Raw genomic sequence first — 61,435 nt, 5'->3', positions numbered from 1 at the left:
TTTTTTAAATCAGAGCACTGTTCAGCTCTGGCTTTTGGTGGTGCGGGGGATTGAACCTGGGACTTTGGAGCCTCAGGAATGAGAGTCTGTGTGCATATCTACCCTCCGCCCGAGAAATAATTTTTTTATAAGAGGAATTAATTTTTTTTTTTTTTAGTGGCAGTATACAGGTAAGTACATCTCTCTTTAAAAATTATTTATTCCCCTGCAGGTGGTGAAGCAGGTCTGCAGGTGTCTTTCTCTCCCCCTCTCTGTCTTCCCCTCCTCTCTCCATTTCTCTGTTCTATCCAACAACATCAATAACAACAATAGTAGGTGGGTGAGAGAATTGGTTTCATTATGTATCTGTTGGTCCATAGATATCTTTTAAGAAGTAGATGAAAGCATATGCTACTCTCACAGTTCTGTCATGAATAAAAGTCTATGTATCCTGTGTGGTTCATAGTTGATACGCGAATGTATAGATGGCTTAAAACATTTTAAAAACACAAGTTAAAGTAATAGAAATGTGTACAGAGTCAGGCGGGTAGCGCAGCGGGTTAAGTGCAGGTGGCGCAAAACTCCAGGACTGATGTAAGGATCCTGGTTCCAGCCCCCGGCTCCCCACCTGCAGGGGAGTTGCTTCACAATTGTGAAGCAGGTCTGCAGGTGTCTGTCTTTCTCTCCCCCTCTTTATCTTCCCCTCCCCTCTCCATTTCTCTCTGTTCTGTCTTACAACAGCATCAATAATAACTACAGCAATAAAACAACAAGGCAACAAAAGGAAATAAATAAATAAATCTTAAAAAATAATAGAAATGTGTACATTGCTATACTTGTTTCTACTAATTATACTTCTGCGCTCTGTATTGTAAAACATATAACTTTATTGTCATCTCCCATTTCCCATTTAGGGTATGCTACCTCCTTAAAGCTGTTCCAGTAGGACTTTAATGTCACCTTGTTTGTATAGGTGCACACAGACATATATTTGTACATTTTCTTTTTGCCTAAACAGAAAGCTGCATAGTGTATTCATCGGGATTTGCTGCCGTGAAAACAGTCTTAATAATAGCGGCTTAAAATAGCACAGCATAGTCCTGGGAGAGTTAGACAATTAGAGGGCTTTTAAATTCCTGGCAAAATGGCAGCAAAAGGAGGAGAAAGGAGCTTCCGCGCAGAGGGACCCATTACTTCTCCTAACACTGTGCTGGACAGTTAGGACCTTGTCCTAAGTGAAGGACAGTGAGGACACAGTTTTTCCTCATGAGGATGCTAACTGTTCATGAACAGTAATGCAGTCTACTGCATATACGATCAGGAATTCTCCTTTGAAGAATTTTTGATTTTAATTTTTTTTGGTTTTTGAAAGGAACTTAAATGTATTATTTTTCGTAGCTCTATAGTGTGGTAAAAACTAACAAAAAGAGCATCAACTTTATGTCAGTTTTTAATTAAGTAGTAGGAGATAATAGTGGCCAGTAGCCTTCTGAATGGTTCAGTTCTGTGCATTTTTAAAATGTCTTCCATTGGGAGTCGGGCAGTAGCGCAGCGGGTTAAGCGCAGGTGGTGCAAAGCGCAAGGACCGGCTCAAGGATCTTGGTTCCAGCCCCTGGCTCCCCACCTGCAGGGGAATCACATCACAGGTGGTGAAGCAGGTCTGCAGATGTCTTTCTCTCCCCTTCTCTGTCTTCCCCTCCTCTCTCCATTTCTCTCTGCCATATCCAACAAGGATGACAACTATAATAACTACAACAATAAAAAAAAAAAGGGCAACAAAAGAGAATAAATAAATATTTAAAAAATGCCTTCCATTTTCTTTTAATTTCTTTATTGGTAGATTAATGTTTTATAGTTGATGGTAAATACAATAGTTGGCACATGCGTAGCATTTCTCAGCTTTCCACACAATGATACAACCCCGACTAGATCCTCTGTTATCCTGTTCCAGGACCTGAAACCTTCCCTCCACCCCCACCCCAGAGTCTTGTACTTTGGTGCAATACGCCAAATGCCTTTCATTTGCGAAGTATTCTTCCAGATACATTTTCTTTTTAATATTTCAGTGAACATTTGAAGATTCTGAAATTTTTTATTAGGATAAAAGAGTTCTATCAGCAGTGGTAGATAGCACAATGGTTATGCAAACAGACTCCCATACCCTGAGGCTCCAGAGTCCCAGGTTCAATCCCCTGCACCACCATCAGCCAGAGCTGAGCATTGCTCTGGTAAAAAATAAAATAAAAATAAAAATAAAATAAAATAAGAGTTCTTTCAAGCTTGACCTTTTTGGGTCAGTTGTCTGTTATTTCTTATTTGGAGACAGAATTACCTACTTCATATAAAGCTTATCTTCCTTTTTAGCTCGTAGCTGTACCTACATGTGTATTCCCTCATCCATCCACTCTTGTGTCATTTGTCAGCAGACTTTGGCCCAGTACCCGACAATGTTTGGAGTATAATAGTTCTTTTACTATATACACTCATTCATATTCTTTTACTGCTGCTGCTTTCTTGCATTTTATGTGCAGTTAGCCCATATATGAAGTTTGTGATATGACGAAACTGTCATTTTTGTTTATAGAAATTGCACTGGGGGGGGGGGGTGATTCCATTGAAATAGGAGTAGCCATAGCAAACAGTCTGTTGTTTTAAGTCATACTTACTTGAAAATAAGTTTGAGCAGTGGACACTTGAGTATCAGTTCTGAAATTAGAACTTAGGGTTGTTTTTTAAAAATGTTTATTTATCCCCTTTTGTTGCCCTTGTTGTTTTCTTGTTGTAGTTATTGTTGTTATTGATGTCGTCAGTGTTGAATAGGACAGAGAGAAATGGAGAGAGGAAGGGAAGACAGAGAGGGGGAGAGGAAGACAGACACCTGTAGACCTGCTTCACCGCCTGTGAAGAGACACCCCTGCAGGTGGGAGCCGGGGGCTCAAACCGGGATCCTTACATGCGCTTAACCCGCTGCGCTATTGCCCAACTCCCTAGAACTTAGTTTTAGGATATGTAGAAACCATCTGAGAACAGACATACACTGAAAAATCTGACTTAAACCCCATCACATGCTTAGACTACTTTGCACTTAGTTTTCTAAATTTTTTTTTTTTTTGGATATTGGTATTTCTTAACATTATGTAGATATTGTATCTTCTGTATAGTTCAGCAGTTAAATTTGGTGGGGATTAAAATATAGTGAAATAGTTTTTATGACGTCATGTAAACCGAATTCTTAAAATACGTTCAGATAGAGCACATTCCATTCAGGCAGGAAGTTCTGGGTCAGACACAGCAATGCTTTAGTCTTGGCCACTGTTTCTTCTCTCTAACTATACAAAATTTGAAGTCTGTATATGTGGAACCACTAGTTAAAAAAAACAAAGTTACTGGTACTCTGAGCATTTCCTTACACCCTTGAGCCTTATTCAAACTGTAACCTTCCAAAATGGCATATGCTAAAAATGTACTTCCTTGCTTTCTTAACCCCTGCACAGCAACAGTGTTTTCCAAATGTGGAGTTTTGTGATTGTAGGCTAGGGTATCGGTGGGTAGAGCACACTGTCATTATTTTGGACTCTGGATTTTTAGGTAGAGAGTTTGTACGTATCGATGTGCATAGTAGGCTGTGAGTACTATATGCAAACTTCAGAAATGAAGCAGTGAACGTCTTTAATTGTTTTAACTTTTAGGAATTTGAAATTTTTTTTTTTCCATTCACTTATTGAATACAGACAGAAATCCAAGAGGGTCTGGTAGCTAGAGAGGGAGAGAAGAAGAGAGAGAGCTGCAGCCCTGCTTTGCTACTTGTGAAGCTTACCCCCTGCAGGTTGGCCCTGGGGCCTTGAACCTGGGCCCTTGCACATTGTAACAAATGCACTCAATCAGGTTTCAGCACCTGGCCTTTTCTTTGAATCCTGGCATTCCTGGACCAAATCCCACTAGGCCATGGTGTATGATTCTTTTGATGTGTTGGATTTGACTTACCAAGATGTGGTTGACAGGCCAGAAAACACACTCACCTGGAGTATTGCACAAAAGTAGAAAACTCTGGTGGAGGGGCAAGGGTGGGAGGGATCGATTTGCAGCTCATTTGTAGTTGCGTGAGAGTGGGGACATAGACCTATGATGGTGGGAACTGTGTGAATCTATAATCCTATTAACCTGTTAATTAATTAATTAATTAAAAATGCACATAGGCCCATAGTGAATTGCATACTTAATAAAAATGAGAGACATTTCGTGTATTATACGATTTCCTGAGTTTACCAGTTAGTATTTTACTAATTAAATTGGCCTAAAATTGTCATTGTGGACAACATTTGAGGTCAGCAAAATAACTTCCCTGGATAGTGTACTTATTTCATCCTGCCTTCGGCCAAAGGCTCAGCCCAACCCCCTACCCCCGCCTGTCCCCTCCCCTCCCCTTTGGAGAGCTTTCCCCTTAGTTTCTGTCTGAAACAGTCGGCCTTGAGCAGCAGAGCCATGGTGACTGCAGAACAAAGACACAAGCAGAGTAATGTGCAGTGCCAACGCACAGTATGTTCTCCTTTGGCTGTCTCAGTACTCATCGTTTCATTATCTTATTCTAGTTCTTATTAAGATTGGGAGAATACAAATACTAAGGAAGGGGATTCTTCTTTGACTCTAGGTATCACTCTTACAAAACAATTCATTCTTTCAGACACTCTTTTGACGGGCCCCACCTCTCCTTCACCCTCTTCAGGGAGCGGCAGTGAAGCTGCAGCTGCGCCCCTCACACAGCCCAAGAAAATTCGAGGCGTTGGGTTTGGAGATATTTTTAAAGAAGGTTCTGTGAAACTAAGGACAAGAACACCAAGCAGCGAAACCGAAGAGAGAAAACCAGAAAAGGTAGCAGTGACGTGCTCGCTTAGATCAGTTCCACTAGGTTTTCTTTCATTAAGAATTTTTTTCAAATGTAAGTCCGTTTTTAATTCTGTCTTAACGTCCTTTTGTTTGAACCGGTGTCTTTGGTAGTGAACCGTAAGATAACTCAAGAATATCTCTTTTAAATTTACAGTGACTGTAAAGTCGCTCAAAGTCAGAAACATTTCATTTTTAAGACTGTTTGGCTTGGAAAGATAAATCCTAACGTATTCTGAGGTATTCTCCAAATGTAGTTCAACTCAGCCCCCCCCCCCCCCCTTGCTTGCTGTGTGATTTTTTTTTTTTTTTTTTTCATGTTATAATGATTTGGGTTCAGGAAACAGAACAGTCCCCCTCTCCCCCTTCTCCCTTCTCCTGACACAGTCTGATATTAAGGTTATATGTCCTAATTAATTTTTGCTTTTAAAGATAATTCTGGAATTATGTTTGACGTGGTGCTTTGTAGTGGTATAGGACAGTTTAGAAGGTTCAAGAAGCAGTGCCTGCATTGTCAGGGGGCAGGGAATGACTTTAGCCTGATGACTGGGGTCCCTTTTCAACTCTTAAGCTTATAGTTATATTGATTACTTTTTTTAAAAAAAGTTAAGGTTAGTAATCTTTTGTTTGCCATTTGTGATGTGCAGTACTCAGAATGTTACTGACCTCAGAGTTAACCTGTATGCCTTTTAGGTCTGATTTTAATCACTGCTGTCGAGCTAGTGGTAATCCACTGCTCCTGGAGGCTGCTTTTCCCTTTTGTTGCTCCTGTTTACCATTGTTATTACTATTGCTGTCATTGTTGTTGGATAGGACAGAGAGAAATGGAAAGAGGAGGAGAAGACAGAGAGGGGGAGAGAAAGATAGACAGCTGCAGACCTGCTTCACCGCCTGTGAGGAGACTCTCCTGCAGGTGGGGAGCCGGGGGCTCAAACCGGGATCCTCACGCCGGTTCTTGCACTTTGCACCACCTGTTCTTAACAGTCGGCTCAGATGCAGGCTCCACATCTTGCTGCAGACAACAGGCCCCGTCAGGGTTCTCAGTCTGCGGTAGTGTTTTGTTTATGCAGACTGCTGCCGATAAGGTTATATATTTAAAAGGTCTAGTTCAGAGACATGTACTCAGTCCATTTATTTTATTTTTAAATTATTTGAGAGAGCCAAGGGAAGCTTCCCCCCTGCAGGTGGAGGGCGGGGACTCGGACCTGTGCTGAGCCAGCCACGCGAGCCACAGGGTAGCCCACTGTTCATTTAAGTGCTGTGATTATTTATTTCAGATGTCATAAAGTTAAATAAAACTACAGTTTTGTGGGGTACCAGAGTATTTGTTATCCCCCCCCCCCTTTTTTTTCTTTTAAGATTTAGTGTATTTATGAGAGACGAGGAAAGACCAGAGCATTGCTCTGGTACATTTGCTGCAGGGATTGAACTCAGGAAGTTGTACTGAGGAGTTCAACACTGTCTCTCCGTCTCCCCCGCCTGGACTGTATGTTCATTGTTCTTAAGATAGAACAACTTAAAAAAGTTAGAAGTTCTAAACTGTCGGTTCAGTAGCTAATGAGAGTTCTATTCTTAATACAGACTGTCTTTCTCATTACAACCTTGGCTATAATTACAGTTAAGGAAAACTATTATCACTGTAAATGGAAACTTTATTTAATAGTATTACCTTTATTGTAACTTAATTTTTTTTTTTTCCCCTAGCCTTTAGTTATACAACCAGTAGGATCTAAAACTCCAAGTATGGAGTTAACAAAAACAGACACTGAAGGGAAAACTAAAGGTAGGTCTTGAAAATAAAAATTTCACACTTAAGATGGAATCTTTTTTAAGTGTCTTATCAGGTGTGTTGAAGACATTTGTTCCATTATACCACTAGGTGTAAGCAACAGGGTGTTGTGGATCTTGATATGCTTTGTTCTCTGATAATATCCCTTTGGTCTGTTTCTTAGGGTCCATCTATTCTTAGGGTCTTCATTCTGGCTTTATTTGTTCATTGATCTACTAGGGTTCACTCCCGTTCCGTCCATGTCATGGCAAAGAGATTTTTTTTTTTTTTTTTTTTAGCTGAGTAGTATTTCATCGTGTGTGTGTGTGTGTCTGTCTCCGTCTGTGGACATTGTCGTCATCACTAAGTCTTCACTGCTGCAGCTCAACTGTTTCATCTAGAGAAACCTAGACACAGAGAGATACAGAGAAACACACTGTAGCATCAGAGCTTTGTTCAGTGTAGCGAGGGCTGGAATTGAACCCGAGTCATGTCTACGATTTCTTTGGAGAGCTGCCTCGGAGAGGAATTGCAGGACCATATGATAGACCCAGTTTCAATTTCTGAGGAATTTCTAGATCATAGGAGCTGAAAGAATTTTCATTTCTACCAACTTTTTTTTTTTTTTTTTTTAATATTTTATTTATTCCCTGGTCTAAGCTTTTAAGAGAGTCAACATTTCAAAGACTCAGCCTATGGTCTATGCATTAAGAAGTTTGAGACATTCAATCAATTTTTCCCCTCTCATATTCACTAAATAGTGATTTATAGGACTACAGGTGAATAGGAGTATACATAAACACCATTCCCACCACCAGAAGCCTGTGTCCCATCCCATCCTCTCCCCCACCCCGTGAAGCTGAATATATGTATTGCCTTGGATGTGATGATCATCTTTCTGTTGTCACTTAGAATCTGTGAGTATGTGGCATCTTTCCATTTCCTGTCATTTATTTCCCTTTGTAGTGACTCCGAGTTTTCAGTGTGCAGGCCTTTCGCCCTCTCTGTGAAATGCATTCCCTTTCTTGAGTTATTTTGGATGCTATTGTAAAGGGCTTTGCTTTCTTGACCTTTTATTCCTTTAATTTGCTGCAGACATAGGGGGTTACCATTATTTTTATTTAGTTTTGTTATTAGACCATGTTACTATGTTGCATAGTAATTTCCACAAGTTACCTTCTGATTTCTTTTGAATTTTCTACAAGTACTACTATCACATCATTTAAATGGACTGATAGATGGTGGGGGTAGATAGCATAGGCAAAGAGACTCCCATGTCTGAGGCTCCAAAGCCCCAGGTTCAATCCCCTACACCATCATAAGCCAGAGCTGAGCAATGTTCTGGTAAATTAAAAAGAAAGAAAGAAAGAAACTGATAGTTGCACTTCTTTTCCAGTTTTGACCTCCTTTCTGTGTCTGGCCTAGTTTGTATGGCTAGACTTTTCCAGGACTGTGTTCACTAGCTATAGTGATAGTAAATAATCTCATTTAGTTTCTGATTTAAGAGGCAAAGCTTTCAAGTTTCAGCAGTGAGCATGTTTAGGCTAGTCTTCTTCCCTGTTTACTAAACCGAGCTATGTAACCTTACAGCTCATTGTTTGGTAGTTTCAATCATAGAAAGGCACTGGAACTCACTGCAAGTTGGGTTCCATTTGTGGATAATCACTGAATTTTTCATTTTCCTTTGTTGACACGGCGGATGACAGTCATTGGTGCACATATGTTGAGACAGTGTTGCATCTGTAGGATAAGCACCACTTGGTGTGATGGACATTTTTCCCCACGTCGCATCAGATCCAGCGTGCTAAGATTTTGTCCAGCATCCTAGCATTTGTGTTCACCAGGTGCATTGACCTCTGCAGTGTTTTGTTTGTGTTTGTTTGTAGTCTCTTGAGAGCTTGTTTGGAGGTTCTAGCAGGGGAGCACAGCTACTCATAGACCCTCGACTGAAGACGAATCCGTCTCTATTCAGGGAAGGCCGTCCTCTTTGACCGAGCACGCAGCTTCCAGAGGGACACACATACACACATGGGGCGTTGAGGGAGGAAGGGGACACTTGCCTGGCCGGCCAGATCACCCTCACATCCTGTTCATAGGATATTATGAACAGGATGTGAGTTGGTGATATCTCTTGTTGGTGATATTAGCATAGTAGAAAGTACTACAGATAGCTCTGCATCTTCTTGGATTTGTCTCATACTTGTATATGTTCACATTTAGTTTCTTTGTTCCTATTCGAAAACCCCCCCCCCCCATTTGTCTCATCTTGCTGGACATCAAAGGGCTAGTTGTTGAAGTCTTCTTAGTATGCTAGCTTATCATGAGGAGCCTGATGTGCCTGCAGTGCTCTCAGCCCCTTGGTTTCCTCCTGCTCCCTCCTGCTCCCTCCTGCTCCCTCCTGCTCCCTCCTGCTCCCTCCTGCTCCCTCCTGCTCCCTCCTGCTCCCTCCTGCACCCTCCTGCTCCCTCCTGCTCCCTCCTGCTCCCTCCTGCTCCCTCCTGCTCCCTCCTGCTCCCTCCTCCTCTGCCCTCCTGCTCCCTCCTGCTCCCTCCTGCTACCTCCTGCTCCCTCCTGCTACCTCCTGCTCCCTCCTGCACCCTCCTGCTCCCTCCTGCTCCCTCCTGCTCCCTCCTGCTCCCTCCTGTGCCCTCCTGCTCCCTCCTGCTCCCTTCTGCTCCCTCCTCTGCCCTCCTGCTCCCTCCTGCTCCCTCCTGCTCCCTCCTCTGCCCTCCTGCTCCCTCCTCTGCCCTCCTGCTCCCTCCTCTGCCCTCCTGCTCCCTCCTGCGCCCTCCTGCGCCCTCCTGTGCCCTCCTCTGCCCTCCTGCACCCTCCTGTGCCTTCCTTATATTTTCCTCTGTATCAGTGGTTTGTGGGGCCCTCTACTAGATTGGGCTTGAGCAGGGCTGAGTTTTCTTCCTGGGGTGCCTTAAATCTGGTCACTTCTTGATTTCCCAGTGCTTGGTGACTGGAGTTAGTAGTCATGGGTTTGTCTTGGGAGCAGGTCTGGATCAGGTCTGAGGGTGTGGGGCTGGGGCTAAGGTGGTTGAGTCAGACAGATGACAACTTAGCCGTCAGCATTGGTTAAAACAAAGACAGACGACTGGACTCGGGAAAGGAGTGCTGTGCAGGCCTGCCACACTGGTGAGGGACCCTGGGACTGCTCCAGGAGTCAGTCATGGGCACGACACCTACCCGCGCAGAGAGTTTGTGGGCTGAGTGCACTTTGCAGTGGACTTAGTGCTGCTGAAGAGGGTTGGTGCTTTCAGCATGAGAAACTGGCCTAGGGAGAGCTGAGGAGAGAGAGTCTCCAAGTGTAAAGCAGATAAAAGCTGAAAGCGAGGGAGAGTGATGCTGTCTGGCCAGCGCAGGGACTGGACGCTGAAATGGCTGGGGCTGCTGCAGACAGAGGCAGCCTTGCAGCTTATGTGTGCGGAGCAGCCCAGAGCGGAGCTCTGCCTCAGAGTGGTGGTTTGCCTGCAAAGCTGGAGGTTTGTGACTCGGGGTGGGACAGTGTCCTCTGCCTTTCAACACCCCGGGACTTCTGACGTCCAGCGGGCCTATGCCACTCAAACTGCACGTAGACAGAGCTGCAAGCCTTGGAGCTCAGCAGCGAGTCTGTACTCAGGAAGTGTCTGTCTCACTGCAGTGCCCACCCAGGGGATCTGAGTGTTCAGGTCGGAGACCACAAGGAGTCCAGCTTAAAGCTGACATTTCCTTCTGTGCAGTTGCCGGCACACTAGTTACTGCCCACTGCGTTAGCACAGAAGTCAGTCCCAGTCTGTATCCCCGGGCCTTGTGGGAGACCCGCTGGGCAGGACTGCCCTCTGGCTGTCTTGGAAGGGCCTGGACGCAGAGCCCTGCAGTGCAGGCTTACCTGCTGCTGATCACGCTCTGCTTTTCTTTCCTCGGACAGTTTCCCTGCCGCTCCGCGCGCCGTAGTTGCTAGTGGTCTTGTCTGCCTGTCACTGAAGACTCCTCTCTCTAAGTCCCGGGTGTCTCTGGAGCAGTCACACCACATTCTAGGCTGTCTTACCCTCTCTCCCTCTAAATCCACCTTGAGTACTGCCTAATGTATGTAGTTCCTTGCATGAACTGGAGGCTTCATCAGTATCTGAATTGATTTATATAAGCCACGGTATTTATATTCTTGCTTTTAGCTAAGGAATACTGTAGAACACTGTTTGCTTATGAAGGCGCCAATGAAGATGAACTTACTTTCAAAGAGGGCGAGATCATTCAGTTGCTAAGCAAGGTAAGCTATTTCTTGGATCATCTGTGAATCATTTAAATTATTCAAGGAAGTGCATTTCAGAATTTTCACATTTCCCTTATAACGCTGGAGAGCTGTGCTTTGTCTCATTTCTGTGTCTTGAGAACTGTGCATATATTTAAGTGTTTAGAAAGCTCTATGAACAAACTTTTTAAAAAATTTATTTATTTTTTAAATTTCTATTTATTCCCTTTTGTTGCCCTTGTTTTATTGTTGTAGTTATTATTGTTGTTGTTGGGTAGGACAGAGAGAAATGGAGAGAGACGTGGAAGCAGACCTGCTTCACCACCTGTGATGCGACTCCCCTGCAGGTGGGGAGCCGAGGGCTCGAACCGGGATCCTTACACCGGTCCTTGCGCTTTGTACCACATGCACTCAACCTGCTGTGCCACCGCCCAACTCCCTTGAACAAACTTTTAGCTGTTTTTCTTTTAAGTGATATGGTGGACATTATTTTGATTTTTTTTTTTTAATGTGGTGGTTATTTATTTCTCTGTTAACCCCAACCTCCCAGACTTCTATTCTTTCTTACTCTATCATATTTCGCTTCCCTTCTCTACTGTCTGCTGTGTTTACAATACTAAAAAAGACAAATGTAAGAAAAACGCGGCAGTGGTTAACAGTTTATAAATTGTTATATGACCAGTCCAAAGAAATGGGCAATTTTACAACTTTAAATGAATTCTTAAGGCAAAAAACCCTGGAGATCCAGTAGTGTTGGAGTCTTGAGGGTTCCGCAGGGCTCTTCATGGTAGTAGAGGAAGATCATGGATATTTTGCTTTTGCTCTTTCCCCATAGAACAATTTTTTAAAAATCTCTCCCATTTTTTTTTTTTTTTCAAGTTGACGATGTCAGAAGATTTAGCGGTAATTTTGATATCCATCCAGTCAGGACTGAGACTGTGTAATTACTCTAACAGGTGATGTTTGGATAGAACTGTTGAAATCCTTTCGTTGCAAAGCCAGTGAAACATGCGGCTCGTTTTCACTATATCAAAGGTTGATAAACTCGTCACTGTACAGAGAAGTAGAACAGTTTGTGAAGTCACATTCTTTCTTTGTCCTCTGAGAACACGATGCTTGTACACCTTAGTATCTGACTTTCTTTTTTTAAAAAAACTGTCAGATCTGTTTCTGTGAACATTGATGGATGTGACTTGCTATTTTCTTTCAGGAGAACCTTATCTGTCTTGTTAAGTTCTTTTTTGTTAAAGTAAAAATAATGAGGTTTGTCATTTTTCTACTACTTGTGAACGTTTTCAAGAGAGTCCTGATTATCTTAATTAGTCTCTATTTTGCATTTGAGGAAACTGGAGATGCTGGCTGGTGGAAGGGTGAGCTTAATGGTAAAGAAGGAGTTTTCCCAGACAATTTTGCTATTCAGATAAATGAACTGGATAAGGACTTTCCAGTAAGTAGCATTAATTTCTCCTCCTCTTCCATCTTCTTGCTCTTTCTCCTCATTCCCCTCCCCCCTGCTTTACTTTATCGGGGTGAAAACAATACTTTGCTTCAGAGCTGTGACCTGTATATGGTTTCTTACCTCCCTGTGGAAGGTGTCTGCACGTCACACCCACTGTCCCCCTGACGGTTTCCTCAGCCATAGTGCACTGGGTCTCTGGCTCCCTTTCAGTCCTCGCCAGGACTGACCTGGAAATTACTTACTTAGGAAATTTACCCACAAATGATGAACACAACACATCAAAGAAGGACCTAGTGGGGGTTGAGTTGTGTTGTGGAAAACTGGGAAATTTAGAAACTATTTTACTGTCAACTGTAAACCATTAACCCCCCAAGAAGGAAATAAGGAAACTTACCACTTTCCCAAAGGAAGTCATGTTTCTATTAAATTTTGTTGAAAATCTTTAGTTTTAAGTAGTGTGGCTCTAACTGGTAATACACCAGATACATTCTGGGGAGGGGAAGAAGTAATCTTTATCTCCTGGTAGAATTTTTCTTTTAAAAAAAGATTTTATTTATTTATTCATGAGAAATGATAGAGAGAGAGAGAGAGAGAGAGAGAAAGATCCAGACATCACTCTGGTTGGTACATGTGCTGCTGGGGATTGAACTTGCGACCTCATGCTTGAGAGCCCAAAGCCTTATCCACTGTGCCACATCCTTGTAAAATTTAAGGAAGCTCATTTCTCCCAGGGAATAAAGTGGAGCTGAGTCATTCGCTGATGAGATTTTGCTTTTTTACATTGAATCCCCTTTCTCCCATAAGGGGGTGGATCTAATTGAGGTTTGTTTGTTTGTTTAAATATTTATTTTATTTATTCCCTTTTGTTGTCCTTGTTGTAGTTATTATTGTTATTTATTGGATAGGACAGAGAGAAATGGAGAGAGGAGGGGAAGACAGAGAGAGGGAGAGAAAGATAGACACCTGCAGACCTGCTTCACCGCCTGTGAAGCGACTCCCCTGCAGGTGGGGAGCCGGGGCTCAAACCGGGGTCTTTATGCTGGTCCTTGTACTTTGCACCACCTGTGTTTAACCCGCTGCGCTACAGCCCAACTCCCCTAATTGAGGTTTTTAAGTGAAGGAAAGGGAGTAAAGCGCACAGTACATGTATGATTTAGCTAAGTTAGAACCCTCTGACCCTCCCAGTCTTCTGTTTAAGTAGATGACTGGAGGTTACTCTGGAAACTTATGTTGTCTGAGTCCTGTTCATTTATCGATAGCTTTGATACATTTGCCAGTGTGCTTTATTTTTATAGTTGATGAACACTTTGGGCTGGCTTTCATTGACTTTATACAATGTTATCAGTACTTAATTCAGAAAAATCAAGTTCAGACACTTAGAAATGTGTTTCAAGATTTTCAAGTTATTAATAGAGACTTAAACCTAGTTTAATTTTTAATAAATTAAGGGAAGATGGACCATTACCTTTAGTCTCCTTGAAAATTTCAAAGGTCAGTAGTGAAAGCTGGGTTAATTACATACATTATTTATTTATTTTTACCAGGCCACGGTTTAGTTTTGGCTTATGGTGCTGGTTTGGAGAAATTCTTTGTTACTTTTAAGCAAAATTTCTTACTTTTCCTGCTGTCTTGCAAAGTGCACCCCCTCTCCAAACTTTGCTGTTACATAGGAATACAGTTGTGAGTGAAATCTTACATTTGGGATGATAGGATAGACTATTTCTGCTTCTTTTTCATGACCTTAAAAGTTAATCCAACTCAGTGGAATTTTTAAGTACTTGACTATTGATTGGGAAGACATTTGTTCCACGTACATTTCCAGTTAGTCATCTTTTTGTGGAGTAGTTAGTCTTTGTGACTTTGGCCAGGGATGGAATGACAAAGTGATAGGATCAGCGATTGGAACTCATTTAAACCAAATATTTAATGTGTTTAATTATTTTATCACCATTATTTTATAGAAACCAAAGAAACCACCACCTCCTGCTAAAGGTCCAGGTAAGTGGGACACACATGAGTTAGTTTGCTAATTTTTATATTTTAAGTTTTACATAAATTATTACTTTATATATTTTAATGAGATAGATAAATGGAGAGACAGGCCACACACACTCTCTCTCTCCCCCTCCCTTCACCCTCTCCCTCCCTTTCCCCCTTTGGTGCTGGGTGATTGAGCCTGGGACTGCAACACCTTAGGCATGAAAGCCTTTTGCATAACCAATATGCTGTCTCCCCAGCCGAAATCACTACTTTTTTTTTTTTTAGCATCATTCAACTATGATATGTTACAGACACCACTCTACGAAAATTGAGTGTGAGCATATATTAGTACTTATCATTTAAATAAATGTAATGTTGCCCAGTGGAGAAGTAATTACAGAAGCCAGACCTTCCCCATCATGATCCTGGGTCCATGCTCTCAGAAGGATATAGACTAGGAAAGCTTCCAGTGGAGAGGAGGGAATACAGAACTCTGGTGCTGGGAATTGTATGGAGTTGAACCCATCTGATCCTAATGTCTTGTTGATCATGATTATTTATTTATTTATTATTTCCAGAGCACTGCACAGCTCTAGTTTATGGTGGTGCGGGAGATTGAACCTGGTACTTTTGGACTTTGATCATGATTTTTAAACCAATTTAAAAAAAATGCAGTGTTTGCAAAAGAGGGCTCTTGAAAATAGTTTGCTCTAGTCATATATAATTTTGTGCCAATAAACTTAAATATAGACTTTTTAAAGAAGCTTAATATATTGACCTGGACAATAAGTTGTTCACCCCTTCCCGGTGAAATCCCTTTGCTAATGTCATAAATCAGTACTTACTATTTGTGTGTATGCTTCCCTCAGAGGTGTTGTTGTGGGATAAACTAGTGATTTTCAGAAATGACTTTGTTGGAATTGTGATCTTTCAAGACAATTCTCCTGCATGGTGGGGGTGAGGGGGGAGCCTCACATCTCCTGTGACGGGTGTTGGTACACTGTGCCCTCCACCAGTTTTCCTGTTGCTCCGCCACAGAATATTGAATCCTTAGAAGCGTTTATTATGTTTTTTTTTTTTTTTTTTAAGAGCTGGATTATGATGTGCCTAAAATTTTTCCAGAGTGGAAGTGTTATGATTCAGCTTTCTATCTTTAAGGTACACCATCCATTTATAAGTGTACTACACTATTTTCTTTGAAAGACACACTTTTTTTTTGTCAGAATGTTCCAAATCCTTTTGTGCCCCATGGTTTTTCCTTAGTTGACCTAAGGCCCAGAGCAAGGAGGGCATAGCTTCAGAGTAACTTTGTGATCTGCAAAGTGCTCAGTGGTTTAGACTTGACAAAAGTGCGAAACCCATTCTTGCTCCTCTGACCACATCCGCCTCTGGTTTTATGCCCAGCACTGCATTTACCAGAGTGGTATTCTGATCTCTCCCTCTAAAAAACATATAAGTCTCTGTCTCTGTCTCTCTCTCCAAAAAGTAATTTTGTAGGCATTGATTTTTGGATAGTTACTGTGATATTCACCATCTCATATTGACCTTCTAAGATTAAATCATTCCAAAGTTGTAGCAACATTTTAAGTCTCATTAGTAAGTATAGAACAACAGGTGTGCATACATGTCCGTGCGGAGTATTTCCATCATCATAGACAGTTATTCACCGGAGAATAACATTTTAGAGTATCAGACAAGAAGTCAAGACCACAGAGTCACTGCTTTCTTAGGGTAATAATGGCAGGTGCAAATTAGAAATAGAACATAGCACTTTAGTTCTCTCTGTTCAGCCATGTTTTCATGTCATTTTTAACCATCACTTTTTGATTCTGTAGTAATCTGCTGTCTAGATTAACTTTGTTTTTGTCTCTAGCTCCAAGGCCTGACCTGATAGCTACAGAGAAGAAGTATTTTCCTTTAAAGCCTGAAGAGAAAGGTGAGTCTGACTTTTCCAGATAAAGATCCCCCCCCAATGTGTGTTTATATACAATAGATCATTTTTACTGATTTTTTTTTTTTTAATAGTCTCTCACTATTTAGTCACAATGCTTGGAGTTTTCTGGTGCAATCATTTGGTCCGGATGGATAGTCTACTAAACTTTCACCTCTGCCAGTTTATATTAAATAGACAGATCATGGCTTTACTTGGGTGTTTATATTTGCAGTGATTCTCTAGCTGGGTTATATGTATACATACAAGAAACCTTTATTTCCCTATTGCCACTACTGGTTCCAAACCATTATTATGTCTTCAGACAGAATTGTCAGTACAGCCTTTATCTTATGTCCTACCTTGTTCCTGGTTAGTTTTAATGCGCTAGTTTTCAAAGATTCTGTCTGTGTGAGACAGAGATGGGAAGAGAGACTACTGTGCCCAGGATCATCCTCGGAACCTCACACATGCTCTCTGTCACTGAACCTTTTCCCCAGCTATGTAGTAGACACTTGAGAATAGTTTTAGGTTCCTAACAAACAAACAAACAAACACAAAACAGCGAGTACAGAGAGTTAACATGCCTTCTCTGCTTACAACATAGGCATGGGACAACATGAGACCCCTCCTGGTCCCAGCACCTTGCACAGGGCGTGTCACACATGTGCTGTCTACATCTGTCTGCATTGTGATCCTCATCTCTAGTCTTGGCGAAAGCCCATGTTTGTGGGAGTCAATCTTGTTTGCATACCCAGCATGTTGATTTCAGGGAACACCTTATTACCTTTTTCTTTTCAAATTCCCGGTCATTTTTGAAGTAACAGACTGAATTTGTCTTGAATCAACCAGAAAGCTCAACAGAAACGTGGCAAATGAAGGGTTTCAGACACTGGGAAAGTGGTGGGTGGTATGGACCTGTCACAGTGAATGAGATAACTCCTGAAATTACCTCATCTTGCCGTCTCGGTGGAATTTATGGTGGCAGAAAGAGGGAAGGTGGATAGAGGCTGGGTGTAAGTGAAATGGCACAATTTGTATGGAGGAGAAAGAATCCTTAATGATTTCAGCGTGTTCTCATTAAAGGGAGTCGGGTGGTATCGCAGTGGGTTAAGTGTACGTGGTGCAAAGCGCAAGGACCAGCGTAAGGATCCCGGTTCGAGCCCCCAGATTCCCACCTGCAGGGGAGTCGCTTCACAGGCAGTGAAGCAGGTCTGCAGGTGTCTTGTCTTTCTCTCTCTCCCCCTCTCTGGCTTCCCCTCCTCTCCATTTCTCTCCGTCCTATCTAACGACGACATCAGTAACAACAACAATAATAACTACAACAACAAAAAGACAATAAAGGCAACAAAAGGGAAAATAAATAAATAAATAAAAATGTTCTCATTAAGCCGACATGGCTTTAGTAAATTCTATGTGAGTAAAGGGGTGGGGGTGTCAATGCTGTGTCCTTGGACACATTTATTGGAAGTGAGAATCAGTGTCAGTCTGAATAGTTAACATTGATATAAATTAAATTAGAATTGGTGCAGGTAAATCAATATAGAGATAGTGTAGATTAATACTAGAGATTACATTGGTAAAGAGAAGAATATTGTAGATTAAGTCAGTGCTAGAAAAATTGTAACTAGTCCTAATTTTCAGAGTTTTAAGCCTTGTGGCAAGAAATACAATGTATTTCACCAGTTTCTGTGCTCATGTTTTTGTATCCTTGATGAGGATAATTTCAAGGGAACCTTTTATGCATTGTGTTGCATCAGTTTGATGAGTTTTATACAAATGCTTATAATCGTAATATCTTTTTTTTAAAAAAAACAACTACTTATTCCTTTTTGTTGTCCTTGTTTTATTGTTGTAATTATTGTTGTTGTTACTGATGTCGTCATTGTTGGATAGGACAGACAGAAAGAGGGGAAGATAGAGGGGGAAAGCAAGAAAGTTCAATCCCTGTGAGCACATGTACCAGAGTAATATCTGGTTCTCTCTCTCTCTCTCTTTCTCTCCTCCTATCTTGCTCATTCATTAATAAATAAGTAAAATCTTAAAAAAAAAAAAAAAAAAAAAAGAGGGAGAGAGAATGGAGTTGGAACCCCTACTCTGTCCCTGCCCCAAACCACCGTGTAGATCCCCGTCAGCCAGCTCAGAAGTTCTCCGTTCTGGTTTCTCTGAGGGAGCTCCGCTTTAGGCGTGCAGTAGAGTAATGGAAAGAAGCCCCTGAGCAAAGGTTTTTCTCCTGTCTTTCGAGAAGACTTTTCTGGACGTCTCTTTCAGTAGCTCACTTCATTCTCAGAACCTTCCTATGAAATAGGAGGGTAGGTAGAAGCTGTTGTTTATTTCGGACTGCCAGGTAGGGAGCCACATAAATCATAAGCGAGAAGGTAGCAAAGGCTCTACTTGGAGCCCACAACCACTTGCACGATGGTATTAACACACACCCGTCCTCCCTGTGGCCCTGGCCGGCGAAGAGTCTAGCCGACCGCTTCGGCTCAGCCTCCTCCTTTCTTTCCCCCTCTATCTGCCCCTGTTACAGTGAACTTCTGGAGCTTTTCTCTCAGGGTTTTTATTACAGCTTATAGAAGTGCGAATCTGGCTTCTGCCTTTTCAGTAGATTCTGAAGCAGTGTTAATCAGATCACAAGTTCCTGTAAGGAGAAACAAACTAACCACTCGATGGCAGTGTGGGTTTTTTGTTTCTTTTTTCTTAAAAGATATTTTTAAAAATTTGTGTTAGTGGTTTTACAAGATCCTGATAGTCCCACACCACCTCCCACCAGGGTTCTGTGTCCCCACAGCCCCAACAGCAACCACCACAGTTGTCACAAAGTAGCGGGGGCAGGGCAGCTGGTTTACGAATGTGTGTGTGTGGTTTTTTTTTTTTTTTTTTTTTTTTATAAAGTTCATGTGGTTCAGTTCTCTAGATTCCACATGAGCGAATTCACCTTTCACCTTTTTATTTATTTTGCTAAGCGTAATCCCCCGTCAGTTCCACCCGTTTAGTTCCAAACCTCATATCCCAGAGCTTCTTTTTTTCCCCCTCTTCTTTTTGTTAGTGATTTAATATTGACTCACGGAAGTTGTAAGATAATAGGCTGTAACCCTGTTATCTAATTCACCCCGACACCTGTCAGTACTTGCAAATGGCTTTTCCTTTTTCCTCCTTCCCCATCAGGTAAGAGAAACCATGCCTGGCTCTCTCTGGTGTTTCCCACTTTTTGCCATTTTGCTTCCCTTTTATTGATGGAATAAAAACAAGCTTCCTGGTGACAGATGCTTCAGGTCCTGGTGGGATAGGGGTACAGAGCCCTCTGCTTTGTTTCCCCTATAGTGTATCCCCCTGGGAGTATGGGTTCCAAAATTCTTTTTGGGGTGCAGAAGGTGGGAGTTCTGGCTTCTGTAATTGCTTCTCTGCTAACGTGGATGTTGGCAGGTGGATCCATAATTCCAGCGTTTCTCTTTCCCTAGTGGCTCAGGGCTCTGGGGAGGGGAGGTTCTGGGACACACTGGTGAAGTAAGTTGTCTGCCCAGGGAAGTCAGGATGGAATCATAGTAGCATTTAGATGCTGCTACGCAGTAAGATAGAAAACAGGACAAATGTTTAATGAACAGGAACCATCAAGAGGACTGGAAGAGATGAGAGTCGGGGCTTTAGGGCAGAAGAAAGCCTGGACGTCTCTGTTAGGTATGTTGCCAGCAGCCTACGTCTTAGTCATCTTTTCTTGAACTTTATAGCCAGCGTGAGGGTGGACTAGGAATAATTGTCTGGGAAGATGATGTCAGAGTTGAGAACAGAACAAGGAAGTAGGATTAGGGCAGAGAGTTACTTTGCAAACTTGAAGGAAATATATAAATGCCCTTAACTGTTTGCCACAGTGACTGACCCCAGGCCCGTGTCTGTTCCTGTTTAGCACTGGAGTCTGTACCACATCCGAGTCTGTCAGTCTGAGCTGACAGTCCGTGGTCACAGCTGGGAACATTCTAGGCTGTGCTCAGTTCAGGACCCGTCTTCTTCAGTGGCAGGGTAGGCTTGACCGAGCCTCCCTTCAGAGAGAGAGAGAGTGGGGCCGTCTCTGCCGTGCTAGTACGTAGGATCCCATGACTTCTTTAGCCAGTCATCTGCCAGGGAGCAGATCCCACTCTTTGGCTATTGTAAATAATGTAGTTGTGAATTAGGGTTAGGGGTGCCTGTGTCCTTGGAATAAATGCCTAGAGTAGAATTGCTGGATCAGAAGGCGTTTCTACTTGCTTCCAGATGTACATTTATTTATGTATTTATTTATGTATTTATTTATTTTTGCCTCCATGGTCATCACTGGGGCTTGGTGCCTACACTACACAACTACTGCTGCTGGAGGCCATCTTTATCCCATTGTTGTCGCTGCTGATGCTGCTGTTGGATAGGACAGAGAGAAATTGAGAGAGGAGTGAAGACAGATGGGGAGGAAAGGATCGACACCTGCAGACCTGCCTCACCCCCCGTCGCAGGTGTGGAGCCCGGGGCTCGAACTGGGATCCTCGCTCTGGTCCTTGCGCTTCGCATTATGTGCGCGGCCCTCTCCCCCATTATATTATTTTTAATTCAGTTGTGAATGAGACTTTTTTTTCCCCTCTTTTCCTCTGGTTCATCTTTTGTATAAAAAATTTAAGTTTATGTGTCCTGACACTTGACTGCATTTGACAGTTTGTCAGAGGGTGTTTTTTGCTTGCTTGTTTTGCCCGTATGGAGTCTTCTGGTATTCCATGCAAAGGATTATGTCATCTGTAGATAGCAGTAGCTCAACTTTCCCATTTCCAGTTTGGATCCATTTACTTTTCTGGTCTGATTGCTGTGACAGGTGCTCCCAGACCATGATGAACACGAGTTGTCAGAGCGGACACCGTTGTGCTGTTGTAGAATGTAGGATTTTCCTCATTGGTTGCATGATGTTGGCCTTGGGCTTAGTGACTATGGCCTTCGCTATGTTGGGGAATGTTCATTTATTCCTAGTTGTGGTAAAGATACTTATCAAAGGGATGTGTGGAATCTTTTTGACTGCCTTTTCGGTGTCTCTTGATGCAGTCTTGTGTTTTGTTCTTTTCATTCATATGTTAATCTGTTGTATGACAGTGATTTGCGTATTTGGAACCATTCCTTCATCCCAGGATGAGTCCTACTTGGTCTTGGTAGACTTTTCTCTCAATATGCTGCCGATCTGATTTACTAAGCCCTTTGCGTACTCTTGCTCAGGCCGTATTGCTCTGTAGCTTTCTGTTTGGAGGAGGTAGTCTTTCCTGCTCTGGGGATCAGATTCAGGTTGTTCTCCTAGAAGGTGTTTTTGAGAGTTCCAGCCACTTGGAGTAAGACTAGTTAGTTCGTCTCTCAGAACCTTAAGGAATTCAAAAGTAGGGGGTCGGGCAGTAGTGCAGCAGGTTAAGCGCAGGTGGCGCAAAGCTCAAGGACCAGAGTAAGGTTCCCGGTTCGAGCCCCCCGCTCCCCACCTGCAGGGGAGTCGCTTCACAGGTGGTGAAGCAGGTCTGCAGGTGTCTATCTTTCTCTCCTCCTCTCTGTCTTCCCCTCCTCTCTCCATTTCTCTCTGTCCTATCCAACAACAATGACATCAACAACAATAATAGCCACAACAAGGCTACAACAAGGGCAACAAAAGGGGGGAAAAATGGCCTCCAGGAGCAGTGGATTCATGGTGCAGGCACCGAGCCCCAGCAATAACCCTGGAGGCAAACAATAAAGAAAAAAGAATTCAAAAGTAAAGCCATCTGTGCCTGAACTTTTGTTTGTAGGGGGGCTTTTGATTACTGCTTCGGTTTCTGTGCTGGTCACTGGCCTGTTGTGGGTGTCTGCTTCCTTTTGAGTCAGTTCTAGAGGTAGCTTTACCCTGAGAATGTGTCCTTTCATCTGTGTTGTGCAAATTGTCTGCATACAGGTGTGTATGATGATCTCTTATGATCCCTTCCATTTCTGTCTCGTCAGTTAGAATTTTGCCTTTCACTTCTGATTATTTTTTCTCGCCCATAGCTTTCTCTTTTGATTTTCTTGATTAGCCTGACTGTTGTTAAAATTCCTGAGGCACTTGCCGGGCCGGCCAGCTTCACATCGGGTAACAGAGACCAGACACACGGCTGGGCAGGGCAGCTGTATTTCTTTATTCAGGAACAACGATTCACAAACTAAGACAAACTAATCACCAAACAGAACTCTGCTCTCTTTGCGGCGGCACCAGCACTCTTTCTCTTACTCTGGAACTCAGGAACCCAGGAACTCTGTCTCTCTGGCACTCTCTCTTACTCTGTAACTCTGAAACTCTCGAACTCAGGAACTCAAGAACTCTCGGACTCAGGAACCCTCTCTTACTCTCGAACTCTGAAACTCTCGCACCCTCGCACTCTCGAACTCCGGAACTCAGGAACTCTGTCACTGGGGAACTCAGGAACTCTGGCTAACTCTGGCACTCTCGAACTCAGGAACCCTCTCCCTTACTCTGGAACTCTGGAACTCTCTTACTGGGGAACCCTCTGAAACTCTCGGACTCCGGAACCCTCTCCCAGGGTCCCTTGGGGCGGGGCCAAGCAGGCCCGCGAAATTAACAGGACTCATCCAATTCTCTTGGAGGGGGAGGGCTAGAACAAGCCAATGTAAAGCATAGGACACCTGACCAATGAATTACCTTATTATTATTATTTTTAAATATCCTTTCACTGAATTAGCTCTTGGCTTCACTGATTTCTTCCCTCCCTGCCCCGCCCCTTATCAACATGTCATTTCATTCAATCCTATTGTGATTTTGAATAGTAGATTTTGCTGCATGTTTCTACGTACTGGCTGAAGTGGCAGTTTTGAGATGCCCACAGTCTTTATTAGGAACATAATTCTTCTGTGAGTCAGTAAAGGGAATACTTTCAACTAATGAAGTGTCAAAACCATGAAAATTGACATGTAGTAAAAAATAAATAAAAATATATTTTACCGTTCATATGCCTGCCATAGATTCTTAAATAAGTATTCTTTATTATGGTGGTGCAGTTTGCAAATCATTGCTCAGGGTCCACTTAAACTTTGTGCTCTGGAACTTCAGTGTAATGTAGTTTACCTTAGTGTGTTTTAAGATCCATTACAAGGCACTTAATACTGGAAGTACTGCACTCAAATGCCTTGTCATCTGTGTCACAATCTATAGCATACAAACTTAGTTGATAGCTGGTTTACGACTTCATTGTATTTTTACTTAGTATGCTTACCAAAAAAGGAAGTAATACTTAGCACTAATGTTCTACAAAGAACTTTTTTAAGGAGTGAGGGTTGTTAGTGGTTTACAGTACAAACAGCTGTTGCTGTATGTGTAAAATTTCTCAGTTTTCTGCTAAATACTCTCACCCCCAGCCTAGGTCCTCGCCACCATCAGACACCAAGACCTAAAAACCCCTCTTTCCCACAGTTTGGTGCAATACACCAAGCCTAGTCCAAATACTGCTTTGTGTTTCTGTAATATATTCATATTTGAACCTAAAATAATCTTGACCTCTTAAGATATAGCAGTGTCTTTTATTCCAGTTGCACAGACCTGAAATAGACCTTTAGCCAACTGTCTAAATATGGAGTTGCATAAAGTTAACCAGATACATGTAACAACTGTCACCTGCTATCTGCTAGAGAGATATCATTGTTACTATTACCATCATCATTCTTACAATTATTTTTTAAATTGCCCCTAGGGTTATTTCTGGGACTTGGGGCCTGCAAGACAAATCCCTCACTCCTGGCAGAAATTCAGAAGGAAGCAGGAGTTAGGGGGAGCAGAGGGAAAAGGAGACGTGGAACACCTGCAACACTGCTTCACCACTTGTGTGAAGCTTCCCCCTTGCGGGTGGGGGCCGGGTGCTGGACCCAGGTCCTTGCATATGGATGTTCTATTTATTTTTTTAGATTTTATTGATTTATTTACTTCTTGCCTCCAGGGTTATTGCTGGGGCTCGGTGCCTCACCAGGAATCCACACCGCTCCTGGAGGCTATTTCCCCCCCTTTTGTTGCCCTTGTTGTAGTCTTGTTGTGGTTATTATTGTTGTTGTTGATGTCGTTCATTGTTGGATAGGACAGAGAGAAATGGAGAGAGGAGGGGAAGACAGACACCTGCAGACCTGCTTCACCACCTGTGAAGAGACTCCCCTGCAGGTGGGGAGCCGGGGCCTCACACCAGGATCCTAACACCGGTCCTTGCACTTTGCACCACGTGCGCTTAACCAGCTGTGCTACCGCCCGACCCCCAATTTTATTTATTTTTTAATGAGAGAGATAAGAGAGAGGAAGAGAACCAGGCATTACTCTGGTACATTTATTGCTGTGGATGGAACTTGGGACCTCATACTTTAGAGTCTAACACTTTATCCTCTGCACCACCCTCCAGACCATGACTCATTTTTTAAAAGTAATATTCTGACAGTTTCCATTTTAATAATAATGAAGATATGAATATGAAAATACTTAGGAAAGGAGTAGAAGGTATCAGTTGGCAAAACCAGTGTGGTTCTAGATCACAAAGAATATGAAAGGAACGTGTAAACATCCCACACTGAACAAACGACGCTAGGTAACTAAGAAAAGTTATAAGAGACTGTAGTAAGTCAGAAAGGTCGGCTGGTCTAGTTGTTTTCAATCCTGGTCGTGTATCAGAGTTTCCTTGGTGTCTCAGAGTTTCTCTAAGACATGCCGATACCTCGGATCCCCTCTAGAATTCTTACAGGTCATGCTACATTAGTGTTTTTATAAAGTTGTACATACGATTCTAATCTGAAGACAAACTTTCTACTTGTATTTGTGGAAAATCTTGCACTGCTATGGCAGGGGCTGTGTATTGCTTTATTTCTTGCTCTGCTCAAACAAGAACAACATAGGGAGAGAGATTTCCAAATTCATACTGTGGAAATCAGGGACTTGTGTCCATACATCACACAAATTGTGTGTGTGTGTGTTTTACATACTACGCCACATCTGTTTAATTTGTTTGAGTGTTTCCTGTTGCAGTAAGCAGAAATCAGCTCAAGGCTCCTTTCCCTCCCACCTGTCTCTCCCTCCCTCCACCCTCACCCACTTCCTATTTCCCTCCCCTCCCAGTGCTCAGCTCTGGTTTATAGTGATACTGGGGATCGAAGCTGGAATGCCTGGTGTCTCTGGCACTAGTCTCTCTGCATAACCACCAAGCTGTTACAAAAGAGATAAAGAGCAAAATGACAGAATCCCAAAATATCTGGGAACCTCAGCTCACCCTAATGGGCTTAACAGAAGCTGTTCCACACACGTGGGTTTCTGTAAACAAAATACAGCGACGGTATTGAAAGCAGTCAGAGAGAAAGACTCCATGGTTAAAATAGATACTGAACTATCAAGCGGCAAAATAAAATAGTAAATCTTGTGTTTTATTTAAAAAAAAAAAAAAGAAGAAAAAAGAAAGCAGAAAACAGTGGAGTATCTCCAAATTATTGAAGGAAATAATTGCTAGCCTCGAATCACACAGTCAGTGAATTTATCTCCAGAAATAAGTGAGGACATGTTGGGAGCAAATGTGAATGCGTGCCTTATCACTGGAGTGTAGACAGAAAGGAGCTGATTGCATGTGTGAGGAAGGAGATCCAGGAACAGACGACAGAGGACCTCAGTAGGTGGGTCTATCTCCTTGCTGTGGTGTGGATGTTAATATCTCTGGAAGCATATAGGAATCAATGTTCAAGACAGGGATCTAGATGAAATGCAAGTATTTTGTGATGGAGCAGGAGCAGAATTTCTGTCTGACTGTATTTTGACTCTAGTACAACAAGAATGTGTTCTCTCCATGTCCAGACACCCACATACATGGGAGAATAGCATATCCTGCCGGGGATGATGACTAAGGATAGGCAGGAGAGCACCTTACTAGCCTGACCTGCTGCTTGTCTCCTGTGTTGGTGACATTGCTGTTACATTCTTGAGATTTGTGCTTTTGCTTTTGAAAGTAATAATTCGTTTTCCGCTGAAATCATTCTCATAAGATAAATACAAGTACTTTTTGCGTGTGTGTGCGTGTGTGTGCATGTGTGCCAAGCTTTTCTAAACTGTTAGGAAAATAGATTCAATTAAGTACATACTTGCCACTATTTGGATACTATTAAATTTGTTTAGTATTAATTTTTTAATGTAGACTTTAACAAAATTGATGCAACATTAATTTTAATGTAGGCTCTGTTGGGTATGGTACCGCTTGATGCCGGTGTTGATTTTCTTAGATTCACCTCCAAGAGTCCACTGAAAGAATGGAATGTATAATTTTCAGTTAGGATTTATGCATTTGTAATCAATCATTATTATGTCGGTGTTATTTTTCTGTTCATACTTACACAGCAATGAAATTACCTCTTTTCTATATATATATATAATATATCTATATCTGTACATATATTTATACATACATATACAGATATGTTGCTGTGTACTTTGTTAGTCATATTCTATTCTGTCTTACTGTAAATAAGATAGGTGAGGTTTTGGCTATTTTGCTCTATTTCATTAGCACACGTGCACACACACAATTTAATATTTTCTAACCTGGCGTTTGCTCCAAGAGAGTAGAGAAATATAAACAGTTCTGATTGCTGATAACTTGTTAAATATATATTTTTAATAATTAGATGACAAATCAACTCCGGAACAGAAACCTTCTAAACCAGTTGCTCCCCAAGTTCCACCCAAGAAGCCGAATCCACCCACGAAAGCCAATAATTTACTGAGATCTCCTGGAATAATGTTCCCAAAACGACCAGAAAAACCAGTACCCCCACCACCTCCCACAGCCAAGTAAGTTTTTCCTAGTTTTACGTTCACTTACTTAATTTTTGATGCTTTTGATATCATTCGCCTATCTAAATCCATAGCAAATTTTTGATATTTGTTCCCCATAATTTTCTACAGATTATAATAATTATTAATTGTTAGTTTATGATCAAAGTCAAAGCCTCAGTGAATACATATTAAACTCTTTATTTTTCTGTTAAATGTTAATGTTCAGAGGCTAGGTGAATATATATTAAGCTTTTACTCAGATTAGTGTTAGGATAGATATTTATGTCTATGGTAATTTTCTAGCACAGAAAACCAGTGTGTTAGGTTATAGCATCTTTATTCTCAAAACGCAAGTGTTAAAAATGACCATGTTTCAATGCAAACGATTTTTCTTCCCTGTGTTTCTGATTTTTCTCTTTTCAGGATTAATGGGGAAGTGTCTGCCATTTCATCAAAATTTGAAAATGAGCCAGTCTCAAAACCAAAGCTAGATTCTGAACAGTTACCGCCTAGGCCAAAATCAGTAGACTTAGATTCACTGACAAATAGGATCTCTAAAGAAACAGGTAAGCAATGTGTTAGAAAAGTGTAGTGCTTCACATGAAATGTCACCAATATAGTTTCAGAAATTACTTAAAATAATCTGTATGCAGTGATGCGTGGGCAGAGTTTAAACTTACTAAAATTGATGAAGTCAGAATAGAAAAAAAAAACAAAACCAAGATACATTAGCAGGATACCTATGATCTAGATGGTCTCTCAGTTCAGAGAACCAATATGAACACTAAAGATTACCCATTTATTGTTGTGTTCCTTTACAACGAGATAACCACACCATTCATCTCAGACACATATGAATAAATACCTTTTGGCTTTAGAAATACCATTTTTTATTTGTTTACTTGTGGCAGAGAAATAGAGAGGGGTGAGAGATTGAGAGGGAGAGACACCTGCAGCCCTGCTTCACCCATTGAGAAGCTTTCCCCCTGCAGGTGGGGGCTTGAACCTGCATCCTGGTGCATTGTGACATGTATGTTCAGCCGGGTGCACCACTGCCTGGGCCCTAGTTTTAGAAATTCAAAAATAAAGATTGCATGCGTTTTCAAGTCTTAAGACTTGATTATCTTAAGAAGACTTGTTTTCCACTGGCCCTTAAAACATTTTGTATTTTTCAAGTCGTGAAAATGCTCTATGATAGTCTATCTTCATTGCATGCTCCTAATATTTAAATTTACACTTCAAAGCAGCTAACACTTAAGATTTTTCTTTTGTCACTATATTGCAAAATATGTTGCCTTTCACATCTTTTAGGTGATTTTATTTTACTTCCCTCTCTTTAGTTTACCACTACTCCTTCAGTATGTGGATGTTTATTTAATTTCTTTTTTTTTGTATTATCTGTATTTCCTTATTGGATAGAGACAGAGATTGGAAGGCAAGGGGGAGATAGAGAGTGAAGGAGACAGACACCTGCAGCACTGCTGTACCACTTGGAAAACTTCCCCCTGCAGGTGGGGACTAGGGTCTCGAACCTGGGTCCTTGAGGGTCCTTGGCATTATAACGTGTGCTCAGACAGGTGCGTGGACACCCCTGGCCCTCCCAATGTGACCTTTTTTTAAAATTTTTTTTATTTTTGAGAGAGATGCAGAGAAAAACACAGAGAAATCCCAGTGGGCCATCTTAACACACATCTGGATCCTTCTCACTCTGCATGAAGTCACAGTCATTAACAGTTTGCAGAGATAGATGCTTTCTTTCCTAGAGGCATTCACTCAAACAGGTGTAGAGCGCTTCCTTTCGGGTGCAGGTCCCCATCCACCCGCTGCACACCTGCCTTGAGCGCTGCCCAGCTCTTGGCTTGCGGTGGTGAAGCCTCAGGCGCCGGAGTCTTCAGCATCAGCGTGGTACTGTCTCTTCCCCCACCCTCCAAGGTCGTCCCTACCGCCTTTTATGTTTTTATTTTAGATTTTTTTCCTCTTTATTTATTGGATAGAGACAGTCTGAAATCGAGAGGGAAGGAGGTGATGGAGGGAGAGAGACAGAGAGACACCTGCAGCCTTGCTTCACCACTCGTGAAGCTTTCCCCCTCAGGGAAAACCTGGGTCCTTGTACGCTGTGATGTGTGCGCTCAACCAGGCAGGCCACCACCTGGTCTGCCTCTTATGGTTTTCTTTTTCATGTATTTATTTATTCCCTTTTGCCGCCCTTGTTGTTTTATTGTTGTAGTTATTATTGTTGTTGTTGCTGTTAGGACAGAGAGAAATAGAGAGGGGAGGGGAAGACAGAGAGGGGGAGAGAAAGACAGACACCTGCAGACCTGCTTCACCGCCTGTGAAGTGACTCCCCTGCAGGTGGGGAGCCGGGGGCTTGAACTGGGATCCTTCCGCTGGTCCTTGTGCTTTGTGCCAGAGGCGCTTAACCCGCTGCGCTACCGCCCGACTCCCCTGGTCGGTTGTGTTTTTTTTTTTTTAATGAATAAAGAAGTCATTTATTGATGCTGAGGTTTCAGCACTGTTATTTTGTGCTCACTTATAGAACTATTTCCTTCACTCCTTCCAGCAGCAGATTGCCTTTAATGTGCTGCATTTATATTCTGTACAGTTCAGAAAATATAAACTTTTTTTTGATACTTGGAAATTTTATTTTGCACTTAGAAAAAAAAATTTAAGCCTTGACTCTTGATAATATTGTGACTATAATTATACAGGGAAAAAAGCCAGCCTGTTAAAGTCTCTGTTCAGCAGCAACAGCTACCTCGCTAAGAGGTTTGTTAATTCAAACCAAATAAAGATGTGAAAATACTGGAGAACCAGGCTGTGCTCTCCATGCAGGACCTTGCTTTCGAGGGAGAACAATTCGCTTGTTAGCTGGCCAGTCAGCGGGTGACGGGCAGACAGTCCTCTGAGCCCTCCTGCCGCCCATACGGCCAGAGCAGTTTCCCTTTGCCCACTAGCGCCTGCCCCCCTTGGGGAGGGGCCCAAACTGAGGCAGCAGAACGTCTGCTGCATTTACTGCTCTGAGAACCTCTCGCCCTCCTTCGACCTAGAGGTGACCGTTCCTCTCACCCCCCACCTTCTCTTGAGTTGACATGGGTGTACAGGATTACAAGATTTTCTAACTATGTTTCAGATGTAACTAACTCATAGCTCCCACCATCACGGTCATAGCTTCTGTGCCATTATACCCAAGCGAAAGTTTCTCTTCTTGGCTTCTTTTTCCTCCTCCTTCCAATCCCTCTGATAACCACCGAGGAGGTTTCACAGTCTCAAGCATCAGCGGGGTTGTTATCATTGTTACATTGGAAAGTTTGGTTTAGTTATCTGCTTTCCACACCAGTGGAAGCGTCCTGCAGTCACTCATTTCTTCCTTCACTTACTGTAACCACCTGCAGGCCTGTTCATTTTGCCCTAAGTGATACAGTGTCATCGTTGTGGTGGCCGTCTAGTATTCCACTCAGTATTTCTTTACTTCATTCAGTCATTTGTTGAAGTGTGCACTGTTTACTCCCTACTTTGGCTACTGTGCGTACTGCAGATGTGAACAGGGCTGTCTATGGCTCGACATATCCTTTCAGATTGGTTTTTTCATGACCTTTAGATATATGACTAGGGGTGATATCACAGGATTGCAACGTCCTTTATTTTTATAAAGTTTTTATTTTAAAATTTGATGGAATCAGCACTCACAATGAAAACATCATTTAAGGTTGTTGTTTTTTTTTTTCTTCTTCCCTTTTTTACTCTTTGTGTGTGTGTGTGTGTCTGTGTGGTTTTCTAATAGTGACAAGACTATTGGAGTCTGGGGTATCAGTTCCACTCCACCCCCACCACCTGCGGCGACTCATTTGAGTTTTTAGGCAGCAAAGGACACTCAGCTAGTGACATCAGCTGTATGGTGAACCGTTAACCTCCCAGTAAAACAAATAAAAATAAAGTGAAGTAGCTTTTTTAAAAAGGACATTTTCCAGACAGCAGCATGTGGGAATTGTTGGTAGAAGCAGCAGTCGTCTGCTGAGCGAGTTATTACAGACTCAATACTGTTACCACTACGCATAGAAAGTGCCTTGCTTTGCTGCTAGAAGTGGATTCTACCTGACTCGCTAGCTTATAATCAGCATATTCATTTTCTCACTTAATAATGTGACTCCCTAGTCTATCTGAAGTATCTGGCATGAAAGTTGTTAGTGAATGTTACCACCTTTCTCCTCCCTATTCCGTTTCGTAGTTTTCATTGTTGCCTACAGAGCATCTAAAGTCCTGACTCTAGAAAGCCGGGCACATACCGATCTGTAGTGGAACTTTCTATCTGTAAGACAGACATTTTTTACGACAGTCTGCTTGCTCTTTGCTTTTTATGTTTGTTTGTTTGTTTGTTTGTTTGTTTTTGTTGCGTCCCTTCACACTCTTTAGTGTTACAGATTGCAGCTCTGTCAAGTAAACCCAGCGTTTCTCATTTTCAAACACCCCCTCAGGAATTGGCTTAGGATAATCTCACTACCATAATTGTCAAGTGCGCATGGCAAATATTTCTACAACTGTGAAATGTCCAAGAAGCAAACTTTTTCAGATAGCTTTAAAACACAGTGACTTCTCACGTATTGTCCTCATTAGAGTCCTGGAAACTGCGACTTGAAGTGTAGCGACACACGTAGATGTCTGTGGACAGAACCATCTCACCATAGTCAGGTTGATACAAACAAGATTGAGTTTCCTGCAGCACATTTCTGATCACTAAAAATACACCAGATTTCAAGATCCAAAACTCACAGTCTATATACTTGTTATCTGTACACTGCTTATTCAGTTTAGGGCACAAGCCGAAAAACTACCCTAGACAGAATCCACTTTAGCACAGATGCTCCCACAGGCTTATCCGCCCAGACCGACACAGTATCTGTCTTCCCAGTGCACCTAGCGCGGGCATCTCTGGGCAGTAATAGGAAACCAGAGGACTTGGGGAAGACGCCTGTGTCTGCAGAGAGTCAGTATATCCGCAGGCGCCAGACACCAGACTGTGGCTGTGCTGGGGCAGGGGGGTAGGGTGGGTTTCTTCTTCTTTTTAAGTTGAGTGTTATTTTGAGGACATAACTCTACAAGCTAGAAAATTCAGTGGTAACATAACTGTTAAGAGCTTTTAAGTAAACAGGCAGGGCTGATGAAGTATTTTTGGGCGTGGTGTTACCTTTCTGATAGTTTTCGGAAGGAAATTTCAGACATGACTTCATACAAATGTCTTCACTGTTAAATAGAGAAAACATTCATTTTCTGCTGTTTTCTGTTGATTAATTTTTTAAACTTTTTTTTTTCAGGAAAAAAAAAATTTTCTGGAATTTTTCTAAGGTTCCAAGCTATTAAGTTAGAAAGCTACACTCTACTAAGCAAAACAAAACACCACGCCAAAATGTAGGAAACACCTGGGGAATAAAAGCAGAGCTTAAATAGTGATTTTTCTGATATTTTTTTCATGCCAGAAGTATTATAGAGGGTGCCATTAAAGCATTATGGACTTTTTATCTATTATTATGCTTGCTACCTATTGACTTTTAATCTATTATGCATGCTACCTCAAGTGTTGAATTCTGCCTTAATGATATTTTAAAGTAACATCTGCACATTTTACAGTATGTCATAGAATCTACACGATTTCTCTCACTCATTTATATGCTGAAAACTAACACTTGACTAAAAGCTGAGTGAGTTTTCGTGATGCCTAAGTTAATGAGTTGCTGTTCTGTTATTACTCTGACTTCTGAGGAAGTCCTGTCACTAAAACATCTCATAACTGTTTTATTTACTATGTAATAAGAAAAAAAAATGTTTCTTTTTACATTAATGTTGCAATTAATAGTAGAGCCTTTTCTTTTGAAAGACAAAGGACTCAGTCTGAAATCTAGTAAACATCTTTTGTTAGTTTGGATAAACTATAGCAGGTATATGTTAAACATTGAAGTGGCTTTGTGCATTCTACAGCTGTTCCTTTTTCCTACTCGGTAAAATAATTTTTTTGATTTAGTCTTTTTTTCTAGACATCCTATCCTTGACTTTTCTTTCCAGATTTTGTTTCCTAGCCTGTTTGCCATGTTTCCCTTCTTCCGTGTCAGGAAATTATCCTACCTTTCTCCATTTTGGTAAGATGACAACTTATAAAAGAAATCGAAGTCTATTCAGTGTATAAATGGTGCACACTGCGTTCTTTCCCTTTGTGCTTTTACTGAGCGTGTGCGTGTTTGTCTGGTCTAACCCCTTTTTGCTTTCCATTTTAAAATGAAATTCATGTTGAAATGTTTTCTTGAAGAAGATACTCTTTCAGTTAAAAAAACCTTTTTTTTTTTTTTTTAAGTCAGCAAGCATAAGTCAGTTTATCCCCTCCCCCGAATTGATATTTCAATTCTTTAAAATTCTGTGTCTTCTTAGAAAAATGTGTAGGCATGTAAGTGGCAGTGTGACTGCAGCAGTAATTGTCATGCCCTCCCCATCTCCACTATGTGTGTGTGACGCTGTTATTAGTCAAATGCGTCCTTGGTCCAGAATGTGCACTGCCACTAACTTAAAATGACTTTTCAGTGGAGAACCTGAGAAAGTTCTAGACTAGTGCAATTATTGGCCTTGGTGTTACAGTCAGAAACTGGACATATGGAAGGCTTTTTTTTTTAACCTAGCATGGTGTATGCTTTTGTAAATCTGTCTTTTTATTTAGCCTTTCAGTTTCATTTATCTTTATCCCTTTCTTGTGTTTTTATGTTTCCTTTCCTTTCTTTCTACAAGTTGCTTAAATATGCATTTGAAAATAATTCCGGCCAAAATGATTGAATTAAGAGGTTTTGTTGTTTTGTTTTTGATATTTTTTGCAGGATAAAGAAATTTTAGCTCTTCAAACTGCAGCTTGTTTTTCACATTTAAAAAAATATCACGTGTCTATGACATAGCATAGATAACAGGAGATCTTTGAATTTTAAATGCAGGGTCTTTCACATTATAGAATTACAGAATGAAGTCCTCATTAAAGCTACCATGCTCCTAATTGTAGTTTTCTAGTTACAATCGTGGTATGATTCTAGGCAAAAGTTGAGTGAAACATACTAGATTACCCACTGCGATTCATTAGCCTACTGACTAGACCTCAGGGAGGACGCTCAAAGTAAGCTCAGAATAGGAAGTTGAAAAAAGAATCGACAGAGGTCAGGAAATTCTTTGGAGTTGTTATAAAATGTGACGTGCCAGTGCTCCCTCTTTCTGCACCGTGGCTTGTTGCCTTCCATCCTTAAATCCTTTTTTTTTTCTAGGAGCCAGCTTTGCCAGGCAGTGAGCCCAATACAGGACATGAACCTGGGGCCTCAGGCCCGAAAGCCCGTTGCACTTCCGGTGTCAACTGTACCGTTTCCCTTAGTGCCCTTTCTCTTCTTCTGTCCGGAAAAGCGGGCCTGAAGTCTGGAAACCCTGGCCACTACAAAGCACTCTCTTTTTTCTAAATAACTCTGATCATAAACATCAATAAGTAAACTTTTTGGACAGTACTGATAAATACTTTTCGATTTGTTTCAGAAAGCAGAAGCCTCCAGGGAAATTAGTGTTTCATCAGTTTTTCCAGATCTGGCCTTTCCATACTCGTATTTTCACTATTTTTTTTTTTCTTTTCTTTTTCATTTAGATAGAGACAGGGAGTGACAACACAGCATGGGGTTTCCTCAGGCATCATGTCGCCTTGCATATGTGGACCCAGAGTGGGAACCTCAGGCATGGGCTGTCTTTTGGCCCAGGCAGATGAGGCCCAAAGCATCTGCTGCTTGACTGTGATAGTCTGAGTTTGGAATAGGGATTAAAGGAGGTTTATATTAATGTGGATGTATTCTCGCTGAGGTGGGTGTGTGTGTGTGTGAGATAATAGATACCTCAGGTTCAGAATTAAAGTTTAGCTCTCACTGCAAGGTTTTCTGGGTGACCTGAAAATAAGGAAAGTAGATCTCCCTGATTGAGAGATCTGCATAGTTTAGATTTGTCTTTAACCCAAGTTACTGGATTAAAGGTCAAAGAAGTGACCTATATATTCTTTCCTTTGGGTATCACATTTGCCTTAGATCTGTAAGTATTTGTTGGTTCTGACTGTGGCGATCTATACAGACGTGCAGTGAACAGCTTTCAGTCACAGGTACTTCACACATACATTTATCTGCTACAGTAGATCATAAATTTACTCTGTCAAGAATTACAGCAGCAGTCTCAGTACATTTGAGTTCTTACTATTTGACTATTGGAATACCACTTACAGTTTAAGACAAGTTTTCTATGCTAGTTGTTGCATATTGTACTTTATTATGGGATGAAGATTTGTTTTAACACACACACACGCACAGACACACACACACACACACACACACACACACACACCCTGCTCACCTCTAGCCTGTCCAAAGCCAAGGATCAGTCCTTGATCTTCATACTGTAAAATTAGTCTGATGCTTTTTAAATGTGCCATGTAAAGTTGACGTTGGTATTTAAAGTTGAGTTTTGATTTCCAAATGCATATGACAAGCCCAGGTCAACTTATCAGTTCAAGTGGTACTCTTTTTTTTTTTTTTTTCTTTTTCTTTTTTAAATTATAACTTGTCAAAAATCTAGAAGTACTACTGTTAATCTTCTAAAATGTACAGTTATCTACTAGTGGATTTCTTTAATCTCATTCTCCAGAACTTGTAAATTTTGATGACATAGCTTCCTCAGAAAACTTGCTGCATCTCACTGCAAATCGCCCAAAGATGCCTGGAAGAAGGTTGCCTGGCCGCTTCAACGGTGGACATTCTGTGAGTTACTCCTGTCACTGTAGCAGGTCGAGTGTCTTTCTGAAGACAAGGAGGATTTATATTCTACCCAGCTCAGAAATTAAGACAATAGCTACCTACTCGAGTGACAAACAGATGTTTACAGAATCAGAAATAAAGAGCTGTTCTGATGCCCACAGAAGATAGTCAGAAGGAATCAGGGAACCTGTCTTGTGTAATCTGCTTGTCCAGTAACAGTGACCAGGCGCGCGTGCACGCGTGTGCGTTCGTTCCTTCCGCTTTAGGAAGGAGTAAGAACACGTCTTTGAAATGCTGTTTTATTTCTCTCCTTCCGCCCTCTCTCCCTCTCTCTTTTCCTTCCTTCCTTCCCCTCTCCCCCCACCCACTTTTTCTTTCAAATACTGGATCCTTGATTCTAAATGTGTAACAAGGATTTTAAAGAGAGAATAGCGCGCTTCCACAAACTGAATTTGGGCCGAAAAACCATTTTCTATATTTCTCTAACTGTTCTGGGATGTGTCAGAACTCTAGTGTTTATATGTAAACTCCTTTTCGAAATAATTCTTTATGAGATTGGATAGGAAAGGGGAAAATTGAGACGAGGAACGGGGAGGTAGCAAGTGAGGAGAAGAGAGGTGCCTGCAGCCCTGTTTCACTCACGTCTCAGGAGGTCTTCCTGTAGACGGGGGCTGGGGACTTGAGCTCAGGCCCTCATGCGTGGCTACATGTGCACTCAGTTGGCTTGTGCCGCCTCCTGCCCCCTAATGTTTATATATTCAATCAAAATGGCTTTTCAGTTAGCTAAGTAGTGAAAATTTTGTTGGTAAGAGTCAAAGGCTTTTTATTTTTGCCTGAAATACAGGTTATTCAGTGTGAAACTTAAAACTTTGTTAACATAACAGGTTATCCGAAATAGTACTGAGAACAGTGAAAAAAATATCCAACTACTTACTACCTTCCCCCCCCCCCACTTTGGTCTTTTCTGTCTCTTGGTTTTTAAACATTTAGCCAACTCAGAGCCCAGAGAAAATACTGAAATTACCCAAAGAAGAAGATAGTGCCAATCTAAAGCCCTCTGAATTGAAAAAAGATTCCTGCTACTCTCCAAAGGTGAGCTGTTTTGTGGCCTAACGTTTGTATGATTTGTCCTGTCTTTTATTAAGAATCATAATAACTCCTGCCAGAATGCTGCATTTCTAAACAGTGCTTTCAAGAAAAACATTGTCGAAAATAAGCAATATAAATGTTCCTTTATTTATATTTTTGAGACCGTGTTTTCACTGAGACGCCCCCACCTCACAATTCCGCTGTTCCAGCAGACTTTTTCTTTCATTTCGAGCAAAGGAGAAACACCGTATTTCTGCTCCACCACTCGGGAAATTTCTCTCTGCTAATGCTTACGTAGCTACGCCCAAGGACTTGAACGGTCTTCACACAGGGCGAAGTGTGCTCTACTCAGTGAGCCCTCTTACCTACCTACCTCTCTCTCTCTCCCTCCCTCTCTCTCTCTTTCTCTCTCTCCCTCTCTCTCTGCCTCTCCTCTCCCACGACAGGATTTTATTCAGTTTGATTTTCAACGGGCGAGTTGGAACGACACCACAGCACTGGTGCTTTTTCAGTGTGCTGGTGATCACGCTTAAACCTGGGCCACGAGCGTGGGGAAGCAGGCGCTCTCTCCAGGCACAGATAACATACAGATTTCATTTTTCAGTGCAGTTCCCAGTCTGTAAGGTCAGAAACTGTCACTTGTACCTCTTAACTAACTTGGTGCTTAGAACAAAACCATAATAACTAAATAAACAGCAGAGCGAGTGGCTGAGTGCATATGGGTTCTTTGATCTGCTGTGTGCTGTTAACATTCTTCTCAAAACTCTCGTCACGCCACTTTGAGATCACAGATCACCGTAAAAGCTGTCAGGCCTTTGGTTGCTTTTCCACTTGATGAGAAACTCTTGACGTGATTCTCTCCGATTAAAGATGGAAATTTTTACTTGATGCTACTTTAGTGTGATAGTAAATATTGTCAGGGCAGGGATTAATTTGAGTCCATCTTTAATACAGTTCAGATTCTTCAGAAGTGCTAAACTGGATTCTCTGATATCTGTGTGGAATATCAGAATAGCCACCTTTTACTAACCACAGTTTATAACCATTACCATAAATATCACCATATTGTCATAATACATTCTTTTATATTTAAAAAAAATAAAATCTTTTTAATTTTTTTTATTATTATTGGATAGAGACAGTCAGAAACCAAGAGGAAAGGGAGTGGGAGAGAGGGAGAGGCCGACAGACACCTGGAGCCCTGCTTCGTCACTTTTCCCTGCAGATGGGGAAAGACATTATTATGTGTTAAAAGGTATCATAGAAGCTGTTCATATAATACTTGCACACACTGCAATCATCACCAGCATTATCACTGGTGCTTCATGCCTGAAAAATTCCTTCTCCAGGGCCCCTCCCCCACTCCCCATCCCTTTGAAAATGATTTATTTTGGGCGCTAGGTGGTAGCGCTTCGGGCTAAGCGCACTGGGAGAAGATGATTTATTTTGAGATGGAGGGGTGGAAGAAGAGACGCCTGGTACCTTCTCACTAATTCTGAAGCTTCTGCCACTCAAGTGACTCGTGTGTTGCTCCTTTGTGGAAGCGAAACAACTGCTTTAATAGTGCTGCCCTGGGCTTGCTAGGCCTACCGTTCGTACACCTTAATAGACTTTCTTCCTCTCTCTTCTCTTTCTTTCTTTTCTTCCTCTCTCTCCTTCCTTCCTTCCACCCTTCTTGCCTCCCTTCCTTCTTTCCTTCCTCCCTCGCTTCCTCCCTTCCCTCCTTTCCCCTTGACAATACACACACAGAAGAAAGGAAAAACCTCTCTTTCCTTGAGTTGTTAACTTAGTTTTCCATTGACACCCACAAGCTGCGTGCTTGAATTTACCCTTTACCTACAATTACTCCTTTAGGGGACCAGCAGGTGGTCCACCTGGTAGAGCATGCATATTGAGGTGCGCCAAGACCTGGGTTCAAGACTCCAGTCCCCATCTGCAGAAGGGGAAACGCCACAAGTACTAAAATAGTGCTTTAGCTATGCCTGTCTCTCTCTCTCACTCTCTCTTCCACTTTCCTCTCAGATTATCTCTGTCTCTCTCCAAAATGAATAAGTAGATCATTAAAAATAAGTATGTCTTTATCTCCTTACTATAAAATATCTTAAGATTTTTAAGCAATATAAAATGTAAATCTAAATACGTATACGACCGTTCAGAAGCGGGTTTGGTATATTTTCAGCCGTCTGCGCACCTTCCGATGCCTTCAAGTGCTTCAAAACCAAATGCAGCTGCTGTCACAGCCCCATTAGAAGTGAAAAGTAAAGCTGAAGCCTACGACCCGAAAAGGAGCGCCCTGGATGAACTCAGAGCTCAGACCCTCGAGTTGCTGTGCATTGTGGAAGGGCTAAGACAGGATCATGGGTAAGCAGGAAAACCGCACCGTCTCCAGGCTACCTCCCCGCGTCTTCTTTTTTTGGGGGGAGAGATGTTACTTGAATTCCTCAATCTATTCAGTAAGACTGCTAAAGAGTATGTTTCTAGTATATGCCAGAAGTCTGAAAATGTGCAGATCTGGCTGATTTATTGCCAGTAAGAATAGAATCCGATATGCTAACTTAATTGGTGATATTAACATCTCTGTTCTTCACTTCTCTCCAATCCTCTAAAAAGTCTACTAACCTAGCACAACACCTGGATATTTAAATGTGTACAATTAGCATAAATATCAAGTTTTTGCAATATGGAAATAATTGAAAGTACTTGGTAAGAAGACACTATAGACTGTTGTTCCCATATTTGTGGAGGGATGTGAAGGAAATGTGTGTGTGTGTGTGTGTGTGTGTGTGTGTGTGTGTGTGTGTGTGCGCGCGCGCGCGAGTTACGAGAATGTTGGCTGAAGCTTTTTGGTTTTTGGTTTAGTGTGGGAATGTAAAGAGCTCAGGCCATTCTGCATGGTGCCACATTTTACCCAGGTTCTCTGGCTGTAGCATGTCTAGTCTAGGAAGTGCTTACTAGCTGCATATGGAAAATGGCTTCTAAAGAGCAGTTATATTTTTTTCTTAATTTTAATGTGAATCCTCTGTACTCACTAAAATTAAAATCTACCTCAGATTTGCCATGATTTTTCCCAAGTTTTTAAATCTCATATTCACCCCTAAACTAGAGAATCGGAAATTGTGTGGTTTTTTTTTTTTTTCTTTTTTTTTTTGTCAATATAAGAACTATTTCTTTTAATTTTTTTCCATGTTCTGGGACATCGAGCATCAGTACTTTTGTTAACAGTCAAATATCAAAAGACATAACAGTAGTCACTACTTTATTTTTAGGAAAGAACTGGAAAAGCTCCGAAAAGATTTGGAGGAAGAGAAGGCACTGAGAAGTCATCTTGAGGTAACTAAGCTTCCTTGGCATTGAGATTCAGTCAGCATGAACTGGACGTGCTTTTCAACCCAACTGGATGAATGGCTTCCTGCTATCCCGTGTCATCAGCTGGACACTCCTTGCTGCTCGTCAGGCATCTAATTAATCTCTCCTTAACTCCCTGCTACATTCCATTCATTCATTCATTCATTCAGCAAATATTTTGAATGCTTTCAGTGCACTCACACAAAGCATAATCTCATGGAAAAACAATTGTGGTTCTTACATCCTTCTGAGAACTCGCCATCTGTTCTTTCCCTGGTTCCTGCTGGAGCTGGAGCTCTTTTCTCCCCCCTTGAGTGCTTTTCTCTCTCTCTCTGTCCCCCTCTTTTTTTGTCCTGGGGTGTGGGGGGGGGGGGCAGGACTGCTGCTTTGAGACGGTCTTGGTGGTGGGAGGGCTTACCAAGGCACTGAGTTTGATTTCTCACTGAAATGTCATCGACTTCACTCTTTGCCATGATTGACAGTTCACTTATTTCCTTTTAGAATTTGATAATAGACTTCCTTGGTGTTTTTTTTTTTCTTCTTCGATGACCTTAGGTAACAAGCCAATGTGTTTAAAGTATAGTTCCTCACATCATAGTGTTTTGCCCCACAGCTCTTCCCACCAAAGCACTGACAGCCTTCCCCTGAAGCCCACTGCACCACCCTTTCTTCTCCAGCTCCTAGTAACCTTAGCTCTGCTGTTGCAGCCTCGGAGTCTTTATTGGGCTCTGCTTGTTTTCATTCTAAGGGTGAGGTCCTTCTAGCTTTTCGCTTGTGTCTCTTGGCATAGTGGGAACGAATTCCCTTGCCTGTTGCTTATCTGAAAAGCTCTGCATGTTTCCTTCAAACCTGAGTGGTCCATCACTTAGCAGCAGGCTAAGATACTCTTGGGTGGAGGTTTTTAATCCATTCAGAACTTTGGATATATCCTGTCAGTGCCCCACCCCTTCCTTTTTTTTTTTTTTCTTTGCCACCAGGGTTATCGGAGCTCACTGCCAGCACTATGGATTTCCTGCTCACAGAGCCGTCCCCCCCCCCTTTCTTTTTTTGTTTAGTTTTGTTTGAATTGAATAGGACAGATAGGAATTGAGAGGGGAGGGAGAGAGGACAGACACCCACAGCCCTAATGCATCACTTGTGAAGTGTCACATCCCCACCCCCACCCCAGAAGTGAGGAGTGGGGACTCGAACCCAAGTCCTTGTGCGGGTTAGAGTGTGCACTTAACCAGGTGTACTACTGCTCAGCCCCCTGTTCTGTCACTTTGTACCAGCCTTGAGTGTTTCGGTTGAGACATCAGCCGATGATCTTACGGGATTTCCTTTATAGACAGATCACTGCTTGACTGTCAGGTTCTTGGTTAATAAGTGTGGCCTCATTTCTCTTAGAGTCATGCCTCCTGGGGCAGGGCAGGGCAGGGCTGGGGTTCCAGCCTCCTTTAATTTAGGGGAAATTCAAATGTCTCAGCTACAATTCCTTTCTTCTTGGACTTTCTCTCTTCTTGTTTCCCCCGTGACAAGAATCTTGTTCCTCTCCACAGGGGCCCGTATTGCCTTCATTCATCTTCATTTGTCTCGGTATTGTCTCCTTTTCCTTCCTTCCCTCCCTTGTCTTGGCTGGTTTCCTGTCTTAGCTTCTAACTCTCCATTGTGACTGTTGGTTTCTGTCTTCTTGTTTGGCGTTCTCTTCTGTGTTTGAACTCAGTCGCTGCATTCTTCGTGCCACTGATGGCTGTGAAAAACGTACTCAGATTTCTTTGTTATTTCTCTGGGTTTGTTGCAGGCCTCTTTCCTAATTCTCAGGACCATAGCCTTGAGGTCCTTCCCCGGGGGCTCTGTGGTGTTGTTGAATTGGTTTTTATTCAGGCTGCTGTCTGGGTCAAGCATTACCTTTACTGTCCCATGATGTGCCCCGTGAAGCATCGGGGCAGGGCTGTCACTGGAACTGGACGACAGCCCCAGGGACAGGATCCTAGCGCTCCAGGGCCCCGCTGCAGGCAGGCAGGCGGGCGGGCGGGCGGGCGGGCGGGCGGGTGAGCTGTACTGTGTGTGCTGAGAGGGAGTGGGCTTGACCCGTACTCGCCACAGGTGTGGCGGCCATGGCGGAGATGCGCTTCCACAGGTGCTCGCAGCACATCTGGCTGAAGACTGAGAATCACCCGAACCAGTGCTGCTAATACTAGCTAAAAAGTGAGCTAGCTGTGAGCGACCCTGGGATTCACAAATCATTCTTCAATGGCTAACATCAGTGTGCACATGGCGAAAGTATGCTTTTTGCGAGTGGCAAAGTATTCATCATTCAGCAGAGAGCTGTTTAGCAGAGGCCAGCCACCCGCTGAGCCATCTGTGTGCATCGTTGGGGAGGAATGATGCTGCAGGATAAGCTGAATAAACCCCAAGTGAACGGCCAGAGGACATGCTCAGATCATATAAGTGGGAAGAGCATGAAGATGACAGGCTTCAGAGCCTTAGACTTGACTAATACAAGTTCTGTTCCGTATGCTGGCATGGGAACATGGGCATGGCAGTCAGTACCTTTCCACTCTTAACTGAGTTAATCTGTATCGATGAATAAAATACTCTTTTAAAAGATTTTCTTTATTTATTAGAAAGATGATTGATAGATAGATAGATCCAGGCATCACTCTGGCACATGTGCTGCCGGGGACTGAACTCAGGACCTCATGCTTGAGAGTCTAGTGCCTTAGCCACTGCGCCACCTCCCGGACCACGAATAAAATCCTCTTAAAGGGTTATATTTCTTTTATTTATTTATTGGCTAGAGACAGAAATGGGGAGGGGGAGAGGGAGATAGAGAAGGAGAGAGACAGACACAAACGCCTGCAGCATTGCTTCTCCACCCCCCCCACACACACACACACTCACACACACACACTCACACACACACACACACTCACACACACACACTCACACACACACACACACACTCACACACTCACACACACACACACACACACACACACACACACACACACAGGTGAGCACTGAAGGCTTGACCTCGGGGCTTTGAGCATCATAACAGGCGCACGGCCGCGCGGCTGCCTGCCTCTATGAAGCATTTTAACGGCAACCCTTACTGTGTGAAGCATAAATTCTCCCTGAAAGTAGGAATATTATTCAGCACATTGATTAAATCATAAGTATACCCTTGGGGTTGCTAAAGGTGACTTTAGCAAATAGAACACGTTCTTCACGGATGAGGAGATCGACCCAAAGTGAAGTGACGAGATCTGCCAGTACTACGTAGCGAATAGGTGAAAAGCACAGAGTGGAACTGGTTATTTCTGTTCTGTTTAATTACAGCCATGTGCACACTTTTGATTTGATTTTACTCTCTCGTTCGTCAACACAGTGGTATTCTTACTGTTCTTCGAAATGTGTGCAGCACTCAGCATCGTTATGACTGAAACAATTCTATTTCTTCCTTATTGTTATTCACCACTTAGAAATTTGTATTATGATTTTTTTTTTCCTGTTGAATTTTCCTATATCACACCAGGGAAGTTTTATTTTGGATCTAGAAATTAATTCTGGAAGCTTGAAAGTAGGCTCAGGTCTTGATGACAATAAATGAAATACAAACTTTGCTAGAATATAAAGCTCTTTTATCTGTTACTCAGTATATGTTTTGCCTTGTAGGTGGAAATAGAGAAGCTGAAAAAAGCGGTCCTGTCTTCTTGAAGCAGTACGGACCCGTTGTCTTAATGCTCCAGGGATTCCAAAGCGACACTATGAACTTCAACTGACTTATTACTTAAAAATAACAAGTGCTGATGTTATGATAAAGAAATACGAGTATAGAAACTATGATATCTATAGAGAAGGAGTGATAAATTTTATAAATATATATATATTGTTTTGCCAATATGGAAAAAAAAAGAGGCCTTATTTCTTATGTGCTGGGTTTGCAAACAGTTTTTTCAGTTTGCTGGAAGATACTACTGAATCTGTATAAAAAGGAAAAATTCACAATAGTTTTTTATTGAAACTTGTAGTATTATTTTTAAGGAGATCTCTGCTATAAATATGGTGATATCTTTACAGATGGTCTGTAAAATATACTATTCAAGAGGGACAGAATAGCCTTATGATAACTATAGTCATTACTTTCCCCACGATACAGAAGGGATAAGCCTGTGTACATATATAAATATATTTTCTCTTTTCTGCTTCTTACAGAGGAGCACACTGCCAGGGTGGGTGCCTGTTTGCAGTGCTGCGTCTTCTTTGGGTGATGAAATAGGAGTTTCCAAGCTGTAAGTTAGATCATTCACCCATGCATATAGTAATGACTGATGAGATGATCAGAATGATCTCTCTTAGAGTATTTCATATTGCTTGCACGATAAAATTTATAAAAGGAATTTAGTTACAGTGTCTTGGGTTGCTAACTCAGGAAATAGGAGCTCTATTTTGAATTCATCAGGCTTTCGGAACTGACATGCTAGTTTAACTCAACTTGTGCCTAGAAACTGCAGCACATTAAGTAGGCAAACACAGGCCTTATTTCATACTGTCCCGCCTATCTTGTAGACGCTATTATGTATCTCATGATTCTGTGGTGTAATCCTTCATGATCCTCCCTCTGATTTTTGTTTTTCTGGGTAATATTAGGAAAGCAGAACTATTAGGATTCATACTTCAACAAGATGACGTCATGAACTCAGGTCTCACAGTGTGTCATTTATCTAGCACCAAACTGGTGATGATCTCTTAGCTCTCCTAGATCTAGTCACCAAGTTTAAAACTGGCATATCGTGAAGAAGAAAAACAAAAGTTTTTTTCAAACCAAATAAAGAGACCATATTCAGGATGCATCACCAAACAGGTGAATGTTTCTCCAGTCCATTAGGAATAGCTAAATCCTGTAAAAATATTTTATGTAAAAATCGCATGTCCTAAAACATGAGTCTATACTAAGCCCCACATGAAAAGGGAAAAGGTTCATTTCTTTAATTTGAAACAATAAATTAGGATTTAAGCTTTCTTAGAGCAAATAGCTTGTCTACCTTTTGTTTGTAGCCACCAAAACAAGTTTTTTTCCTTTAAGTTTTAAACTTTAATACTGAAATCTGCTTCATTAATTTGTCATGTCTCAAATAAATTAAAATGTAAAATAATTGAAATTTTAGTACTTAATTATAAAATGTTAAATTCACACTTTACATTGTTATTTTTTGGGGAAATACGGTCATGCATTGAACACATACATCACTCATTTTAACTTGTTGAAGTCCGTGGACTTCTAAAGATGAGGTCACTACTGAAGAAAGCCTTTTTCTTCCTTAACTAGTGTTTTATAATGTCAGATGGATGATTCCTTTCTAACTAAATAAATTGATCCAATTGCTTTAAGGGAGTTTTATCTTTTATCCTCCCCCCCCCCCCAGTGTGTTCTGGAAATTATCTTATAGTTTTTAACTCAAAAATCTATAAAAATAACCCTTCCTGGCTAGGTGGTGGCGCACCTGGTTGAGTGCACATGTTACAGTGCACAAGGACCCAGGTTCGAGCCCCCGGTCCCCACCTACAGGAGGAAAGCTTTGTGAGTGGTGAAGCAGGGCTGCAGGTTTCTCTCTCCCTCTCGATCACCCCTTCTCTCTTGATTTCTTACTGTCTCTATCATATAAATAAAGATAATAAAATTTTTAAAAAATAACCCTCATTTTCATAACAGGTTTAGGAAGTTCCCTGCAGACTGTTTTAAAGGTTTTGTTTTTTTTTTCTCTCCTTATCACGAATACTAAGATAATAAAATTGCTGCCTTAAAACTCCAGTTAGACTAGAAACTTTTTTTTCAAGTGTTGTCCCTTTTTCTGCTATTAGTCAAATAAGAAAAAATAAACCAAAAAAATTCAAAGAGGAAAAATCATGAATCTAGCAGTTTGCCAGTTTTCCCCTTGATACTGGACATTTTGAGTTAATTACAGAATTATAAATTTACATCGCAAAATAGTGTGCAATAATGTTAGCCTTAGGGCAAAAATTCTGTTTACACCCCCTGAATCATCATTGTGCCCAGATCAGAGGTGAAGAGCAAGGAATGACATTGCCAACTCACTCACTAGTAAACTTACTGTTCAAGTTTGCTGTTGTGGAAATACATGACATTATTTTCCTCATTTTTATTTCAACATCAGACGTAGTGTGCTTACCATTTGTCCATAGACCTGTTAACTATCTGACCACTAAACTACAATCTCAGCTACAAAACTGTTACCTCTTTATACTATATAAGTCTAAAGATGGGACGCAAAGATGGGCCAGCTGTAACAAGAGTATCTTCTTATGCTTCTTATTGTGATCACAGGGAAAAACAAAATCCCTAAGTGTTCTACATTTGTTGGTAGATATTTGACGCTTGCATCTAAACTTGAAATATATAAACACAGCAAGACAATCAAATCATAATTGAAAAGTGTTCAGTTTTATTTTGCTGGAGCAATCAGATGACCACAGGCAATGACTTCATTGAATAAAATTATCTTTAATAAGTTTTGCTGCTATGAATATTTCTAGCCATAAAAATTTGCCCCAGCTTTAGCCTGATCTGCTTTCAGTAACTATTTATGTAATACAGTTGGTGTTGTGATATTCTAACATTCCAAAAACAATAGTCCGTATGTGCGGACACTCAACACAGTACACTTCACTGACTTGTTTACAGGTGCTGTTAAAAAAAAAAAAAGAAGTATGCTTCTCTCTCAAAAAGGAAAACTTAACAATAAAGACTAGTTTTGCCAGTCCTGTGATGTGTTCATTACTTTTTGTTAACTTCAACATACCCTTGTTTCAGAGTGTGATGAAAATAATTTATGTGACGACTTTTCCAGTGAAAGCAACAGCTGAAGTACATCTGGACCTGTGTGGCAGTTTGCACCCTCTGTCAGGCTGTTTTCTCCTGAAACTGAAATGGTTTGCTTTCCACTGAATTATTAGATCTTGAAATGATTTACAGAGTGGTTGGCATGGAGCTCAGAGCGCTGGACAGAGTGTGGACACGACAGGAATTTAACGGAAAAGAAAGGAAGTGTTAATACGTTCCTCTGTTTCCGTATAAGTGGCCTCCTGTTTTTTTCCCCCAGGAAAATATGGGGTTCTAGTCCTTTTATTTTTATCATACTGATCAAAATGGAACTGTCTCATCTTAACAAATTCTACCTCCCTATCTATATCGATTGTTTGACCCTTAAGAAAGAGAGTATTTTGCCTAAATTGAGTCACTGACTTAGGAACCAAAAATATATATATATATATATAAATGAAACAATAAGAGCTTCCAGCACCACAGTGCTCCATAGTTACAGATTCTTGGAAAAGCTGGCGTGAAAGAGTCAGATTTAATAGAACGTGCAGAGATGAAGGCGTGTTTGCTGCTGCTGTACGCGAAGAAAAACAGTTTTCAGTGAGTAAAGCCACAGGCCCATCAGGGTATTATCTAAAATAGACTTCCTAACTTTGTCCAAAATGGAGGCCCCAAATCTCATCTGCTAGTCTGGCCTTTAGGTTCCTGATCATTAAACAATTTGTTCTGTTTCATATCTTAATGCTTTTTCAGCCACCAAGTTGCAGATGCTACCATGACCCCAACCTGACTTCCCTGGGCAGACAACCTCACCTGTGTGTCCTGGAACCCCACCTCCCTAGAGCCCCACCCCACTAGGGAAACATAGAAACAGGCTGGGGGTGTGGATCCATAAATGTATGGCACGTGTGGGCTCTCTATAGCCTTGCTTCTGCTATCTCGTGCATTTTTCAGATATTCAAAGATCCCAACTGAATTAGCTTTACAAGACTATAAACATTCCCGTGGCAATTGTTACACAGTAGGTAGGCTTCCGGGAACTCTGCGCTAGGATCTCAAAATGCTTTTAACACATTTGTTGTACTGAATCTGTAAAGTGTCAGTTTGATAACCCCAAGGTTTGGAGTGAACAGATTTTAAAAAACAGACACGTGATGGGAGTTGGGTGGTAGCACAGTAGGTTAAGCAGATGTGGCACAAAGTGCAAGGACCTGCAGAAGGATCTGAGTTGCAGCCCCCGGCTCCCCAACTGCAGGGGAGTCGCTTCACAGGTGGTGATGCAGGTCTGCAGGTGTCTCTCTTTCTCTCCCCCTCTCTGCCTTCCCCTCCTCTCTCCATTTCTCTCTGTCCTATCCAACAACGATGACATCGGTAATAACAATAATAACTACAACAATAAAACAACAAGGGTAACAAAAGGGAATAAATAAATATTTTTAAAAATCTTTAAAGTTAGAAAAAAGTAGACGTGTGGGTGTGGGGGGGAAATAGCATAATGGCTATGCAAAGAGACTCTCTTGCCTGAGGCTCCAAAAGACCCAGGTTCAATCTTCCCGCACCACCATAAGCCAGAGCTGAGCAGCTGCTCCGCTAAAAACAAACAACCCGTGTGGCCCAGGGGATGGTGTAGTGGATAGAGCTTGACTTGTCAGCAGCCTCCTGAGTTCAATTCCTGGCAAGGCGAGCGCCAGGGTCATGCTCTGGTTCTCTGTTTTCCTCTAGTGAGCAAATAAATCTCTTGTTTTCTTAAACAGATGCCCTATTTACAGAGATAGATATTGTATGGGGGGGGGAAGATGCTGATTAGGTTCTAATTTTACTTATTTATTATTGGAGAGACAGAGAAATCGAGATGGGAGGGGAGATAGGGCGAGAGACACCTCAGCCCTGTTTCACCATTCGAAGCGTTTCCCCCTGCAGATGGGGGACCAGGGTGTTGTTTTCGCCGGGCTGGCTTCACTGGAGGGTAACAGACGACCCGGGACTCATGCCTGGGTTGTACGCAGTATCTCTATATTCATGCAGGATGCAGCGCAATCTAAGCCAAGCAAAGCTAAACTAACTACAAACAATCTTGTCCTTATAAATATACTAGCCCAGTAGGGTGGGAACAGGATGCGATGCAAAGAGGGAGAGAAAAGTGACTGGTGAAAATCAGGGTGTGACAAGGAGAGGGGGCGGAGCAGGTGAGAATTCTACCACTAAACCACCAATGCCCTGGAGGGAGGGTGGTGCTTGTTAACAGTGGTTATGTAAATAGAATAGTGTTAAGCAGTGGGGATTAAACTAATGAAACAGAAGGGGTTTTTAGAAGCATACCAACAATTCCCCCTTTCTTTTTAACTAATGGCCATAGTATCAGGATTGTGGGTGAACAGAAACCTTTATCGTACAGGTGTTTTCAAAAGAACTGGCATAAGACATGGAAAACAAAATAGGTGAGCAGCAATAACCAGTTTGATGCCAAGGGGAATCTTTCTTGCTTCATAGGGCAAGGCCTAGCAGGCGAAAGGGCATTTCTTGCCTCTGGCAGCGCTTCATGCCTCTGGGGGCATCTCTTGCCTCTAAGGGCGTTTCCTGCCTCTGTAGGCATCTCTTGCCTCTTGGGGTACTTCATGCCTCTGTGGGCATAACTTAATAAGGAGGGGGAGTTTTCTGCCTCTGGAGACAGAGCCTGCAGGCGAGGGGACATGGTCTATAAAGTCTCAAGGCAATTGGCTGAAGTTAGTCTTTGAGAAACACAGCAGCGTGTACCAGTAAGTCCGATGGAGGTGTCAGTCCAAAGTAGGTGACCATGGAAGAAAATGCCAAGGGATGAAACGCTGCACTTCTGTCTCGATGGGGAATGTCGGCCACCAGAATTCTGCTTTTCTGTAGAGAGTGAGCTTTGGAGTCTGTGAATCTGTTTCTTCAGGTCATGTCAGGTCACCTCATTGGTTTCCAGGGGTGTGTTGTAGTCATTCTATCTTGTGGGCGATGTCAGAGAACAGGATCCAAATGGATTTCCAGGAATTCCATTTGAGTAGATGCTTTTTCATGTGAAGACTTGACAGCTGAAATTCACTTACTTGTCAAACAAAACTTGTAGCAGATTAGAAGTTTACTATAATTGATAACTCCATTATAATTGGAAGTCCTTTCTAGTATGATTTTAAGGTTATTTAAACAGTTTAAACTCAATAAAATGTGGAAAGGCAAACAGAACAATCATGGTTAAAAGCCTTAGGCATGAGAATAATTAACATAATCATTGCACTATCTGCCCCGCCCATAACTCATACCGTTTCAGGATTAAACATTTCAGATTTATGCCAAGACGTAAAAAAATAAATCAAAGGAGGGAAAAAACAATTTTTTGGATTGTTTCTGGATGTCTCTAGAAATCATGGCTGCGTCCAGCATTTTTTTTTTAAGTCAATGTCAAACAAAAATTCAGTCATTCAAATCACTCTCTTACGAAACAGATCTCACCATGTAGCATCAAGAGTCCCCGGAGGGCGTCCTAGTCCAAAAAGCTCCTCAAAATTCCATTTAGGGTGCTTCTGACTGTTCCTGCTGGATTGCTTCAGGCATCTACTTTTAAAAGCATCTTCCCATCGAAGAAAGAATCCAATATGGAAAGTAGAACTAACCACGTGTCTCCATTCTTGGGGACTTCCAGGGTACTGGAGAATGCTCCTCAAATTAGAGTAGTCCTTCTCCATGGGAAACATGCGAGAAGAAGTCCAGAAAGTCCCAAGGGAAATCCCCATGCATATCCCAAGGTCTACGATCACGGTCATAAAGAACAAAATTGTGGCCAGGAGCAAAATGTAGTCCTTTTCCTCAGGAAACATGGGAGAGGGAATCCAGAAAGTCCAAGGAGAAATCTCAGTGCATCTCCCAAGCTCTATGATTAGGGTCACAAGAAACCAAAGTTCCCGGTCAGGGAAACAAAGTGTGGCCCAGAGCAAAATGTTCCAGAGACAGAGAAACTGTCTCATGATGAAACAGTAGAGGCTTTGGCAAACCTCTTCGTAAGGAGAAGAGAAGACCATAGTGCATAAGTAGGCAAAGTCTTCACTTATCTGGGACTTGTGCAGGTCCGGCCCCACGTTGGGTGCCATATGTTGTTTTCGATGGGCTGGCTTCACGGGCGGGTAACAGACGACCAAGGACTGATGGTTGAGCTGTAGGCAGTGTCTCTTTATTCATGCAGGATGCAGCGCAATCTAAGCCGAGCTAAGCTAAACTAACTACAAACAATCTTGTCCTTATAAATATACTAGCCCAGTAGGGTGGGAACAGGATGCGACGCAAAGAGGGTGGAGAGAAAAGTGACTGGTGAAAATCAGGGTGTGAGAAGGAGAGGGGGCGGAGCAGGCAAGAATTCTACCACTGAACCACCAATGCCCTGGAGGGAGAGTGGTGCTTGTTAACAGTGGTTATGTAAATAGAATGAAGTGGTTATGTAAATAGAATAGTGTTAAGCAGGGGGGATTAAACTAATGAAACAGATGGGGTTTTTAGAAGCATACCAACACCAGGGGCTTGAACCCAGGTCCTTGTGCTCTGTAATGTGTGCGTTTAACCAGGTGTGCCACCGCCTGGCCCCCTAATTTTATTTCTTTGATTCAGTGTGGTCTTTTCCCAGCAGGCAGTTAGACATCCATTTTTCAGGGATCCCACCGTCTGTTTTGATTTCTCTACATGCTACCGTCAGGGGCAAGTTAGACTTTTTTTGGGGGGGTGCAGGGGACATTCTCCATTTCTTAAGGCACATTTCTGCAAGCATTCTTGTGGCTTTTCAGCAAACAGAAAGCAACAATCTTGCTTCGCTTTCGTAAGAACAGGAGATGGCCACTAGGTGGCAGTCAGGTAAAGCTCAGTTTTTGGTGTATCTGGGGTAACTTACAAATACCAGCAATGGCTGCGAATAGTCAGAGAAGGCTCCAGGCCACTGAATCCAGCAAGAACGGAGACAGGAACACTGTGTTCTTCTACCCTGTGCATCTCCTCAAGCTAGATTTGCTTTGGAGAAATTGGCAAGTCACTCAGACTCAAGAGTTCATGGCATTTTATTTATTTATTTATTATTTTTTTTTCTGCAACTTGAAAGTTTGGACTTGTATTCAGAAAAGAGAAAAAGAAGACTTAATACTGCAGATTTACTCTTCTAGCAGAATAACAATGTCATAGGAGCAAGAGGATCATCTTGCTTTTTATTTTTATCTATTTATTTTTTTAATGTTAGTGCTAGTTGGTTACACAGGGATGATTCAGTGAGTCCTTCTGCTTCCCTCACACTTAAAACACAAAATCCCAGATAGCAAGTGATCACTGGGGGAATACGTGGTGCTATGACCAGATATTAAAAAAAAAAAAAAAAAAGGAAAAAAAGCGAATCTGTTTTCAACTCAAAGTCACAGCAGAAAATGTATTTTTACGACAAAGGGGATAAAACACCCTTCTGGTGACTGATTACAGGCAGTGTCATGGAAGCAGAAAACAGTCCCACTGTAGACAGGAGGAGCTTCTCTGGGAGGACCTGAGTGTAGACACTGAGACAGCAACACGCAGCCTTTCTCACCAGCCACTGAAATAACAGTCAACCATTTCTACTTATATCTTCATGTCATCTACAAAATAGTCATAGCCTAACTTTTTCCTTTCTTATGATACATTTTTCTTGCCTAGTCACACAGATGAGAATTTCTAGAACTATACTGAGAAGTGGTGGTGGGAGTAATACAGAATATTTCCAGTTTTTTTTTTCTCCGTCAATTCAGTAGCTTATTTAATTTGGAATTTTGAGCTGTTGCATTTGTTCTTGCTTTTTAAAATTTTTATTTATAAAAAGGAAACACTGATAAAACCATAAAATAAGAGGGGTACAACTCTACACAATTCCCTCCACCAGAACTCTGTATCTCATCCCCTCCCTGGAGAGCTTTTATTTCTCTTCCTACTGAGTATGATGTTAGCCATGCAGTTACCATAGATGGCCTGCCTTATTATGCTGAGGATTTTGCCTTCAATTCATCCACGGGTGTTGGATCTCGTTAAACCCCTCTTCAACATTAATTGATATGACTGTGTAATTTTTATCTTTTTGTTGATATTCCCTTTGTCATGAAAACACATTTTCTGCTGTGACTTTGAGTTGAAAGTGGTTCACTTTTTTTTTTTTTTTCAAATATCTGGTCTTGGCACCACGTATTCCCCCAGTGATCACTTGCTATCTGGGATTTTGTGTCTTAAGTGTGAGGGAAGCAGCACTGATTCATTCCCTGTAACCATCTAAATAAATAAAATGCCATGAACTCTTGAGTCTGAGTGACTTGCCAATTTCTCCAAAGCAAATCTAGCTTGAGGAGATGCACAGGGTAGAAGAACACAGTGTTCCTGTCTCCGTTCTTGCTGGATTCAGTGGCCTGGAGCCTTCTCTGACTATTCGCAGCCATTGCTGGTATTTGTAAGTTACCCCAGATACACCAAAAACTGAGCTTTACCTGACTGCCACCTAGTGGCCATCTCCTGTTCTTACGAAAGATAAGCAAGATTGTTGTTTTCTGTTTACTGAAAAGCCACAAGAATGCTTTCAGAAATAGGCGTATGGCACCAAAGTAAAAGACTCTGGGGTGGGAGGGTGGGGAGAATACAGGTCCAAGAAGGATTCAGAGGACCTAGTGGGGATTGTATTGTTATATGGGAAACTGGGGAATGTTATGCATGTACAAACTATTGTACTTACTGTTGAATGTAAAACATTAATTAAGAAAAAAAAAAGAAATGGAAAATGTCCCCTGCACCCCCCAAAAAAAGTCTAACTTGCCCCTGACGGTAGCATGTAGAGAAATCGAAACAGACGATGGGATCCCTGAAAATGGATGTCTAACTGCCTGCTGGGAAAAGACCACACTGAATCAAAGAAGTAAAATTAGGGGGCCAGGCGGTGGCACACCTGGTTAAACGCACACATTACAGAGCACAAGGACCTGGGTTCAAGCCCCTGGTCCCCATCTGCAGGGGGAAAAGCTTCGAATGGTGAAGCAGGGCTGAGGTGTCTCTCTCCCTCTCTATCTCCCCTCCCATCTCAATTTCTCTGTCTTTCCAACAATAAAGAAAGAAAGAAAGAAAGAAAGAAAATTAGAACCTAATTCAGCATCTTTCCCCCCCCCTCCCCGTACATTATCTATCTCTGTAAATAGGGCATCTGTTTAAGAAAACAAGAGATTTATTTGCTCACTAGAGGAAAACAGAGAACCAGAGCATGACCCTGGCGCTCGCCTTGCCAGGAATTGAACTCAGGAGGCTGCTGACAAGTCAAGCTCTATCCACTACACCATCCCCTGGGCCACACGGGTTGTTTGTTTTTAGCGGAGCAGCTGCTCAGCTCTGGCTTATGGTGGTGCGGGAAGATTGAACCTGGGTCTTTTGGAGCCTCAGGCAAGAGAGTCTCTTTGCATAGCCATTATGCTATTTCCCCCCCACACCCACACGTCTACTTTTTTCTAACTTTAAAGATTTTTAAAAATATTTATTTATTCCCTTTTGTTACCCTTGTTGTTTTATTGTTGTAGTTATTATTGTTATTACCGATGTCATCGTTGTTGGATAGGACAGAGAGAAATGGAGAGAGGAGGGGAAGGCAGAGAGGGGGAGAGAAAGAGAGACACCTGCAGACCTGCATCACCACCTGTGAAGCGACTCCCCTGCAGTTGGGGAGCCGGGGGCTGCAACTCAGATCCTTCTGCAGGTCCTTGCACTTTGTGCCACATCTGCTTAACCTACTGTGCTACCACCCAACTCCCATCACGTGTCTGTTTTTTAAAATCTGTTCACTCCAAACCTTGGGGTTATCAAACTGACACTTTACAGATTCAGTACAACAAATGTGTTAAAAGCATTTTGAGATCCTAGCGCAGAGTTCCCGGAAGCCTACCTACTGTGTAACAATTGCCACGGGAATGTTTATAGTCTTGTAAAGCTAATTCAGTTGGGATCTTTGAATATCTGAAAAATGCACGAGATAGCAGAAACAAGGCTATAGAGAGCCCACACGTGCCATACATTTATTGGTTCATCGGCTAACAATAAATCACCCACTTGGTGCCAGGCAGGGACCCAATTTATGCCAACAGTTCCCGTAGTGTGCTTTCACAGTACTAACAGGCCAGTGGCTTTTCCACCGCCGACTTATCAGAATGTGTTTGTATGAACACTCTATTTAATAATTAGTGATTTATTAATGATAACAAGATTGTAAGGTCACAGGGGTACAATTCCATCCAGTTCCCACCACCAGAGTTCTGTGTCCCATCCCGTCCAGGGGCAGCTTCCCTATTCTTTATCCCTCTGAGAGTATGGACCAAAATTGTTTCTTTTTCCTTTTTCCCCCCATTGTATTGGATAGGACAGAGAGAAATAGAGAGGAGGGGGAGACAGAGAGAGAAATAGACACCTGCAGATCTGCTCCACCACCTGTGAATTGTCTCCTCTGCAGGTGGGGTTGGGTTGAACCAAAATTCTTTATGGGGTGCAGAAGGTGGAAGGTCTGGCTCCTGTAATTGTTTCTGCACTGGACATGGACATTGGCAGGTCAATCTATACCCCCAGCCTGTTTCTATCTTCCTCTAGTGGGGCAGGGCTCTGGGGGGAGGGGAGAGCAGGACACACTGGTGAGCCAGTCTGGGAAGTCAGGATGTCATCCTAGTAGCGTCATGCCACGTGGTGGCTGAAAGATGGTAACATATAAAGCAGGACTAATTGTTTGATAAACGGGAACCCAAAGACAGGAGTAGAGCTGATGAGATTAATGGTCTTTGAGTGGGATGCTGGAAAGTTTTTTTTTAGGTATGTTCCAAAAGACCCAAGACTTTAGTAATTTTGCCTGAGCCTGACAGCTCATTGTTGGGGTTATTATTATTGTTATTGATGTCCTTGTTGTTGGCTAGGACAGAGAGAAATGGACAGAGGAGGGGAAGATAGAGACGGGGAGAGAAAGACAGACACCTGCAGACCTGCTTCACCGCCTGTGAAGCGACTCCCCTGCAGGTGGGGAGCCGGGGGGGCTGAAACCGGGATCCTTACTCCCGTCCTTGAGCTTTGTGCCTCTGTGTACTTAGCCCACTGTGCTACCGCCCGATTCCCAATTTTTATTTTTAAAACTTTGCTTTTTCAGAGTCTCTTCCAGTAGTGGAAAAGGAGATAGCTCGCCTCACAGAGTGCATGTGCTATATTATTTTAAGCTGTGGTCTCAGGCCCTGATCCTGCACAGAAGTATGAGTGGCACCACAGATCTTGTAGTGGTGCTGTGATGTCTCTCTATCTACATACATAGTATGTACTGCAAAGACTGCTCAAGGATCCTGGTTTGAGCCCCTGGCCCCATAACAAGCAGTGAAGCAGTTCTGCAGGTCTACCTTTCTCTCTCTCCCTCTCTCTCTCTCTCTTTTTCTCTTCTGCTCCTCCTCCACTTTCAATTTCTCTCTGTCCTGTCTACTAAAACAGAAAAAAATGACTGCCAGTTGCAGTGGATTCATATAATTCTGGAGGCAAGAAATAAATTATGAATACATAATAAAAAGATGAAGGAGGAGGAGGAGAAGGAGAAGCAAGAGGATGAGAAGAAAAGAAATAGAAGGGGAGTCGGGCGGTAGCGCAGCGGGTTAAGTGCGGGTGGCGCAAAGCGCAAGGACCGGCGTAAGGATCCCGGTTCGAGCCCCCGGCTCCCCACCGGCAGGGGAGTCACTTCACAGGCGGTGAAGCAGGTCTGCAGGTGTCTGTCTGTCTCTCCCCCTCTCTGTCTTCCCCTCCTCTCTCCATTTCTCTCTGTCCTATCCAATAACGACGGCATCAATAACAACAATGATAACTACAACAACAATAAAAAAAATACCCAAAAATAAGGCCAACAAAAGGGAAAATAAATATATAAAATTTTAAAAAAGAAGAAAGATGAGGAGGAAGAGGAGGAGGAGTACTAGCTGAAATGAAACCAGAGAGGAAACTTGATTGCGAAGAACATGTGAATTTACAAAGAAAGTGTGTCCACAACTTGAGTTGAAGAAAGAAAAAAAAAATCAGCAGGCAAAGAATGAAAGGAGAGGAGAGCAAAACCCTGCAAAAGGTAGGCTCTCTCTTCTGCCTTCCAGTGCGCTGGTGGAAACCTTGGGGGCTCTGATGATAACCAATCAGCCTGCACCCTTTGATTCAGTTTGTTTTATAACCAATCAGCCTGCACCCTTTTCCATCCTGCTCCTTAACCAATCAGCTTGCTCCATGCCCAGCTTGGAAGGGACAGAAGCTGCTCCCAGAGCAGAAGCCTAAGTGCAGTCTTGTGTGGGATGTGCCTGCCTACCTGACTCCACTGCCATGAAATGAATTGCCACCCCCCGTGGCCTTATTCTATGCACATTGGAATACTGTTTCATCTTAAAAAAATAAAAGAAAAGAATAAAAAAGACATTCTGCTCCATTACACCATAGATGCAACTTAAGGACTCTGCCACATGAAGGAGGTGCCATTCAAGCTCCCCTTGCATGAAATATCTAAAGTAATCACGTTTCGAGGAGATTCGTGCCACAGCTTAGAGCGTTACAGCTCCAGTGCAGTTTCTCATCGCCAGTTTCAGGTCGATTCATACCAGGCCTGAGCAACCTCCCGCCTTGCACCCAGGCTTGGACCTTTTTCAAACTGGATGCAGTGCAAGATGAAATGGAAAGATAGATGGCCACGGATTGCACACTCTCCTGATTCACCCTGTGTCGGCATTTTAATCTTTGTGCCTGGTAGAGATTTGTTTTTCCTCTGTGACGCAGGGACATAGAGGCCAAGTCTGTATTTCCTCTGTGCCGGATGGGCCTCACAGCCATCACTGACTGCAGCTGCCTCACCTCCTCCCTCCACCTTCCTAAGCAGGACAGCTAGGGAGGAATCCAGCCTCACAGGAAGAGAGAAGACACCCCCCCCCACACACACACACACCCTATTCCAATAGCACCAGGGCCCAAGATCATGGGCCTGCAGTGTGCCAATGTCTGCGTTCTCTTTGTAACCAAGATGTAAAACTCTCTCTATAAATAGTGCTGTTCCTTTGTTCCGGGCAGAGAACTTCCTGGAGAGATCTGGTTCTCTCACCCAGCGGGGTATTAAACCTCTCTCTATTCACCACATCCGGTTCTGGTCTCCTGTTTGGGGATGATTTCTGCAACAAAGCTGATTGGTTCCAGAGTCCACCAAGCTGCAGACAGAGGCAAACAGTGACAGCAGATTAGCTATGGAGTCCACCAAGGACTCCACTGGAGGCACTGGAGTGCGGAAGGGAGAGTCCACCACTCGCAACATTTTCTCTTCTTCCATTCTATTCTTTGTCTGCAGATTTTGTTTTTCAAGCAGACTGGACTACTGCACGCACACAGGCACACGTATACTCACACACACTCACCATGATCATATGTGACATTACACAACTGTACTTAAATTTTTTTTTTGATCCTTATTTAAAGGCTAGAGATAATCTGAAATTGAGAGGAAGGGGGAGATAGGGAGAGAGACAGAGAGACACCTGCATCACTGCTTCCCCACTTGTGAAGCTTCCCCCTGCAAGTAGGTGTGTGTGTGTGGGTTAGAACCCAGGTCCTTGCACGATGTAACATGTGCGCTCAACCAGGTGCATCACCACCCGGCCCCACAGCTGTACTCTTAAAAACGGTTAAGATGAGAACTGATACTGTACCTGCTGATCTCAACATAATCAATGCAACCAGTACCACCTCGGCATGCTTCAGTTCAGACTGTGTCTAGAGACGTCAGGCGTGGAATGTCAGCCCTTCAGCTTCATTACTCTGCTGAGACCTTTCCTAGCTTATAGGACTCCTTAACTCCATTTTGGGTGGCCCAGTTCTAAACAAAACCTCAAAGCCTAGATATAGACCAGGGCCCATGAGATAGGGCATATGTACATGTATCTACAAGTTAGCGGAAATATATATATATATATATATATATATATATATATATATATATATCTTAAAGCAAAAGTGCACAATACTTTTCAGTGAGTCAATAAAAGAAGCAGAGAGGATACTCCACAGAGAGAACAAGTCAGCTAGGTAATGTTCTGAGAGGAAATACGTGAAGACCCTTTAGGTTGCAGTGGAGGTCAGTGGGAAGAAAAGGAGAGGAGAGGAGAGGAGAAGAGAGGAGAAGAGAGGAGAGGGATGTGAGTTAGAGCAGGATTAAAACAACAAGTTAGATTGTATCCCAAGTAGACTTCCCCTGTCCATTGCCTTGTCTGCATTGTGTTGCCATTTACGCTGGGGACAGACAACCAAATGCTTACCTCTCCCACAATCCTGGTTGACTAGTGGCATCTATATTTATGCTTTCAAATCTTTATTATTTTTAAAACATAGGTGTCATTGGTGCTTAACTGTTTTACCCTAGAAATTATATTTCAGTTGAATGTGAATTTTGAAATTGTAGTATTGCTCAGCACTTTGATTCTTTGCAGATTCAGATTCCAACATGACAAAATTAATAGTCATATATATGGAAGGGTAGTTAGTGTCATCTATGACGTTGGAGGGAAATTTCTCAAGGAAGACATAGTGTGCTGAATCCTGATTAAGGAAACAGAGTTAGCAGACAACCAGGGCTAGGAAGGCTGTCTTTGGAATCATGCAGAGCATACATGAAGTCCTGGAGACTTGAGACAGTCTAGTGAAGACAACAGGCCAAGTATTACTAGGGTATAACATATGAGTCGGGAGTGGGGTGGTAGCTCAGTGGGTTAAGCACAGGTGGCGCAAAATGCAAAGACCAGCAGAAGGATCCTGGTTCGAGCCCCCAGCTCCCCACCTGCAGGGGGGTTGTTTCACAGGCAGTGAAGCAGGACTGCAGGTGTCTGTCTTTCTCTCCCCCATCTCTGTCTTCCCCTCCTCTCTCCATTTCTCTTTGTCCTGTCCAACAACAACAACAACAACAACAACAATAACTGCAACAATAAAACAACAAGGGCAACAAAAGGGAATAAAAACAAAACAGAACAAGTGTGTGGAGGGGAAGCTGATGATGAGGCTGGAGCTTTGCTTGGGAGTGCTCCCTTCTTTAGTTCAGGCCCGCGCTTGTCTTTTCAAAAGCTCAAAGTCCCAGATAATAACAGTGACATTAATTATCTCATTTTTTGTAGTGTGAGCTTGGCCTAAATGATATTTAAAAAATTTTTATTATTTTACTTTTAATTTACCAGAGAACTACTTAGCTCTGGCTCATGGTGGTGCTGGGTATTGAACTTGGACTCCTGGGTGCCTCAGGCATGAAAATTGGCTTGTAGTGGTAGGAACTGAATGTGAGACTTCAGAGTCTCCAGTCTGAAAGTCTTTGGCATAACCATTGTGGTATCTTCGCTGCCTGCTCGAATGGTTTCTTTCTTTTTTTTTAATTATATTCATTTTTCCCTTTTGTTGCCCTTGTTGTTTTTATTGTTATTGATGTTGTCGTTGTTGGATAAGACAGAAAGAAATGGAGAGAGGAGGGGAAGACAGAGAGGGGGAGAGAAAGACAGACACCTGAGACCTGTTTCACCGCCTGTGAAGTGACTTCCCTGTCTGTGGGGAGCTGGGGACTTGAACTGGGATCCTTACTCAGGTCCTTGCTCTTAGGGCCACGTGCGCTTAACTGCTGTGCTACCGCCTGACTCCCACTCGAATAGTTTCTATGAACACTGTTACCTTTATGTTTCTGGTCTCTAATAAAAAGTCAATGAAAACTTTAACAAGCACATGAATTATGAACAAACCTGGTTTTCCTGCAGCCCAAACCTTGCCTATCAATACGAGTCGAACGTTTCCTTAAAGATTTGGTTCACAGGAAGACCCTTAGTTTCATCAACTCTATTCCTACATTTGGGTTCCTGTTTATTAAACAATTTGTCCTGCTTTATATCTTACCACATTTCAACCATCAAGTTGCAATTGATACTATGATTCCATCCTGACTTCCCTGGGCAGACGACCTCACTGACGTGTACTGGAACCTTATTTCTCCAGAGGCCTGCCCCACTAGGGAAGGATAGAAACAGGCTGGGGTGTGGATCCATCTGCCAACTCCCATGTTCAGAGGTGAAGCGATTATAGAAGCCAGACCTCCCACCTCCAAAATAACCTTGATCCCTACCCTCAGAATGACAAAGAATAGGGAACCTTTCTATGGAGGGGATAGGGCACATAACTCTGACAGTAGGAACTATGTGGAATTGTAGCCCTGTTATCTTACAATCTTTTTAAAAAAATTATGTTTAATTAATTTTATTTATTGGACAGAGACAGAGAGAAATCCAGAGGGAAGGGGTAGATAGAGAGGGAGAGAG

At 42.3% G+C, this 61,435-nt stretch overlaps 1 protein-coding gene across 1 annotated transcript; it reads left to right on the top strand.

The window, feature by feature from the left end:
* The first annotated feature begins 3,924 nt into the window (after positions 1–3,924).
* CD2AP (CD2 associated protein) lies at positions 3,925–47,021 on the top strand. The gene is made up of 16 exons (XM_060183814.1): positions 3,925–4,003; positions 4,580–4,848; positions 6,565–6,643; positions 10,786–10,880; positions 12,205–12,309; positions 14,283–14,319; positions 16,175–16,237; positions 26,879–27,044; positions 27,453–27,595; positions 29,738–29,795; positions 33,084–33,157; positions 35,715–35,827; positions 36,815–36,916; positions 39,093–39,274; positions 40,180–40,243; positions 43,916–47,021. The coding sequence occupies exons 1-16, from the start codon at positions 3,925–3,927 to the stop codon at positions 43,955–43,957; spliced, it is 1,671 nt and encodes a 556-aa protein (XP_060039797.1). The 3' UTR covers positions 43,958–47,021.
* Positions 47,022–61,435: the final 14,414 nt, after the last annotated feature.

This window comes from Erinaceus europaeus, unplaced genomic scaffold (assembly GCF_950295315.1).
Source record: "Erinaceus europaeus unplaced genomic scaffold, mEriEur2.1 scaffold_775, whole genome shotgun sequence".
NCBI classification, from domain to species: domain Eukaryota; kingdom Metazoa; phylum Chordata; class Mammalia; order Eulipotyphla; family Erinaceidae; genus Erinaceus; species Erinaceus europaeus.
Note: the sequence above shows the minus strand (reverse complement) of the source record. Positions and strands in the feature narration are given on the sequence as shown.

Bases quoted from the DNA above. Each gene is read 5' to 3' on its own strand.
- CD2AP (XM_060183814.1), top strand. From the start codon at position 3,925: ATGGTGTATGATTCTTTTGATGTGTTGGATTTGACTTACCAAGATGTG. The intron at 6,644-10,785 runs GTAGGTCTTGAA...TCTTGCTTTTAG, and splicing joins CACTGAAGGGAAAACTAAAG to CTAAGGAATACTGTAGAACA. The intron at 36,917-39,092 runs GTGAGCTGTTTT...GTATATTTTCAG, and splicing joins ATTCCTGCTACTCTCCAAAG to CCGTCTGCGCACCTTCCGAT.